This window comes from Lepisosteus oculatus, chromosome 15 (genome assembly GCF_040954835.1).
Source record: "Lepisosteus oculatus isolate fLepOcu1 chromosome 15, fLepOcu1.hap2, whole genome shotgun sequence".
Lineage (NCBI taxonomy): Eukaryota > Metazoa > Chordata > Actinopteri > Semionotiformes > Lepisosteidae > Lepisosteus > Lepisosteus oculatus.
Genome location: NC_090710.1, coordinates 472,381 through 540,011, shown reverse-complemented (window position 1 = coordinate 540,011; position 67,631 = coordinate 472,381). Strand labels below are relative to the sequence as shown.

The window sequence follows — 67,631 nt, the reverse complement described above, 5'->3', positions numbered from 1 at the left end:
ATCAAAAATATTAAAATTAGCACTTATAAATTGTTGCACTTTTTCAGCAATTTATAAAAATCCGAATTTACAAATTGTTATTCAAATGTATTGTAACACAACAGGATTCAGGCAGGCGCCCTTGCCGCATTAGGTCGGCCCCACACCGTCAGGGGCTCGAACATGGGTCTCCCACATCACTCAACAGGGACCCAGCCCAGTGAGCTAGAGAGAGATCTCTCTACAGCCCAGTAGCTGTAGTCCTGCTATCACAGGGAAGGGCGGCGACGTTACTCTGGTAAGCCGGCTCTTACACACCCTGATGGCCGTATGTAAAATCTGATAATAAGTAAAATACAAAATCAATAAAGAAAAAATCAGGTAAAATATAATTTAAAATATTTTGCTTACAACCAACAATTAATAACAAAACTGTTTATAAAAATTTAATATATTAACTTAGGAATCGGATGGCACAGTGGTTAGCATGCCTTTTGTGTGTGTTTTCATAAATACAACAGTAGCACCAGATGGCTCAGAGGCTTTATAAAATAAAATTATTGTATGCATGGCAATCTTTGAACTAGAAAGATGACTAAGCCATCCATCCATTTTTAATGGTGGCGCAGTGATAAGCTTTGCTATCTTGCCATACTGAGGCCCTAGTTTCAATTCCTGAGGTATTGTATGTGTGGAGTTTGCATGTTCTCTCTGGGTTCATGTGGGTCTTCTCCAGGTAATCTAATTTGCTCATGCAGTCCAAAACACTGGTAATTTGTGATGGACTGACACTTCGTCCAGGGTGTATTCTACCTTTCATCTGTTTCTTGCTAGGATAGACTCCAGCTATTCTGTAGGACAGATTAGAAAATTGATGGAACTAAAGGCACTGTGTAACTACTGTATACACAGTGATAGAAACCCACTATTAGATGGCAGGATCTCACTGAGGATAAAGTATTTTATAGTGCTGGTTTAAGGAGTCAGTGTTCACTGTTATACTGTACATTTTCCTGAAACAAGTGAATGTTCTTTGCCTACCTTAAGCAACAACGTATATGGATTTTGAGCAAAACATTTTTGCTTTTATGATTGTATTTGCTGGGGAATTGACAAATTATTCAATGGAAAATAGATTATTGGTCTTGTGTCTTTTATAGTCTGTTGTGTTGTATTCTGCTTGTAAAAATTGATGGAATTCACGTTGTTCTTTATGTTTATGAAGTCTTGCAGCGAGCAGTATCTCATTCATTTGCTGCTTATCAGAAAATAGTTTTACAGCTGTGAAAATGGTTGTATTTAGAGGATAAATACAACACTTTTATAGGATAACTTAGAGGATCACTGATAATACTTTTAAAAATGATTAAAAGTGTTTTTTAATGAAAAGTAATATACAAGGTTGGTGCAGTTCAGCATTTAGCAGTGGTTGTCGGCATTAAAATGCTTTTTCTACAAGAGACAGGACAGAATACAATAAATTATACAATTTACAAGATTTACGCAAGGAGTAACATAAGGAGATATGGTAAGGATAGGAGGTGTCAGGGAAAGAAAGAAATAAAACACAGGTGCACCTTATCAGTTTCAAGTGGACTGACTACCAATGGTCGTTTGGGTAACCACTGGTAGTTGTTGTGGTTGGCTGAAAAAGCTGTTTTGAAATCTGTTGGTCTTTTTAGGCTTCGGTATTGAGAAAACAGGTTATGGTTGGGGTGACTGGGGTCATTGAGAATAGACCTGGCCTTCATGACGCATCTAACCAAGTAAATATCCTCAATGGTTGGTAGCACGCAGCTGGTGATGAGTTGTACTGATTTCGCCACCCTCTGCAGTGCTTTGCTCTAGGGATTACTCTAGGGAAGTAATATAGCCAGTTAGGATGCTTTTGGTGGCGCACCTGTAGAAGTTGGTCAGGATATGTGACATCATGCTGAATGTCTTTAGTCTGCGAATAAATAATAGGTACTGCCGTGCTGTCTTGGCTACACAATTTGTATAGTGGAACCAGGTTAGGTCTTCTGTGGCGTTAACACCTAGGAATTTAAAACTACTCTCCATTGCAGATCTGCTGATGTTAATGGGTGTGTGGTCTGCTCTCTGATGTTTTCTGTGGTCTACGATCAACTCCTTGGTCTTACCAGAGAGAACTTCAGAGAGAACTCGTTGGCCTGGCACCATGCTGCCAGGGTTTCAACCTCCTCCCTGTATGCAGTCTCATTGCCGTGACTGTTGTGTCGTCTGCAAACTTAATGATGGAGTTAGTTTTGTTCTTGGTGACACAATCATGAGTGTATAAGGAGTACAGGAGAGGGCTGAGCACACAGAATCGGGGGGCGCCAATGATCAGTCAGGATGGAGGATGAATTGGTGCCTAACCTTACCACCTGCGGAAAACCCGTCAGAAAATCCAGGATCCAATTGTAGAGTGGGGATCTTACTCCTACTGTAGGTCCCAGAGCTTGGTGACAAGCCTTGAGGGTACAATGGTGTTGAATGCTGAGCTGTAATCAACAAATAGCATTCTCATATCCGTTCCATTTTTGACTAGGTGTGAAAGGGTAGTGTGTAGGGTAGTGTGTAGAGCAGTGGTGAAGGCATCCTCAGTTGATTTGTTCTGTCAGTATGCAAATTGCAGTAGGTTCAAGGTGCCAGGCAGTGAAGAGGTGATTTGTGCTTTGATCAGCCACTCGAAGCACTTCATGACGACTGATCTGAGTGCAACAGGGTGGTAATAATTTAGACAGCAGTGTTCGTAAGAGTAGGAGAATACACAATTTATTGCAACATTGTCATCTAGGATTGTACAATCTGGCATAAAGATAATCAGTAGTTTAATTTGTGTAGCAATTTTTCTCCTGTACCTGATGTGCTGTGTAATGAGACTTCTAGGGCAGAATTACTGCTGCCTGTCATGCAGATAGATCCTACACTTCAACAATAATTTACTTACAGATGTAGCCATTCAAGCTCAACCGGTTTAATTAAATTAAATTAAAAATTACTGCATCCCAGTGGGGCAATTCAAGACAAGCCATTACAACAAGTCTTAAAACGAAAGAGTATATATTACAATTATAATCGAGAATAACAAAGCAATATTAAAAACACCACTGAAACCAAAATATAATGTATCTGATTACTATTAAAAATATTAAATTATTAATTTCAAACTGTTTGTAATTTGTTCAGGGTCATTTTTAGCTGTTTTTACAACCTTTGCTTCTTATTACAACTCCTATTTTTGAGACAGGATGCTTCAGATGTCAATAACTCAACTAACAAATGACAGAGCCTTCAAACCACAGGCTTTTTAAAGATTGCAATTTGTGAAAACTTTCACAGCTTTTATTTAAACTATCTAGAACCTAGTTGCAGTTTTACAAACCTTTGTTTGAATAAAGCGGAGCCCAGGTGTAAAACTATTTAGCATTATTCTACATTTTTATTCATCAAAGCTTTCTGAAGACTCTCAAACTGGGAAACTGATTCTTTTAATTTTAAAGAAAATGAATAATAAGAAACAACGGCTTGTTAACGCCTAAATTAGACATTGCATGGACAAATCCATGGAAAAAAACGGGTTTAGATAGTTAACAATTTATGCATAAAAAACAGGTGATTGTTCTTCCTCGTGATCAGTTTTTTTTACTTTTTAATTAAACATTTTAAACACTTTGATTTTTTAAACACAACACGCATATCGTACAGATAAAATCACATTAATTCTCCACTCTTCTTGTGGTGTGAAGCAATCAGCAGGTCACCGTGGAAACAGCACACCACCCGCTGAGCTCTGTCAGAGAAAAGGTGGCACTGAGAGGTTTAGTAATACATTAAAGACCGTTCTGCAGCTTGAGAGTGCTTATGGCACTGGGCATGTCTGCCTTTAAAATTTAATAATAGAATGTAAATTATTTCTTTGAAGTTTTTCAAACACTATCATTTAACACAGCTTTCTCACCAATTAGTTTTATATTTGATACGTGCTTATTGTAATAATAATGACACTACACGTGGAGTTTAATCGTTTTAGATTTTTTTATAAATTTTAGAAAATTTCACCTATACAAATAAATATCTTATTTAGATATACATCTAAATAAAGTCGGGTGTTAGCATAACCTATTAATAGTTAATTAATTAACTATTATTAGTAATCAATAATATTAAAATTTGCACTGTAATAAATTGTTGCACTGCTTCGAGATCTTGTAAAATTATTACCATTTACAAGACTTTGTTCAAATATACGTTACGCTGACTATCAGAAAATAAGTAAAATACAAACTTATAAAGTAAAAAAACATGAAAGTAAAATATAATTTGAAATTAAGCCAGGATTCACTTTTTTCTGTCATGTGTCTCTTCCTACTCTCTCTCACCAGCTCCGATTCGGACACAGAGTGATTAAAAATGGGAACAAGTCAGGTAGGTAAAGGGAAGGGGTAGGGGAAGGGGGAGGCGTCTTCTCACCTCTATAAGTAATTTTAGACTACTAAAGAAGTAAGCCAAAGACTAAAATGGCTTAAGCAACATACTGAGCTGAAATATTTTGGTGCCGTCTTCTTTGCCTTAAAGGTATCCTCCTTGTGGAACAATTTTACCTTGAACTACCACCATCTATCACGCAGACACAAACTGAATAACAATAAAAAATGTATTTGCAAGAATATGCGATTACATTTAAAAAAACATACATGTAAGATCATAGTAATACACTGTTATACTACTGTTATAGTAAACTACACTCTATGGGCACTACACTGTGAATAATGCTGCCCACCCACTAAACTCCTTTCTCAAAAACATTACGGTGGCAACATCACATAGCTGATTCAGTGCTGGGTGAAAGCAAAAAAAACAAAACAGATATTTGTCAACATATTTACTAAAATTATCCATCTCAGTTAATCTCACTGTGGGCCTCCAGTTCTCACTCAATTTTCACACTCCCAGTTAAAAAAAAATTCAGGTGTGAAATATCTGCTGTAATTCTTAATGCAATGATGAATATAGTTAGGATTCTCTCACAATAAAATACTATGCAAACTACATTCACATTTCTGATCATTGTACATATAAAATATTAATCTGAATGTGAATAATGTAATAACAAATCAACCTCCAGACCATCTCAAAGATGTTCTGAATGAACCTGGGTGGGAGGCTCGGTGCCCATCAGCGCATTATCCTCACACCAGCGGAAAGCAAAAATGCTGGTAGTCTTATTTTACTCTCCATCAATCTGCCCAGTCCCCCACCACTCCTCACCCCACCCTGAACAGACAAAAGTGATTAAAAACTAATTTTAAAGGGTGCGGTGTGTTAGAACTAACTCTGCTTAACAGAGCCACTTGTATGAGCAAGGTGACTTTCTGCACAATTAAATAAAGCCGCAGTACAGATTTTAAATTCTTCAACCAAAATAAGCTGTTTGGCAAAATAATCAAAATTTGCAAGCAATGCACGACTTCTCAAAAGATACCATTTGTCTCTTCTGCTAACTCAACAAAGGTTTATTTTTTATAATTCAAAAACTTGTACGACATGCCTCAGGGACTCATTAATAGTACTGTAGCAAATACAGTTCGCGCAGGAAAATCAAAATACCGCCGCCACCCACCAATCCCCGCCGTTCAAAAGCTGTATGGTTTCAAAGTCTGTGTGAAATATTTTTCTTAATCCAATCTATTTTTACTCAGCCGGCTATGTAAAAAAAATTGCTAAAAGGATCACTCTAAAGGTTAAATTCCAAGCTAAAAAGATAAGATAAGCGTGTCTCTCTAACTCTTCAGTTTACAATTCATCCATGGTCATTTATTATTATTTCTGTATTGCATTTAAATTGGAACATTTTTACAAATATAAGAGGTGATACACAACGTGTCTGCTCTATAAATCTTCAGTTTACAGAATAATTCCCACAGAGCCACACAACACCATCAAAACATAGTGTAGTAAACAGTGGGTCGAGATGTAACACGTCTGTCTTCACTGTCATGGTATGGTTTCAACATATTGATAAGCTGTTCTCTGATAAGCTGTTATTAAAAATAACTCTTCTTCCCTCCTTTGTTTAACTTAAAGAATTAATAATGAAACCATCACTTTTAATAATTCATTGAGATACATGCACACACACAGAGCCAACAACAAGCTATAATGGACTATTTTTATGTATTTGTCTATGTAAGAAACAAAGTAATTCTCTGATCGGGCTTTGAACTGCCTGGGTACAGCCAGCTACATTACAGTCCATTGCCCAAGACTACTATAAGGACAATAAAAGTTTTTTTTAAATGTCGAATGTCAAAATGTTTCCAAAATGTCCACTTATTATACATTGATACACTGATAATTAACTGCTTAGTTACACGATTCCATATAAATATTACTATTAAGTGGTATTAAATCAGTACAACTTGTATTTTTACAGCATAGTACAGCATATGAGCTTTATAATGTTAGAACAAGCACTCCGTTAGTTGCCAGACAACCCACTCTGAGTTACCAAGTTAAAAAATTAAATCATAATTATGAAGAAGGTTGTGTACTTTTGTCCAACTGAGCAATCTTGCTTTTATAAAATATACCTACTTTTTAATCAGTTAAATGTTTAACATGTTGTAATACAAAGTTCAAAATTATTAAACAGTATAGAACATAAATTTTGTAATTGGAAAAAGATCGTCCCTCAGCATTGACTGGGATTCAAACCAGGTGGTTTCTGGCGGCAGCCCATGTTTACCATATCCACTTGCCGGTTTTACACGGTATTTCACCTTATTTATAAAAAACATGCAGTATTATGCGGTTCCTTTCGGTACGTGCACTGCGATTTACCATAGAGTCCCTCGAGCATTTTGAATGGCTGCATCTATAGCTTCCACTACCATCTACTGTGTGTACATTAGATATGTATTACATTACAGTACTGTTATTTACCTTTGTATTTTCTCTATGTGGATCTAAACGTGAAAGAGGCACATCACGTTCACAAGCTCCAGTATAATAACAGTTTAAAATGAATAAAGGTCTAAACCTTGTACAATTTAAATTCTATAATTGGAAAAAAACTAGCGTTTTCTGGTGACAGCCCAAATGCTCCATACGCCACGCTCAGCTTTCACACCTCCACCTGGCGGTTTTACAAAGTAGCGCACTCACAAAACTGAAAATTTCTAAAATGCAGCAGTCTCCTGTAGTCTCGCGCAGCTGCTTTACTGTAAACTACTGCAGTATATATTTTGGATCTGGATCTGTATATTTTCTTGAATATATACAGCACTTTGGCTTCAGAGGATAATGTAAATTAAAGTTAATGGAATACATGTGTGCATAAGATCACAGTGGAAGAAGACTGATTTTAAACAACATTTTACTTAGAAAGTCACATTTGTAATTAAAATACAAGGGCTGATATAAAACATATGGTTTTAGCATTATTTGTTGCATTTTATTTTTTTACGTTTGCTTTTGAAATCCTTCAATTTTTACTGTACACTCATAGCACAGTTTTTACAGTACACTCATATTGTGTGCTGTAAATATGCAGGAAGATGTAAATCACTGAAGTCACGAAGTCCTCCCACCCACAGACAACAAATTGGTATATTGGTCTGTATATCACCATAAGAGATATTTGGAATTTTTATAGAAGATCATAGTGAGTCTTCACAAGACTTAAACCCCAGACGTCGGTACACAGACTTCAGTTGGACTGAAGTGGAAGTGCTTAGAGACGGAAAATATCAGTATGAGAAAGATTACAAGTGTGTAAGGGTTGTATAATTGTTTTAATTTCAGTTCAAACATTAGCATTAAAACATTTAATAAATTCTCTAAAACAACATAATTCTTCAGCATAAGATGAACTGTCAAAATGTCAGTGTTATACAAATTCTGGTGCTTCAGCTGAAACTATTCTGTGAATCTTTTACAGGGGGTACCTTCTGCTCCAAGATCTCCTGTCTATTCTGTATACATACACACAAAGCACTCTACACAAAAAATGGTGTACATCCCAGTTTACCAAAAAGCAAAGATTAAAATGTGTGCCAGTTGGTATATTGGTATTGTATATGTATAATCAATAACTCAATTCTTACATATCTATGTCAGCCTCTTCAAAAGATTGGTCTCTTACTGATTCTAATCCCTCTGACCCATCATCTTCATTGATGGACTCTGAAGCCAGCCTCTTGATGCCACGCTGCTTTGATAGAGCCAAAGCATACTTGATATTATACTGATTCCAGTCACAGCTGCGAAGTTGAAAAAAGAAGTAAAAGAGGATTTAGAGAAAAAATACTTTTTTACACTATGGTAAACAACCAGATTGTGTAACACATGAATGTCGCATGTGACTAGTATTGTCCTAGGGATAACTGGATGGAGGTTTTGTAAGGCCTTTGCCCAGAACTGATTCTGGCAAAAAAGCACAAAAGTGATTGGGAAATTTGCCATATTTGACTCTAGATTTCAAAACCTGTGACGTGTGAAGTCTGCTTAAGGTTAAGCAGAATTTGTCAAGGTGGATCCATGGTCCGCAACTTCTGCCGAAGTAATGTGATAATGACATATATAACTAACAAACTATTAAGAACTGCAGAAAATGTTTCAATTTTAGGAAACAAGAAGAAGACAAATGTAATCAAATTTAAAAATTAGGGAATTTTTAAATTACCTTGTACCACATGCAATGCTAGTCCATCTAAGCATACACACATATAACTCACTCGCTCACATGAAGGCCAATTTTCCCAGAAGACAATTAAGTCTTCTTTGGACTGTAGGTGGAAACTGGACACCCGGAAGGAACCCACAAGAACATGGGAAGAACATACAAACTCCATGTACAGTGGTGCTAGAAAGTTTGTGAAAACTTCAGTATTTTCTGAATTTCTGCATAAATTTGACCTAAAATGTGATCAGATCTTCATCTAAATCATAAAAATAAAGAGAACCCAATCAAAAAACACACAAAAGGATATACTTTTTCATTCATTTATTGACCAAAATGATCCAACATTAAATGTCTTTGTCGGAATAAGTATGTGAAACTTTGCTTTCACTAACTGGTGTGACCCCCTTGAACAACAATGACTACATCATTGCTGGCATATCAGCTTGGAGGAATTTTGGCCCATTCCTCCTTACAGAATTGCTTCAACTCAGTGATTTTCGTGGGCTTTCTTGCATGAACTCCCTGCTTCATGTCTTGCCACAACATTTCTATTGGATTAAGGTCTGGATTTTGACTCAGACATTCTAAAACGCGAAATTTCTTCTGCTTCAACCATTCTTTGGTATTCTGATTTATGTGTTTAGGGTCGTTCTCTTGCTGCAAGACCCACTTTCTGTTGAGCTTCAGTTCATGGATGGATACCCTGACATTCTCCTGTACAATTTGCTGGTACCATCCAGAATTCATACTTCCGCCAATGATGGCAAGCCATCCTGGTCCCGTTGTAGCAAAACAGCCCCAAACCATGATACTGCCACCACCGTGTTTCACTGTTGGGATGAGGTTCTTATGTTGGAATGTAGTGTTTGGTTTTCGCCAAACATAACGTTTCTCATTTAAGTCAAAAAGTTCTGTTTTCGACTCATCCGTCCATAGAACAATCTACCAGTAGTCTTCTGGCTCAACCAGGTGTTCTTTAGCAAACTGTAAACAGGCAGCAATGTTCTTCTTGGAGAGTAGCGGCTTCCTCCTTTCTATCCTCCCATGTACACTATTCTTGTTCAGTGTTTGCCTGATGGTGGACTCATGAACACTGACATTAGCCAGTGTAAGAGAGGACTGCACATCCTTAGGCTTTACCCTGGTTCTTTGTGATCTTCCAGAATATTATACACCTTGCTCTTGGAGTGATTTTTGTTGGATGACCACTCCTGGAGTGAATAACAATGGTGTTGAATTTTCTCCATTTGTACACTATCTGCCTGACAGTGGACTGGTGAAGTCCAAAGCCTTTAGAGATAGTTTTGTAACCTTTTCCAGCCTGATGAGCATCAACAACTCTTTTTCTGAGGTCCTCAGAAATCTCTTTTGATCGAGACATGGCATGCAAACCTGTGTGTTGAAGACCAGACTTTGGTAGTGAAGACACAGGTTTATGTTTTTTAAATAGGGCAGGGCTACCCAAACTCACACCTGATTGTCATCCCTTCCCATTGGGGAGAGATGAGGAGAGTCACTCCGGACTCTATATCCTCTTAACTGAATTGATAATCCTAGAGGTTCATATACCTTTTCCACCAAAGACATTTAATGTTGAATCATTTTGATCAATAAATTCATGAAAAAGTCTATCATTCTGTGTGTTTTGTTTTATTGAGATCTCTACTTTATGACTTAGATGAAGATCACATTTTAGGTCAAATTTATGCAGAAATTCAGAAAATTCTAAAGGGTTCACAAACTTTATAGCACCACTGTAGATGCACCCCAGGTACTGAATTGAACCCATTGCCTCAGGGATGCATAGCAGTTATGCTAGCTACTGAACAACTGTGCTGCTCTAAACAAACCTTGATGATTAAAAATACTCACAGTTTGGACAGGTCCTCAAAGTGCATCTGAATACTCCTCTGTAGGGACTGAATTACTGGCAATATTGATCCTGATCTGAGAATGGATTAAATTTTTCATTGACAAGTTATTCTACCAGAAAAGCAAGAAAAACATACTAAATGATTTGTATCCCAAAAGGTCCAAACGATCATATCTTAAGGGTACTAATATAACAATTATAAACTTAACAATACCTTTGTATTGCCAGCATAATTTATGACCAAATATAGGATTCTTGCAGCATCTGCTAATGCATTCACTGCTTTTTTGAGATTTTTCATTACTTTATCTCAAATCTCTAATATCTCTATTTTTAAAATTCTTATATAACATGGACTAAAATAAAAATGCTAAGTAAAACTTCAGTAAAATATATAAATATAAAACATATCAAAACATTTTAGAATTATGTTTTAATCACAGTTAAATTTAGTCGGCATGTGAAGCCACGGTGCAAATGGCATGCACCAATTTAAAACTGCATTTGTTAAATACTCGTTTTACCGATTAGCTATTTAGATAATTCTAGATTTCTGAATTAATCATAGATTTCGGATTTAAAATTTGGCAGACTTACATACAGCCTTTAAAGAAGTGCGTGTAAAAAAAGTTAACTTATAAACTGCAATGGAGTTAACATGACGTGGCCAAGTTATTATGGCCACCAAAACACAATATTCAAAATCTCCCTGGTTTGAGCTAAGAAAGAGCACTTACCTTGGATCACTATTTATCTTACATTGTAGTAATCTAATACCCGTTTCTGCCCTTGTATGCCTAATACCTCCCTTTTCCAGCACTAGTCCAGTGGCAGAGGTAAGTTAGAATTTATATACAACAATTAAATAGTAGAGTAAAAACAATTTAACAACAGAAAAGAGTGTGTTGGTTCCATCAACAAACCAAGTTCTTACATCGATGTAGGACTGAAGGATAAATTATCTCTACTCTTGAGTAACAATTTAAGCTTTAAAATGTTAATGGTTTATTTTTAAATGTTAATATATTTTTAATGTTTTATTATTTTATCTTCTAACAATTCAGAAAAGGGCAATCTAGACATAAAACATATAGGTACAGTGCCATAAAAAAAAATTCAAATTTCTTTGGAGAGTTTCATATATTTAAATGATGACCTTTTCACTTAGCTACAAACCATGTTCCAGTCTTTTAAGGGGAAAAACTTTTTTTGAGAAAAATATATATTAAAAATTCAAAACTAAAATATCATAAGCAGAAAAGGCTTAGAGTTAATACTTGGTGAGAACCCCTTTGGCAGCAATTCTTTTTTGGTAACACACTGGTGCTTGTTTCATTTATCTCATAAAGTCATCCTGCAATCACTGTAACCAAACACTTCCTGTAACAGGTGACAATCCCTCACATAGCTGTGTACAGTGTCACCAGTTTTTGATGAAGTCATAGCCTTAGCCATGTCAACTAAAATGCCTTTTAGTTATAGTCACCCACTTATACGTTAGTCTTGTCAACTAAATTATTAATACAAGACTTACTTTTATTAGACTAAAACAATTAGTTTTAGTCATTTTAGTCAATCAGTTTAATTTATTTGTATAATAAATGTTTAATAAAATGTATATCTAAGAAACAAAATTAACACATCCGATAAGATTCTGTCAAAAAGCACCAGGCATTGCTGCAAAAGTGTATTGATCCCCAGTAAGGTCAAATATAATATACAAAAAATAACTGTGCAATAAAGGGTTAGTAATAATCTCATACACAGACATTCAATCAGTCTTCATATTTTGGCATTGTTAATTGTGTACTTTTATATTAAATGCCTATTGTAGAGTAAAATTTTTAAATTGTAGTTTTTTACAGCTTCAAAGCAATATTATAAAAGCATTCAGTAGAGGCTCCTGCCAATACCGAATTTGCAATAATCCATTGGGGAATTAATGCACGAGTTACTTAAAACTATTAAAACTAGACAGGACAAAACATTTAATAGTTTAACTTGCTGGTATAATTTTATCAATAACTAGATCTTCAGACACCGTGATATTTCTACCATACTCTTAAGAGTAGTCTAAGTATTAATGACATTGTGCTCGTATCATGCTAACAGTTTGACAGGCCTATGCTTCAGCTGTGTCACAGTGGTTTCACTCCACACACCTTCTTCTGAAGAAATAAAATGGAATGCCTGCATGTGCTATAAGATGGCGTTATGATTTTCTGTCAGTTAGCTAAACACCCAACCATATAAACAAACTACATATAATAATAACATTCTTTAAAGTACATAAAAAAAGCATTTTAGAGACTCCCTTTAATATTTTGAAAATAAAATATGGACATAAATTACATTTTTGTCAGAGCACCATTAGGAAGCTTCACTAGCATTACTTGCATTACTTCTAAGTGAGATGCTCTAGTTTTAATCTTTAATCTAAACAGTACATCTGTATACTATGATATATCTCAGTACCAATCAAGATACAATAAATATTCATGAAATGAGGTGTAGAAAAGATCTTCCTGAAATAAGGGACATAACTGTCACAACTGGGTTTCTTTGGGACTCCCCGGATAATTTTGCGCTCTACTCTTGGAGTTATTTTAGAGGATAGCCACTCTCAGGAAGATTCACTATTGTTTCCACTTCAAGATTATGATTGCGACTAAAGCCCCAGAACTTTAGAAATGATTCTATAACCTTCTTCAGATTGACAGGCATCAATTACTTTTTTCAGATATCTTCAAAAATGTCTTTTGAGCAGACAAAGCCAAAGTTTGTGAGTTTTATAGAGAACAGGGCAGGCCAAATTAGCCCAAATAAAGTGTTCACACAGCTAGCTCTAGTTATTCTTTTAACTGGATTGATTGATTGGGGCACTTCCTTATTAACACAGGGATAATGGATGCAGAATTACTTTGTCAATGAAATAAATGAAACAAGCACCAACTTTAATATTATTTTTTCACTTATTCTCCCAGACCCACATAAAGCTCTAATAACACTCGATGTTGCAATGTGTAAAAATTCAGAAAATCTGAAAGGGGGTGAACTGTTTTTCATGGACTAGTATATCGTAACTCCTAACTAAAACCTTTACACAGCCGAGTAAATGAAAAGCAGTGACTGACCTGGTCTTCAGGTTCTGTCCATGGAAAGAAAGGAGACACTCAGCCCAGGTTAAGAAAAACTGCAGATGGCGTGAGTTTTCCAAGGCAGTGGCCACAAAATGCATCAGCTTCTCTACATATACACCGGGTAGTGAGTTGCACACCACACTGACTGGCAAGCAAAGAGAGAGTACCAATGAATAGTCAGAAGAGAGTAATCACTAATCCTATACAGAGGATTGGAATTAAAGTTTAAAGCTATATATGGCTAAATATGGCATTCCTTGGACCTGTATACATATCAAGTTTAAAAATTGATAAAAACACTTGTGATTTTTGCGATGTGGAATTTTGTCAAACCATTTTAAATTCAAATATAATCAACAATAATATTTGTCCCTATATAGGACTTTTCTGGACACTCCACTTAAAGTTCTTTACAGGTAATGGGTACAGGTAACCACACGTCAGCTATCAGTGGGGAGGAGAGCAGAGTAATGAAGACCATTCATACATGGGGATTATTTGGAAGCCATGATTGGTAAAGGCCAATGGGAAATTTGACCAGGATTTAACATCCTTACTCTTTTTGAGAAATGCCCTGGAATTTTTAATAACCACAGAGAGTCAGGACCTCAGTTTTATATCATATCAAAGGCAGGTGCCTTTTTACAGTATATTGTCCCTGTCATTATACTAGGACATTAGGAGACACAACCACAGGAAAAGTGCCCTCCGCTGGCCCCACTAACACCTCTTCCAGCAACAACCTTAGTTTTTCCCAGGAGATCTCCCATCAAGATACTAGCCACAAATGCTAACACCTGCTAAGCTTTAGTGAGTGGCAGTTGCGAGTTGCAGGGTGCTGCTGACGAGTAGCTGGATCAAGAAGACTCCATGAGCAACACCCGAGTTACAGGGTGATATAACTGCTGGCATGAATAAGTGTGAGAAACTACTGTTCATTATTACATTATTTGTACTTGCAAATAATGAAAACAGGATAAAATAATAGAATATTTTTAATCAAATTTACAATGTTCAGCACAAACTTATTCACAATAAAAACCTGGAGTCCAGTTCTGGGCTACAACAGCTACACACCCAATTTCAGATACCACGACTCTCCAGATTCTTATGGAATGGAGACTGAACCAAACATCCATTCTGCTGCTTTATTTCAAATTTCAAGAAGTAATGTATTGCATGCCTGTATTTCCTCAGTTTGTTTCTGAACACTGTGTTAAATAACTTTACAAAAATATTGTTTTACTCTCGTTATGGGGGACAGCCTCCAGGACTTCCAGGGTGAGTTTCCTCTCATTGAGGCGGAAGGCCAATACAATGGCGGTCATGTAAGAATGCAAGCTCAGCTGCTGGCGAACACTACTTGGAGTGACATCTATATCCAGGTCAAAGGGATCAAACACCATTGCACTGTCCAGAGAGTAGATCAGCAGACCTTCAGTGGAAGTTGCTGCCCAGCTGCGTCCTGTGTAGAAAACAGCCATACATATCTTTAGTAACAGAAAATAAATTCCTAGCACATTTAAACAACATAAAATAAACACAATCTTATATTGTCAAAGCAAATCAGGGTCAGGAAATAGCTTGAGCATTATGCAAATGTGAGATGGAGGCTCTTTTAATTTTCTGGTACAGCTTTTAATCTTTGTATAAAACTAATCTATAAATTTCAATGCACACTAAAATCATCTATTTTAATAAAAAGAACAGTCTTGAACTGAATTTACACAGATCATCCTCAATGCTATCGTATGTTTGGGTTCTTAAACATGTTCATGATCATTCAGTTTTCGCAATTTTGTAAAGTTTTAGCATTTTTGGCAATGGTATCTGTCCTTACATATGTTTTTGCTCGTAGTTTTCTATACTACATTTTAACTTTGAGTCACATACTATTTCTGATATGACTTAATTTCAAAATGTCTTATAATTTCAGAGTGTTCTGCTGGTTTGCATTTAATTATTTGTAAAGATCAGTAATTCCAATTATCATTTGTTTGCTTTCTTTTGGTTTGAGATTTGTTTTATTACAGTAACCATTTTATCTAGGTTTTCTTCATTGGATACTTAAAGCAAATCATGTAACTTAACTATATTTTTTACTTTTTGATTTTCTTTCCCTGAAGTGTATTATTATTTTGAGCAGTGGACACCTCTTTTTGTCTGAACTGAGTTGAAAAGGCTTTGGTCTCACAAACTTTGTCCATCACTTAGTTACTCAGGCACCAAATTAATATAGGAACAAGTAATAGGTTTATTCAATGCTGAAAAAAAGAAGAAAAGAAAACACAACGTTTCAGCCGTGGAGCCTTCTTCAGGTGTCAAGAACCTGCCTACGCATGCTGACGCAGCTACCCACCTGAACCAAATTAATATGTAAAATAAAAACTTGAGGGGTGAATCAACTCTCAGGAATAGATGTTGAAATTCATGTGCACCTCAGAGATAAAGATGTCTTTCACGGATGAGGATACTTTTGGGTACTAATAGGAGACCACTACACAAAGTTGAGCATTTTTGAAAAGAGTATTAGTGATAAACTATATTAAAAAAGAGTGACCAACATTAATAATGCCAATTGGGCATTCGCTTGATAAAAGTTTGATTAATTTAAGTTTGCTATCCTGCTGTAGCAGCAACACCTCATTTTTTCCCTCAGACTAGTCTATTTCTGTTTACGTACAGGCAACCTCTTCCTGTCTTCTTCAAGGGTTTGGTCATATAGCCTCCCCAATTCTTGGGGTGGAGCAGTGGGTCTGTGGCTAAGGATCTGCACCTGTGGCTGGAAGGTTGCCGGTTCAAATCCCGCAGCCGGCAGAGGAATCCTACTCCATTGGGCCCCTGAGCAAGGCCCTTAACCCCAACTGCTCCAGGGAGCAAGCTGGGGTATGCAAAAAGACAAAATCCTAATGCAAGAAATTGTAAAGGGTTAATAAAGTGATGTGATGTTATTATTCTTCTGTGTTAGGGAACCAAAACCTCTCCTACTCTTTTTCCATCTGTGTCAGGAAACTAACAGACTCGCTCTTCACCTTTTTTTCTCACAAGCTGCAGGGACATCTGGCATCTCTTTCACTTTTCCAATTTTCTTGATTTGGGAACATATGACACATCTACATTCAATTCTAGAATTAGCAAGTTGACTCCAGGCTTAAAGGGGAACTGCAGTCCCAAATTCTTAAACTAATGATTAAATCTCAGTAACAAAATAATTAATTGAATGTATCACAAAATTTTACAAACCACAAATTAAGTACTAAACTGGATGCATTGCATCACTGCTGTGCATTTGGCTGTTCGGAATATAGTGGTCACACACAAAACAGACAATTGGATTAGCAAAGTCAGTCTGTTTCTTTTTCCAAAGGATATTCAACTAGCCTGGAGATTGGTAATAAACAGGAGCACTCCAATGTTGGTCCCATCGAAAATTTTCTCAACCAGCTTCAGCAAGATATACAACTGAATAAGTATATTTTGTGCAGCGGACATTTCACCCCTGGAATGGTCGAATATGATCTGAGTTAACAAGTAGTAATTGTCAGAAAAACCATTTCAAAGTTGACATGTTGAATTCAATTAGATTGTACTAATTCAAATCAGCTGTTCAGGCAACATCATGGGCTATGGCACAGCAAGTCCTCCAAAAAAGTCCTGCTAGAATTTTTCTTTTAGGCGAGATTTACCACAAAATAATCACCAATGTAATAGTTACCAATCTAAATTAAGGAGCACTTTTGCAAAAAGTACATTTTAGTTGTTTAGTTGCTCCTTTTTTTTTGCAATACTTAGCTAAAGTATCTAAAACATGTATATGTCAGTTTCATTAAAATATTTTAAATTGATATACTGTAGTAGCAATATTTGTCTGGCCTAAATCATGTAATAGTGCCGCTTTTACATCACCTGAAGTTTTGTTGCCTTGTTCTGAATCTCAGACAATGACTGCAATGTGGCACTAAGCAAATATTGATCTTCAACTCTTTTGTGATTTTAAGTGGAGGATGTACACTTGGTAGTTTCAATGTGGTTTAAAATGCAGTCATCACTGAGATATAAAATAGTGTTACAGTTTCCCTTTAACTAAGGCAGCAGTGAACAGTCTTTGTCTTTCTCACAGTGCCCTTTAGACACAGTCATCTCTCCAGTTTCATGCCATAGGACATTACTTTCTGCCCCCTGGTTTAGAAGTTCCTATTCCTTTAGTTCCATGTTCCCTCTTGATACCTAATGGAATATTTGGGCTGTAAACAGCATCTCCTTTCTCTTCATACAGGATTTGTCCTTTTAATCTGTTTTATGTATTCTCTAAAGCTGCTTCTGTAGTTCTTTTGCAATTTCCTTCCCAATTTCCTACAAAAATTGTACTGACATGCACAGCTAGCAGAAAGTTTCTTAAAAAGTCACACATTACCATTTACACGTTGCATCTGTATGTAACACGTTTTGCTTTTCAATAAAAAGGAACTCCATCAACATACATTTCTCTTGTATAACAACCAAAACTAACTAGAACCATGAAAGTCTGTTAGCACCATCATTAGAACTTCCTCTGACCTATATACTGCTTATACAGTAGTATAGTAAGAGGAAGAAATACCTCAAAAGTGTAATGACTTACCAGTGGGAGAGAAGCGAAGGCAGCTGACACGAATCTCAGGCTTGAAATGTCGAGAGCTCATTTCACCTGAAAGAGGAAGGAGGGGAATCACTTTCTTTTTTTAAATTTCAATATAGACTGTATTTTTGTTTTACTGTTTTTCCACACAAAGCAACAAGGTTACTGTGACAGATGGTAGGTCATCTCATACAAGAAAATAAACATGTCACCATGCTTGAGGTTTGACCAATTAAATAGGAGGATCTTGACTGCCAATGCAGACTCAAATGCCAGCCTAACAAACTGCCATGTTGTTGAAGCAGATTTCCTAGAAACTTTCTGGAGGAATTGACCAAATTATTTTAATAATCATCAACTACAAACAATTACAGCAAGATATGCTGTATGGCCCCTCTTCTTTGTCAATTTCTTGAAAATTGAACACAGATGACAACCTCTAAAACTGCACAGGAAAATTAGTCCAACTCATCATTTCTGTGCTTCACCACATGCAGAACACATTTAACATTCCTACCTTTCCTCATTCCAGGGAGTCTGAGAGGTGCCTCCCCCTCAGCTTCATCAACTACAGCTAAGCTCCCTAACTCCGTCATCGTCCGACGATCCAAGTACTCCTGCACATCAAAGCACGGAAACAAAACTGAAATATTCTCTGGTCTCTAGGGGAAATAAACGCTTACGTCATCTAGACATTACAGGTAGTACACACTTTAAGTGAATAACACAAGTGTGTAATCTGAGCTTGTTTCAGAGTTCAAACTCACAAGCACTGTGTTCAGTCTCAGTTTATGATTTACATATTAATTTATGATATAGTAATGTGTGTAACAAAAAGAAAAACTTTTGTTATTCAGCTTGATTATGGAATCAGGGAACTCTAATTGGCACGTCTAAGGCTATCCTTTAGACGGCTTCCAATTAAATAAGGAAAAGGTCCTTCAGGGCAAAACCTTTGGTATTGGTGTGATATTGTCTTTCAGATGATGAGACCTAAACAATTTACTGTAAAACTCATCTCATTACTCACAACTCATTATTATGTAATGTACAATAAAAAGCTGTGCTACTCAAAGTAAAAATACACATTATTTTCTTTTCCTTATTCATTAGGAATAAATAAAATGATGTATATTGAAAAAGAAGAACGAAACAGAAAAAAACATTAAGGATATACTGTATATAGTCAATGCCAGCTCCTGATGTACTGTCCTGCAACATAATTGGAAAAAACAAACTGAATTCACTTGCAAGTAATTTAAAAAGTCACACCTCCATTGCATCCAAGGAAAGATTCAATGAGATTTCAAACTTCTTCATGAGAACCTGCTCCTTGATGTTGTAAATGCAGACAAACTTGGACTGGCCACCAGCCAGGATGGAGAGGCCATCAGCAGAGTAGCACAGAGTAGTGAAAGACCTGGAGAAAGAAACACACTGTGCCATTGCTCTTCTGCTCCCACAGAAATTGCAGTGCCAGGATGCAAACAAATGGACAACGAGTTCAGCCACATCTACCAACTCCCTCAAGCAGAAGGAGACATTTTTACGTTTTTGACAAGACAACTGCAAAGCAAGTCTACAACCCTTTTGAATCTGCTTACAAATTACAGCATGATACTCAGCTCTCAAGAGAGCTATCAGTTTCTTTTTAAAAAGGCCTTACCATAAATTCCTATGAACTGTTATTTTCTAGGTTAACATCCTTGAATTTTACAGTATTCTATTCAGTTAAATGTAGCTTATTTATCAAGTCTTTTTCAAGTGACATTATAAATCTCATTCATGTACTCTGCTATATCAGAAACTATACAGTGAATTAATGACTCACTTGCCCTTGGCTGCCTGCTTGGCAGTGATCTTCTCCATTTCATTCCTGCCCATCTGAAGGTCATGTTTCCCACTGATGGAACCAGTCTGCACTGCATTCTGAGGGTCCCAAAATGTGATCTCACCATCCAGTGTTGCCACTGCCAGCTCTTTCCCATCTGCCCGGTATGTTGCCACCAAGACTGTAAAATAAACCACACTATATGTAACTTTGTCCACAGATGAAGAGTAGATAAATCTTACTGCTGCTCTTTCAGCTTTGATCAAATATCAATGTTTAAAAGGAGAGAACGCAAAAAGAAATATACTAATTTAAATTATAACCTTCTAGAAAGGTTTTTATTTCACGATTGTTTGAATTCAAAAGATTTATAAGAAATAGCCCCAGTGATTAAGGTCTTGAAATTTTCCTCTATGCATATCCTGAATGCATTGGCCATTGTCCAATCAATTAAATAAAAGGTCTTAAAAATACTCACTACTTTTAAATATTTTCAAAAATCGTTAGATCCAGTTAATGTTACTGAACAATGTTTCACATTAACAGCATCTGATGCAAAGATCTCCATGCAAATAGGAACCACACCAGTTATACAGGACATTTCTGACACGAATTATCCCCTACGGCAATTAATTGACTAACTTTATTTACTAAAAAGTGTCAATGTTACTAGTTACAAAAATGATCTTATTCTTATGCAGTGCTAATTTAAATACTAAATACCAAATATGTACATTCCGGTAAAAATTCCTGTAATTAATGTCAAAAGCCTACAAAGTTCATGTACACATTGACCTTGAGGCATAAAAATAATAGAAAATCCATCCATGGTGATATTTTTCCTAGCCAGACCCTGTCCTGGAAACACGGGTTGCAAGGTAGAACTAGAGCACAAGACTACTCCCGCAGCAAAGGAACACCAGCCCACTGAAGGAAAGTGAATAAATTACTTAAATAAAATTATTTTTAGACTGCTGATTAAATAATTTTGTTGAATTATTATCATATGAATTATTACAGCACACCTGTTATACATTACAATAAACAAGGAAGTAGTGATCCATCTGGATAGATGTTATTATAAGCAACAAGTATGGAGCAGAATATTTACAGGCTAAATGCTTGAAGGAAGAAAACTAGAGGACAACACTTAAAATGAAGGACTGAGAAATTGTAAATTACACTGAAGAAATGCTTCACAGTTCTTTGGAGCATCGACGTTTCCTTTCTTTCTCTACACTTTTACTTTGGTAAAGGTTGGTCTTGATATCAGCTCTCCATAAAACATGTCATCACCCTTCTGGCTAATCATTTTAATTATCAGCCAATTATGAACCACAGTGGAAGTAATTTCATGTACTGGAACTGGCTAACTCAGCATTAGTGAGATGTTTACAGAAAAATAGTTTGCTTATATACAAGCCTCTCCTATATATTAGGTAGCATTTCAACATACACCATAACAGTGATTCACAAAATATGGTAAATGCAAACAATGAGTTTATGCTGAAGAAAACTAAAAAGTCAGAACACTCCCAAAATAGGCAACAATCCAAAAGGGCTGTACCAGCTTATTAGAAAAACTTTGGGGAGCTGTGTGGATCACAGATTTCATGTAGCTATTGCCTCAAGGATATGCAACCAAATATCAACTTGAACAGTAGTCTGAAAGTTACTAAGCTGAAAATCATCACTGGGCCACACTCAAAAAAACAAGACCAACATTTTACAAAAAAGAAAATAAAAGGCTGAGAACACTTGAGAAGGAATTTGCTATAAAAAGATGAACTTATTAACTTAAATGAACTTGCTGTACTTTGTGATCTGACATAGGAATCAGTGAACATTAATATTCCCTGTCTCCCTGTGTAATATTTTACACATTATTACATTTATATGCAAAAATTAAATGTTAGATCAAGGTTAGATCAAAACATCCAACGGGAAGACTTGACTTTAGAAGACCTGCCTGAGGTCAATACAATCTGCTAAGAAAAGTAAGAAAAAAGCTTTCTCTCTCTCCCATGTCAGGACCCTCCCAGCACCAAGAAGCTGCTACAGAAAGATAGATAGATAGATAATTTATTGATCCCATGAGGGAAATTGCAGTGCAACAGCCGCTTAACACACACAACACAGCCACATTGTAACGAATTATATAATAATAGTACAATACATACAATACAATACAAGAGTTACTCACAGTCCGGACACACAAAGAACAAACTAGAACAGAACAGTACACAGAAAAATCGTATCACATATATGAATATATAGATGGAAATATAGATATGGATGTAAATACTGTGAGTAACTCTTGTATTGTATTGTATGTATTGTACTATTTTTATATAATTCGTTACACTGTGGCTTATGGCAGAAGTTGTCCATGATGGCCTCTAGTTTGGACATCATTCTCCTCTCAGCCACTACCTCCAAGGGGTCCAGGTCAGACCCAATGACAGAGGCTTGCTCTCCTGATGAGCTTGTTCAGCCTTTTAGAATCCACTGCTCTAATCCCAGAGCCCCAGCACACCACTGCGTAGAAAATGGCACTCGCTACCACCGACTGATAGAACATATGTAGCATCTTACTACACACATTGAAGGACCTGAGCCTCTTCAAGAAGTAAAGTCGGCTCTGACCCTTCTTGTAAATGGCCTCGATGTTCTTAGACCATTCCAGTCTATCGTCGATGTGCACTATCGTCGATGTGCACGCCACTCCCATGGATGTAGACAGAGTTCTTTTTATAAGTGCAAAACTTAAACTCACCAAGGTCGTCTGGACAACAGATCTTTGAGCTGTAAATTTTGTTATTCACATCACAATTCGAAAGGTGAACAATTATTCTACATGCATTTTTGATGTTTTGTCCATGATAGTAAATGTATATTTATTTGTGTCTGAAAATATAAAAAATGTGATTTAGTTCTATGAGACTCATAAAACCTACAAGCTAGACTGTAGGTTTACAGTCTATGTGTATTTAAGATAAGATCACTTTATTGGCCATATACAATTTCTTGTATTAGGAATTTGTCTTTTCGCATACACCAACTTGCTCTCCACGAGACACACAGACAGGGAGAGAAGCTTGGGATCAGAGCACAAGGTAAGACATTTATACAGTGCCCCTGGAGCAGGTGGGGTTAAGGACCTTGCTAAGGTGCAAGGATTCCTCCGCCGGCCGTGGGAAACAAACTGGCAACTTTCCAGCCACAGAGCCACCACACCTATAATAATAACTGAAGTTATTAATTCTGATCTTTGTAATCCCTTAACAAAAAACAGCAGATTGTTTCACAGGTACAGATCTACTATGCTGTTTGTTATACATGTTTTGTTTATATCAATGTTTGGTACATTGCTTATCTGGAATCTGTGTGAGGCTATAAATTATAATGTTGGGTTGGTTCCTAAAAGTTGTACTTTCACAATTTAAAATGTCTAATTGTTACTGCAAATTAAAACCCCAAACCTCCTACATAGGTAATATAAGGACATGCCTTTTACAACTGTAAAAACTAAATAAACAGTTCTCTTGAACGCCAGTTCTCTTTGTCCGTCCACCTTACCATCAGAGGTTAGCTGCAATGTTTCTTTAGTCTTCCAGCTGTCACACATGTCCCACAGCTTTACAGTTTTATCCCAGGAGGTGCTGGCTAGGATGGACTGTACAGGGTTAAAACACAAACTGCTGATAGGTCCTTCATGTCCTGCCAGAACCTGTGAACAACAAATATTGGAAAATAACCATTTTACACACTGGTAGGCAATGCATACTGAAAATTGTGTATGATATGAAATTTAACAATAAAAGACATTGTTTATAATTATGTCTGACTACTCCCTTATCAAAAAAGGTGATTTGTTTTTTCAATGAGAAATGTAACATTTAATAACTTAATATCAACCAACCCAATAATAACTGCTGATTGCTATTTCTAGAAAACTAACAGGGAACAGAAGCCACTCCAGCACTGCAGCTTGTTCTGTTTTTTTTTTAAGATTTGGAACCAGGAATTATCTAATTTTACATGTAATTTGAAATTGTCAACAGGCACAAATACAGAACAGGGTAGATAAAGACTTCATGTTCTGTCTCGCATACCCAACTGGGTATTTGCCTTTTGACACACTGTTCATGTTCAATAGAGTCTTACAGGTGAATTTGTACTGACTGGAGGAATGGTGTTTCTCACTGTGCACAGCACAGAGAAATCCCAGTCCAGTTAATGGCAGAGACCAGGTTTGAACTGGAGATATCTGGACTACATAACTGGCAGGTGACAGGGAATGTTTCATTGAAAACAATAAAGGAACACATTTCAGTCTTGTCACAGATTAAATGGTGGAAACTGAGACATCTGGGTGTTTATGTTAAAGATGCAATTAGAGAATGCAGAGACACCACCTTCAGTGTCAGGTTTAGTATGGACATAGACCTGGGTATCATTAGTATAGTAATAATAAATCAGACAAAGTAATTTTAATAGCTAACCAAGTGGGAACACGGGAGCTGTAGGAGGACCACTATTGAGCCCTGAGGAACACCCAACTCGATAACACTCAATTAACCTAATTCCAAAACTGAAAACCCTAAGAAAGACAAACTGTTGAATCATTTAAAAGAAAATTCCAAACTCTAGTCAGAAACTCCAAACACAGGTTACAATACAAAAAAGCAAGGTGACATGGTTAAACTCAAACTGCTTATAGGTCCTTCATGTCCTACAGTGTCAAAAAAGCACTGTGATCTGGGAGAATAAGGATAGACAGAGAACCAGAATCAGAAGCCATAAGATTGTTAGTGACTTTAACCAGGGCAAAGGGCAGAAAAACAGGACTTAAATAAAATAGCTGGAATGCAATAATAAACAAGTGGTATATTTTATACATAATGTAGTTCAGGTTGGTAGCTTCATCAGCATGCGTAGGCTGCAAAGGAAAAAGTAATAGATTTATTCCATGCGGAAAAGAGAAGAAAGAAAACAACTTTTCAGCCGTGGAACCTTCTTCAGGAGCCATCTTCAGGGTTTTATACATGATGCAAATTTACTAAGGTAAACTGAGGTAAAGTGAGAAAGAAGGGAAACAGTAAAACTACGCATGCAGGGAGGAGGCATAGTACTAACATGTGGTGGAAAGAATGTGATGCCAGATGTGGTCAATCTTGAAAGTAAAAAAAAACTGTAGTTGGGAAAAGGCAGATTATGTAATAGGGCAGTTAGGCTTAAGCAGTCTAATGATGGTGGACAACAGGTATCTAGTAGTATACTACACCTGAAGAAGGCTCCACGGTCAAAAAGTTTTTTCTTTCTTCTTTTTTTCAGCATGGAATAAACCTATTACTTGTTCCTTTGCAGCCTACACATGCTGACACAGCTACCCACCTGAACTATCTAGTAGGATAGTTAAGGGTGTTCTCAATGATATGGGATATGTAGCAGTAATATCTTTATTATTATATAATTATATAATAATTATTAGTATTAATAATAATAAGAATAAAGTGTTTTTCTTGATATTCAAAGTCCTTTACAGGTAAAGGGAACTCCCCCCCACCACCTACAGTCTTGTGAAAAAGAAAGTATACCCTCTTTAAATTCAAAGGTTTTACATATCAGAGCATAAATAACAATCGTCTGGTCCTCACCAACTTGTATAATTAGACAAATCTAGCCTCAGATGAACAAAACATAACAGATTTCACTACAGATGCAGCCATTCAAAGTGCGCGGCACAAACACGTACCGCAGGCATTTGGCAATGTCATAACGCGTATAACGCGTCTTACCACGCGATTGGTTGGCCAAAATGACCGACAGGGGCACTCGTGGTGCGTTGGTCGGTCGTGGAAAGATTTTAATGTCTTTACTGTGCACGTTTTAGTATTAAATATTTATATGGAATTTTACCACTGAAGGGAAATTTTAGTAGCTTAAAGAGAATAGGAGCATAACGCATGTGAAGGTCATAAACTATATTAATTTCGGAACATAAACATACAGTATTATGTAAACTGTATATGGCTGGTCTCGGTACTTTAATGAAAAAATACACACCAGTATTCCATTGCTCCCTAAACATTTTAAGCATCCAAGTCTTAACTAACATTTGAAATAACATGTGTATACAGTACTCTGTGAGAAAAGTTTTAAGCTTTTCTGCGAAGACGCTCGATACCGGAGTAAACAAGCATACGTTTAGAATTTGATTAATAGGGAATATAATATGGAATCGCGTATCTAAAGAAATTAATAACTATATCATTATATTCATGTACTGCAACACTTGCAGGACAAAAAGATAAACATTTTTCCAAATGCTACTCAGCTGGCAATTTTTTTCACTTGTATAAACTAATGACACGAAATAAGCTCTCTCTCAAGACTCCTTAGGGTTGAACAAAGAAAATCTCCCTCCTTTTTAAGTTTGGGCCACACTAACTGCTATTACATCTGAAAATGATATTCACATGGAATCAACAACACGCTGTTGCTGTTCCTGAGATGCTAATTGTAGCAACAGGTACGGAGTGTAAGGTCTTTAAAGGTGTGGTGCAGTGTACTATATATACTGAACCTGAATTAAACCAACTGAAGGAAAAAAGGAAATGGAAAAAAAGGCACTGCACCACAATGCTTGCCAGCTACAGTACTATATATACAGATATTACTCTAAGCTTATAACCATTATAGTTACACATCATCTTCAAGAGGTGAGAAAGGTCAGGGCAGTGCAACACTGAGACTTGATCTATAATAGTCTGGAAAGCAGTAGGGTACTGATCCATCCTCTAATCTGTGTCTGGGTTACCTTTTGTAGCGAGTTCAATGACAGGGGCCCAGTGGTGGTGATGTAATTAATAAATCTTTAATAACCAGTGAACTCCAGGAAACACTCAATGTCCTTTTTGAACTTTGGAGGACAGTGGCTTCTTGAAATGTTAAGCATCATCAGGGCTTAAGGTAGAGACAACCACCTGAGATTCCCCTGTGAGGTGGGGTCTTGCCCAATGAGACTCACAGATCAAGAGAAATGCTTCAGGGAAAGTCTTCTAGATCCACTGGGAGATGATCAACCCTGCTTATGCTCTGCTCCCACACCCAAGCTGCTTGCCATTTCTACTGAGTTGTGTATTTCCAGCATTATGCAATTCCAGTGTTGCACCCCAAGAGTTATCAGGTAACCTACAGGCAACCCTTTCTCATGTCATCATGATTTTGAACATTCATGAAAAAGTTACCAGCGAAGAATAAGGCAGAGGAAACACCCAGCACGAACAAAAGTGTGGAAACTGAGAGAAAACAAAGTAGATTTCAACAGGCTGGTGAGAGAAATGAAAAACAACACAGAGGAAACAGAGGAGCCTTCAGTTGAAAAAGAAATATAAATATAAATATAAGAGACTAAAGAAGGTAGCAAAAAGAAGTGTAGCAAGAGCAAAGGAAAGAGCCTGGAAAGAATGGTATGAGAAACTTGAAACAAAGGAAGGAGAGGACCAAATCTACAAGATTGCTAAACAGAGCGAGACAGAAAAAAAGATATTATCCGGGTGGCAGTACTCAAGGATGGAGAAGGCAGAGTCTTGATTAAAGAAGAACAGATCAAGCAAAGATGGCTGGAGTACTTCAAAAATCTGTTAAATGTAGAAAATGAGAGGGAGAACCTAGTGGAGGCAGACGTAGTGTGTGGACCAATCCAAGAAATTTCAGTAAAGGAAGTGACAGAAGCTATCAAAGAGATGAAAGTGGGCAAAGCAACTGGACCATCAGGAATAGCAGCAGAACACTTTAAGAACCTCGATGAAGAGGGAATTCAGTGGCTGACGAGATTGCTAAACAATACTGCAAAGGAAGAGAGAATTCCAGAAGAATGGACAAAAAGCAGTATGGTGACTATCTACAAGGAGAAAGGAGACCCAATGGAGTGTAAAAACTATAGAGGAATAAAACTTCTGGAACATGGATTGAAAATCCTGGAAATAATTCTGGACAAGAGACTCAGGAAGATAGTCAGGATCCACAACTCACAATTTGGATTCTCAGCGGGGAAAAGCACAACAGATGCCATTTTTGTGATGAGACAGTTACAGGAGAAGACACTAGAGAAAGGGAAAAAGCTGTATGTGGCCTTTCTGGACTTGGAGAAGGCATATGACCGTGTGCCCAGAGAGGTGGTGTATTGGTGCTTGAGGAAGAAAGGAGTACCAGAAAGCATGGTGAAGTTAGTTCAAGCAACCTATAGAGATGCAACTACGAAGATGATAACACAACGGGGAGAGACAAAAGAGTTTGAAATCACAGTTGGAGTACACCAAGGATCAGCACTAAGTCCTTTCCTTTTCATAAACATTATTGACACACTGACAGGAGGTAAGAACAGATGTGCCTTGGGAACTCATCTTTGCTGATGATGTGGCACTGATGGCAGATTCAAAAGTAGAACTACAGGAGAAAGTGTTCAAATGGCAGAGGAGTCTGGAAAAGGGTGGACTGAAAATGAATGCAGAAAAATCTGAAATAATGGTAATGGAGAGAAGAGGAGATGACCAATGTTGAGGAGACAAATGGAGGAAAACTGAAACAAGTTGATGGCTTTAAATACCTTGGATCAAAACTGGTAAAGGGAGGAGAAACACTGGAGGCAGTAAAACAAAGAGTGAAAGCTGGATGTAACAAGTGGAGAGAAATAACTGGAATAATCTGTGACAGGAAAATTCCTAGAAAGTTAAAGTGCAAAATGTACAAGACTGTGATTAGACCTGTACTACTATATGGAGCTGAATGCTTGGCAGTTGGAAAGAGGGAAGAGAACTTGATGAGAAGAACTGAAATGAGGATGTTGAGATGGATTCTGCAGATTTCAATGAAGGATAAGATTAGAAATGAAGAAATCCGTAGACGATGTAGGGTGGTGGATGTGGTTGAGAAGATGCGAGAGGCGAGCTTATGGTGGTATGGACATATCATGAGGAGGGACGTTGAGGAAGTAACAAAGAGGGTAATGGAATTTGAGGTGGAAGGTAACAGAGGAAGAGGCAGGCCTAGAAAGAGATGGATAGATTGTGTGAGAAAAGATATGGAGGTATGTAAAGTGAGTGAGGAAGATGTGCTCGACAGAGACAAGTGGAGAAGAGCAACCAAAGCAGCTGACCCCAGGACAGTCTGGGACTAAGGCTGTGAAAAAGAAGAAGACGATGAAAAAGTTACCAGCAGTGGATATGTGACCTAAAAACATCCATATAGCTTTATTAGTTCAGGTGGGTAGCTGCATCAGCATGCGTAGGCTGCAAAGGAACAAGTAATAGGTTTATTCCATGCTGAAAAAAAGAAGAAAGAGAACAACGTTTCGGCCGTGGCGCAACTTTCAATGAAATTCACTGCCTGACTGAGGGACCTTACGGAGATGGGTGCATTTATTCTGAAATCATGTAAACCAGTATTGTTACACACAGACAGAAGCCACTAAACTAACTGTTATTTTTGTGCACCTGAATTCAATTAGTTTTGACAAGATTCAGAGGGAAAGATGGTGATAAGTACTAATTGTTATTAAAAAATGACTTAAATTCAAACATGTTGTGATGTTTAGAAATATAAAAAAGTCAATGAATTGTCCATAATATTACTATTTTATTTTTTCAAAGAAATGTTTGTTAAAAGAAAATTTGTGGCGCTAGCTGGATTTGAACAGCCAACCTCTTGCTTATAAGTCAGGCACTTAAACCATCACGCCACTCGCACGGTCACATGATGAGTGGTGAAACAGCCCTATACATTGTTTGTGTACAGTATATACAGTACTACTGTTTGTGTTGCAGTACATGAATATAATTGTATCGTTATTAATTTCTTTAGATACGCGATTCCATATTATATTCCCTATTAATCAAATTCTAAAAGTATGCTTGTTTACTCCGGTATCGAGCGTCTTCTCAGAAAAGCTTAAAACTACCACTTTTCTCACAGAGTACTGTATACACATGTTATTTCACATGTTAGTTAAAGACTTTGATGCTTAAAATGTTTAGGGAGAAATGGAATACTGGTGTGTAACAGCCATATACAGTTTACATAATACTGTATGTTTATGTTCCAAAATTAATATTGTTTATGACCTTCACATGCGTTATGCTCCTATTCTTTTTATGCTACTAAAATTTCCCTTCAGTGGTAAAATTCCATATAAATATTCAATTCTAAAACGTGCACAGTAAAGACATTACATATACATATACAGTACAGTTTACATACAGTAATATGTTTATGTTCCTAAATCAATATCTTTTATGAGCATGTGAAAGGTGTGGTGAATCTGAGATTCTCAAAAATTACTGTACTTTGCATGATTGGAAACAAATGCGTGATTGGATCAATGAAATGCTGTGGTGTTACTTTTTGTTAATGAAAAAATAGAAGTATTTTCGTTTACAAAGACGGTCAATGAAAAAATAAAATCTTTTCGTTTTAAAGATTGTTACAAAGAATGTGGACCAGGATAATACTTTGAGTTTACAGCTTGTCCAATGTCATTCATTATTAATACTATTAGTAATATCTTCGGTAAAGACTTTGATGGCGACAGCTCAAACGCTGTACATGAGAGGTTGAGCTTGATTAGCTCCACCTTACAGAAATTCCGCATACTATTATTTTACAAATGGTACCATGCGGTATTATGCGAGAATATACGGTATTATAAGGTAACGTGAGTTATACTACGACAAGCGCACCGCGTTTTAATGCGGTATCGCCCGCTTGTTTTGAATGGCTGCATATGTATATCATTATTTATTCAACAAAAAGTAAGCCAAAATGCAGAAAGCATGTGGGGAAAAATTAAGTACACCCTTACTGTTTCCATAGGAATTAAGGTAATTAGCAGCCAGGTGCTGCTAATTACAGTATCTGCACTTGATTAGTTGATCATCAGGAAGTGTGACCAGTTCGGTGGTCTGGAGCATTCAGCCATTCAGGTGTGTGTTAACACCATGCCAAGGAGAAAAGACATCAGCAATGAACTCAGAGAAGCAACTGTTGCTGCTCATCAGTCTGGGAAGGGTTATAAGACCATTCCCAAACAATTTGAAATTCTACAGTGAGAATGGTGGAACGGCTTAGGTTTGCAAAGTTGCATTTGAAAAAACTACAAGATGTCTTTTGGACAGACAAGACCAAAGTGGAGATGTTTGGTCATTATGCACAACGCCATGTTTAGTGATAACCAAAGAGCGTATCACCACAAACACCTCATACCAACTGTCAAGCATGGGGGTGGAGTGGTGATGATTTGGGCTTGTTTTGCAGCCAGAGGACCAGGGCACATTGCAGTCATCAAGTCGATCATGAACTCATCTTTATACCAAACTACTCTAGAGACAAATGTGAGGCCATCTGTTCGACAGCTAAAGCTTTGTCAAAACTGGGTCATGCAACAGGACAATTATCCCAAGCCCACCAGCCATTCTACAACTGAATGGCTAAAAAAAGAAAAGAATCAAGTTGTTGGAATGGCCAAGTCAAAGTCCAGACTTCAACCCCATTGAGATGCTGTGGCGGGACCATAAGAGAGCTGTGCATAAATGCCCTCAAACATCAATGAACTGAAGCAAAGTGAGCCACAATTCCTCCAAAACGATGTGAGAGACTGATAAACTTACAGAAAACGATTACTTCAATTTATTGCTGCTAAAGATGGTTCTACAAGCTACTGAATCATGGGGTGCATTTAGTTTTCTTCTGCATGTTGGCTTACTTTTTGTTAAATAATGAGGTGTTGTTTGTCCTGATATATAAAACCATAGAATTGAAAGAGGGTGTTCCTTTTCTTTTTCACATGACTGTATGTATAGCATCCACCTGATCCACCTAAGTGAACACAATACACTTACCACTCATCTAGTGCCAGTGGGAAGGAGAACAGAGTGATGAAGCCAATTCATAGATGGGGATTACTAGTAGGCCATGATTGGTAAAGGTCAGAGGGAAATTTGGATAGGACATTGGGGCTAACACCCCTGCTCTTTTCAAGAAATGCCCTTGGATTTTTGATGAGTCAGGACCTCAATTCTGTGTCATCCAAAGGATGGTGCCATTTTTACAGTATAGTGTCCCCATCACTATACTGGGGCATTAAGACACACACAGACTGCTGAGTGAGCACTCTCTACTGGTCTCACCAATACCTCTTAAAGCAGCAACTTGTAGGTCTCCCATATGCTTAACTTCAGTGGGTTGCAGTTGTGAGTTGCAAGGTGCTGCTGAGAAGCAGATGGATGTAGCAGTAATCAGGTGTCCCCTTCAAGACTGAAGAAGATGCAACACAGAAAAGTACTCTTCTCCAGAGTTAAACTATTATTCCACGCATGTTTGTTAAAGTTTACTTTATTAAAGTAAATGAAAATTGACTTATCATTGTGAACATGAATGTGATTAACTACATGAAACTGATATGACCTATAAGGTAGACAGTAACAGTATTTTTATTTAAATGTTATCATTTTACTTTATAGTGTTATATTTAACATAACACAATGCATAAACCTAGTATTTTATTGGGTTCTTATTGTGTGTCACCTATAACATAAAAATAACACAAATTGCCCAGGCTAAATGTCATTCTCAATACACATTTTGTGATGTTTATGTCCCATGACTGTTACCTCCCTGTTTTTATTCAAGTTGAGAGCAAAGGCAGAAAAATCATCAGATTTTTGTGTTAAAAAAGTTTTCAAAAGTTTTTGTTTATTCTATTTGGAATTGGAGCTTCATATTACTGAGGAAAGTGGTCTTCTTTGGTAGGAAAATAACTTATAGTAGTTGTTTTGTTGTCGTGTTTATTGTTATGGTTTATTTTAGTTGTCTTGTTTATTGTATTTGTGTGTTTTAATTGGTGGATTTTGGTATTGTTTTATATAATTATTTATTATTGGGTATGATCTAAATTCCACACACCTTTTTAAACCTACTGATCACATCTCACAAGCTGTCTGATGACTTTATTTCTCCCATATGATATAAGATGAGTTGGCTCGTATATTTATTAAAGTGCAATCCTATATCAAGTTTTTTTCTTGCTACTTACTTCCAGTAGCCGTCCCGTCTGCATTGACCACACAAACACTTCAAAGGAATCCTGGGATCCCGAACTCACAATCTCCCCACTGCTGTCCAATGCCAAGCAGGAGAACTGGGTAGGCCGAGGTGAAGTGAATGTACGGAAATTACGGTATCTGTCAAGTAACAGGTATAAATTTACCTTAGTTTCTCAGTAATTCTTGCATCCATAAGAAAATGCCAACAAAATGGAATGGCCAAATAGTCTTATCTCTGGTTTTAACAGGAGATTCTAAATTAATGTATTAAAATTATACCCCTTTTCTAATCAGTTATCTTAAGTCAGTGAAAGTGAGTGTTATTACAGGGTCATTTATCTTTTGTTTGCATTCATTCTGTGGTAATGTTATGGATTATATGAGCCGCAGGAGAGAAGAGAAAATTAGGTTTAGGAACATTCAGGACAGGAATGATGGAATCATGGGCTCATTAAGAACATAGGAATGTACAAATGAGAGTAGGCCATTTGTTTCCATGTGCTTAAGTCCCTTAAGCAACTGTTAACCATTGTCAAAGGTCAAATTGTCTCCTCACATTGATTACTTCTATTATGATCCATGAAGTTTCACTGAAATAAGGAGACTTATTTTTATTCTAATGAAATGACTAAATATAAGAAGAGTGATTTAAGGACACAACTGACTGGTGTGCCAAGTATTTTGATTCACAGATGCTTAAGGGGTATCAATAATAGGGGTAAACATACAGGGGGCTTATTTAGTAAGTTGACCTATTCAGAGAATTCTCATGAAAACTACACAACACGAAAGAAAGAAACTTGATATATATTAAAACTGGACAATGGAACCATCCTCCTGTGGACAATAATATTACACAATAAAAGATGCTTTATTTAAGTGTGAAACTTGTACCTGTGCAGATCGAATGCTCTGACAGTGCCATCCAGCGAAGCGCTTACTATCACAAAGCCACTAGAAGCAAATGCCACCTCTGTGACACTGCTGGTGTGCTCAGTGAACGTCACAAAACAGAAGCCACTGTTCGTATTCCACACTTTCACCTGCAACAGACAAAAAGGTATAACCCCACACTGGAAGAAGATGTCATGTTGCTTTTAAGGGTTACCTTGCTTCTGTTTTTTCTGAACACCCATTTGCCATACACTTTAATACAGTCCTCCCCCATTAATAAAAAATTAACTCTTAAAATGGCGCACAAAACATGGTGTCATGCATAACACGGGATTCAGCTATGCTGAATTAATATATGTTAATCCAGTGGTCCTCTACCTTTTTATCAACTGGGCCACAATCGTGGTTAAAAGCAAGTCTCACGGGCTGCATATATTCATCACTACTAGGCCTACCTTATCTGCGTGCATAATAGCTATTATAATATTAGATTATAATATTATAACATGAATAGTAATATATATTATATATGATAATAATATGAATAGCAATATATAATAGTAATTATATTAGTAGTAATTTATAATATTATAATAGCTATTAACCATGTATATGTATGAGCAAAGTGCTTCTGAAGTTGCACAGCTGATGAAGGACATCTGTCCGAAACGTCCTGTTTCTCAAGAAACCTTGTGTACTACACCACTTTTCCAACCTCTCTCTCTCTATCACCATCACTGAATGCTTTGCCATGTTTAGCAAGTAGCCATGAAATTTTGAACGTGGCTAACGTCACCACCTGGGACACTAGTAGCTTGCATGATTTTCTGCTTGGCAATAGCAGTTTTGTTTTTAGATGACTTATCTTTAGATCTGTCACTTGAATCACGTGGGTACTGCTTGTCAAAAGTCTTGTAAGTAGTATCAAAATGTCTTTTTACACTGTACGCTTTGCAAGCGCTAATAATTTTACTATGAAGCAAATAGAAAGGCTGCCCATCTATCAATCTTGGCACATTTGCTCCTCCATTCTTCCAGGACTTTCCTATCCTCATCGTTGATGCTCCGACTCTTTTTTCTGTTTGCACGTTTTGTTGTCTGTATTTGTTTCGTTTACATTTTCTTCCTCTGGCCCATGTATTTTTCACCTCTTACAACAAACTTATCCATTTATCTTTCTTTTTTTATACAAACTAACAGGCTACTAGGCTAGGCAACCCTGCTGTGAGTGGGCTATTGTTTGTGCTCAGACGAATGACAGGTACGACGGTGAAGGCAATATGAAAGTGTGTTCTTGTGATGCGCGTTATGTGCTAGTCAAGTGCTACGTGCAGCACTTTAATGAAATTCAAGATGAATGAAAATTAATCTAATCTCCAGCGAATCTATTCAGAAATGTTTTTTACATGAATAGAACACACTCTTAGTGGGGCTGTGAGTCTACCTATTTTATATTATTTTTATCGAAGGAATTGACTGCAAACAAATGTAAATTATTAAAGAGGGGTCGGACATTGCGGGCCACACTTTCGTGTGTGGCAGGCGCAGATTGAGAATCTATTCAGCAGCTTTTGAAAATAAAAAATGAACAAAAAGTCAAACACATTGGTTGCTAAATTAAATGTATGACCTTTTTGACACAGACCCTCCACTGACTGCACATCCACTTTCATTATTTGACAAACTGCAAGTGCCACAGCAGCAACTGAGGTCACAGCAGGTCTATAGGTAACTAACAAGCTACAGGAGTTGCAACTTTGCTGAAAAGTACCCACCCTAATACCCACCCTAACCTGGCAGCATGCTTCTTATTCTGCACCACCCATTCTTTGAATCCAAGTAATAGTAGGATAATTATAATAATGACAGTAATGCCTGCAATGGATACAATGACAGAGGTTGAAGGTCTCAATGTATCCTAAGCAGTTATATAAATGTTTAGAAACTATTATAACTATTGTACTGACTGAATTAAACCTACTTTCTGCTTGAATTAAAACCCATGTCAATTTCCAATGCTCAATATATGATAGCTATATAATTTATACAAACTATATTACCACTGGAGACCTGGGGATAAAATTCATCAAGAGAAGGGTTGTAAATGCTACATTCAGTTAAGCAATCCATTTAAATTGATTGATAACAAAATGGGTGATAAATTCAACTGCTGAAGTTGAAGCTTAAATTAACACATACCTTTCCGTCGTCTCCTCCTGTGACAATATACTGTCCATCTGGTGAATACACCAGAGACACCAAGTTATTGAAATGACCCTGCTGCTTGAGAACGTAAGACTCACTCTGCCATTCCCAAACCAGCAGCTGCCCAAGACCTGCAACAGAGTGAGATAGAGACTTCTTTCCGTTACGCTCTAGCTGGTAAAAAAATCTGGCATCCTTAATAACCCCTGGCACCAAATGCATGGATACAACACCCCACAGTGGCACTGCACCAAGATTTTCTTGATTTATAGTTTTAACTTCTCCACACTGGAAATTACATATTGTACAAATGTAAGGCTGGTGTCAGGAAGAGATAACACTAAATATATTAAGACAGAAAAAATGTAATAAATTGAGGTATTTCTTTTGTGTGTAAATCAACTGATGATGTAAAGTAAAGCTATAGACCTTAAAATGACATCTACATAAATATAAGATCCTTTATTGGACAAATTTATATAGAAGTAATTAGTGCACTTTTTGGCCTTTAATTTTAATATTATTAATATTTTAAACTAGCAATGGAAAATGTAATTTCTACAAAATAAGCACATTCAGACACAGGGTTCCCACTCATTTCTACCAACAAAATTCCTTGACTTTTCCATAACTTCTAACCAAATTTCCATGACTATATTTCTGCACTTCCATGAATATGTTGGCTTTACAACTGCTACAACTATTTGTGGGATTTAGAGCAGTGGTATTTAATTCATTCCTTAGGCCCCTGTCCTGCACATTTGTCCTCTTGCTCACTTGATTCAACTAAGGGTTTGGTGATTTGATGATTAGTTCTTTCAGGTGTGGAAGAGCTTGGCTAGAGGAAAAATACATAGGCCAGTTCAATACCACTAAGCATAAATGTGGACTACAACTTACAGAATGACAAATATATATGAGTGTAAGGTCACCCTTATGATTTATTTCTTAGGAAAATTGTACAAAAAAGAACAACAAAACCATAAATAAAAGTGTCTACAGTTGCTATTGATTTTCAGATACAAAACTTTCATTTATTTCAAATACATTCTTCCATGGGATTACTTTTCTTTTAACTTAACAGCATGTTTACTCCTAGAACATTAACAACATTCCAGTAAGCCCACATAGGCTAGGAAAATGTATATTTCATGCTAAAAAGAGAAGAAAAAAAATATACATATCTTTCTACTCTTTTCAGCATGGAATAAACCATTACTTGTTCCTTTGCAGTTCCTACCCACCTGAACTACAGATACAACTATTCAAAATGCATGGTACAAACCCGTACTGCACACAACTACCCACAAGCCACTGTGGCATACCACAGTATGTGAAGGGCTAGCCAAAATGACCCGACAGGGGCACTCGCGGTGCATTGGTCGTTAGTGAAAAGTTGAATAATTTAATCAATTTACTGTGAACGTTTTAATCCGCTTAGCATTGAGTATTTATATGGAATTTTACAACTAAAGGGACATTTTAGTAGCTGAGCATAAAAAGAAGAGTAGCATAACGCATCTGATGGTCATAAACGATATTAATTTAGGAACATAAACATTATGTAAACTGTATATGGCTGGTATTGGTAGTTTAAAGAAAAAATACACACCAGTATTACACTTTATTCCAACATTTTAAGCATCAAAGTCTTACATGTGTCACCGCGCTGGTGACCAGGCACAGCCTGTAATGTCAGGCGTATGCGTTAAATGCGTTATAGCTACAGACCATAAAAAAACAGGATTCACTTTTTTTCACATATTAAATATTCACATATTAAACTTAATGTGGTCAGAAGGAGCACCTAAAAACGTTTCCGAAATAACCACATGCAAGACTTTGATGCTTAAAATGTATAGGGAGAAAGTGGAATACTAGTGTGTATTTTTTCTTTAAAGTACCAATACCAGCCATATACAGTTTGTAACATAGGGATTTCTATATTTATGTCTTTATTTAGTGGTTACATTAGTGACAAAGGCTAAAGCTTCAGTAACGCGTACGCCGTATGGCATACATGTTTGTAATGACAATATAGTGTCGATAATATTTATTGTCAGTAATAATATCAGTAGCAGTTTGAAATTATTTGTTATTAATAAATGACTTAGCTTCTAACATGTTGTGATATTTAGAAATATAACAAAAATGTCAATATAGTGCCCATAATATTTTCTATTTTAGTTTTTCAAAGAAATGTTTGTTAAAAGAAAACTCATGTTGATAGCTGGGTTCAAACGCCAGACCTCAGGCTTATGAGTCACTCACTTAACCCATCACGCCACAGACACAGTCATGTGGAAAGCAGTGAAACAGACGTACACACATCCATAGAAAGTCTTATACAACTGTTTGAGCTACAGAATATACAAATAATTATATCCTTATTCATTTCTTTAGATATACGATTCCATATTATATTCCCTATTAATTAAATTCTAAAAGTATGCTTTTGTTTACTGCGATAACAAGCGTTTTTGCAGAAAAGGTTAAAACTATCACTTTTCACAAAGTATATAAACTTAAAGTATACTTAAACTTATTTATATACTTACTTAGTATATAAACACGTAAAAACATTTTCAAAATAACCACATGTAAGAGTTTGATGCTTAAAATGCTTAGGGAGAAAGCGGAATACTGGTGTGTATTTTTTCGTTAAAAATACCAATACTAGCCATATACAGTTTACATAATATGTTTATGTTCCTAAATTAATATTGTTTATGAGCATGTGAAAGGCATTGTGAATCGGAGATGTATGATTGGAAACGAATACGTGATCGGATCAACGAAATGCTTTGTTGTTACTTAAGTCAATGAAAATAAAGTATTTCCGTTTACAAAGAAAGTTGACCAGGGTAATACTTTGAGCTTACAGCTTGTCCAAGGTCATTCATTATTCATACTATAAGTAATATCTTCGGTATAGACATTATAACTTTTTTATGAAATAAGCTCTATAAGCTTAATGTTAGAATTAAAACCAGAACCCACTAAGTTACCAAGTTAAAGACTTTGAAGGGTAAAATATTTATGAATAATCAAATTATTTATGATAAAGGTGGTAGGTTGAGTACTTTTGTCAAACTGAGCTATCTTGCTTTTATAAAATATACAAAATTTTTAAAGTCTAATGATTTATATGCTGTAATACACAGTTTAAAATTAAAAGTCTCACGAGTATACAACTTAAATTCTTAATTGCATAAAAATTGTCCCTCAGCAGTGATCGGGATTCGAAACCGGATTTTTTCTGGTGACAGCTCAAATGCTGTAAATGAGAGGTTAAACTTTATTCGCCAGGTGGAGCTGTTTTACAAGGTGATTCCGGATACTATTAATAATCTAATTCACATGCAGTAAAATGCAGATGATGCGATATGACTCTCTATGATGCAACACACCCACCGCGTTGCACCGCTGCGTACCACGCTCGTTTTGAATGGCTGCATCTGTACTAGGAAAATATATGGCCTTTTTCATTCCTGAAATGCTTCACAGAAACTTCTCTGACATGCAGCGATTTAAAATAGGGAGCAATTCCAAAAGTGGTCACACATGCAGATTTTGTTGCGCCACAAGAAAATTTGGCTGAGATTTCACTGTCACGGAACATTGATTTAAACAGTTGCCCAATGTTGGTGCAAGAATAATGTGAATCAATTACTTTCAGCTTCCACAAAACACATAATTGTTAGACACCGATGTCTGTTTATAGCTGCAGATGAGTTGAGAAAGGTTCAGATTCCAATTGTTTCTCTTGCAGACTTATCATTGTCAATGCATTTTCTACCCTTCGCGTGACTTGATAGCAAAGCTTCACCCATATTCTTTATGTCAAAAGTTTTCCCACATAATTTACAGTGCCTTCAGAAAGCATTCAGACCCCTCAAATTTTTCCAAACTTTGTCGTGTTGTAGACTTATTTCAAAATGGATTAATTGGTTCTTTTTTACCATCAATCGACACACAATACCCCATAATGAAAATGTGAAAACACATTTTTTGGAAGTTTTGCTAATTTATTAAAAATTAAAAACCAAAATCTCCCATTTACATAAGTATTCAGACTTTTTATTCAGTACTTTGTAGGACCACCTTTAGCAGCGATTACAGCTGCGAATCTTCTTGAGTATACTTCTAGCAGCTTTACACACCTGGATTTGGGCAGTTTCTCACATTCTTCCCTGTAGATTCTCTCAAACTCTGTCAGATTGGATGGGGAGCATTGGTGAACTGCAATCTTCAGGTCTCTCCACAGACTTTCAATGGGGTTCAAGTCCTGGCTTTGGCTTGGTCACTCAAGGACATTCAGAGACTTGTTCTGAAGCCACTCCAGCATTGTCTTGGCTGTGTGCTTCAGATCGCTGTCATGCTGACAGCTGAATCTTCGCGCTAGTCCAAGGTTGTGTGTGCTCTGGAGCGGGTTTTCTTCAAGGACCTCTCTGTATTTGGTTCCGTTCATCTTGCCCTCAATCCTGACCAGTTTCCCAATCCCTGCCACTGAGAAGTATCCCCACATCATGATGCTGCCACTACCGTGCTTCACCGTATGTATGGTATTAGCCAGGTGATGAGCGGTACCTGGTTTTTGCCAGACAGTGAGTTCAATTTGTGTCTCATCAGACCAGAGAATCTTGTTCCTCATGCTCTCAGAGTTCTTTAAGTGTCGTTTGGCAAACTCTAGGCAGGCTGTCATATGCCTTTCACTCAGGAGTGGTTTCCATCTAGTCACCATACCATAGAGACCTGATCGATGGAGTGCTGCAGAGATGGATGTCCTTCCGGCAGGTTCTCCCATCTTTACACTGGAACTCCGAAGCTCTGGTCGAGTGACCATTGGGTTCATGGTCACCTCCCTGACCAAGGCCCATCTTGCCCAAATACCCTATTTGGCCAGATGGCCAGCTCTAGGAAGAGTCTTGGTGGTTCCAAAACGGGTCACTGTGCTCCTGGGAACTTTCAATGTGTTGCCAGTTTTTTTTATACCCTTTTCATATTGACAGATTGACACAATCTTATCTCAGAGGTCTACAGAAAGTACCGTGAACTTCATGGCTTGGTTTTTACTCTGTCATGTACTGTGAACTGTGTGACCTTATTAAGACAGGTGTGTGCCTTCCTAAATCATGTCCAATCAAGTGAATTTGCCACAGGTGTATTACCATCAAGTTCTAGAGACATCTCAAAGATGATCAAAAGAAATAGGATGTATCTGAGCTCAATTTGGAGTGTCATAAGAAAGGGTCGGAATACTTTTGTAAATGGAAGATTTAAGTTTTTTATTTTAAATAAATTTGCAAAAAAATCTAAAAACTTGTTTTCACTTTGTCATTGGGTGTCGATTGATGGCAAAAAATAATTAAATCCATTTTGAAATAAGTCTACTACACAAAGTGTGGTAAAAGTGGAGGGGTCTAAAGGCACTGTACATCTCACACGTCCTGGGTCTTCATCTTTTTGGAGCCATAGCTTGTATTTTTCATCTGCTAACCAGAGGTCACAGAAAACACCCGCATTGTGACACGGGTGCTAGGCAAGCTTACTATGTATAGCTCAGTATAAAATTCCCATGAGAGGGTCTGACGCGACACTATAATGTGTATTGTTAGCAATGGCAACGCCACAGCCTCTTTTTAAACGTTTTCGAACTTACGAACAAAATTACATGATAATGATAATTTTGGGTCAGTTAAAAAAAAATCCATTACTTTTCCAAAACTTAATGGATATTTTATAATTTTCCAAAATTTTCCAGGATTTCCATGACCTTTGGAAACCCAGCAGAACCTGAAGATAATTCTTCAGCCCATCAACTGTGTATTTTAAACTCACCTGCACAGCCAAAAGCTATCAAGTCGCCAATGTCACTGATGGATACTGATAAAATCCTTTGGTCTGAAATACTGAAAAACAAACATTTACAATAATAATGACAAAAACTGCACCTTCAATTAATACCTAAAAATAATAGTTTCTAATGGTATGTTTCTGACATTTTTTACATGTGGCTGATGTCCATTTGCTGCTCCTGACATTTGCCCATTATAGTCAATGCTGTCTACAAAGTCAGCATGAACACTGTGACAGCAGCACAGCAAAGTGTTTAAAATCTGTTACAGCTGATGAGGTCAAGGGCCAATTATACAGTGAGCTGAAAAACCATATATAATTCTGTTTTCACTGAAACAAAAATTCTAGAAACACTTCAAAATGAAATATTCTTGAATTGGAAAAGAAAAGGAGCTATATGATCCCTGCAGTCCTTTAAACCTCATACAGCTTTTTACGTAATAAAAAATGACATTAAAAAACAATAGTCTGGCATAGAAGAAGATCACTTTACTAGCCATACACAATTTCTTGCATTAGGAATTTGTCTTTTTGTATACCCCAGCTTGCTCTCCATGAGACACACGGGCGGGGAGAGAGAAGCTTGGGATCAGGGCACAGGGTCAGCCTTTTACATGGCACCCCTGGAGCAGCTGGAGTTAAGGACCTTGCTTAGGGGCCCAATGGAGTAGGATTCCTCTGCCGGCCACGGGATTTGAACCGGCAACCTTCCAGCCACTGGCACAGATCCTTAGCCACAGAGCAAATGCCACTTCATTTCTCATCAGAGCAGAATGAGAGTACTTATGATCCATCAAACAGTATTTGCCTCCTTTCTGTTCTGAATTTTCACATATTTTAGCCACTGAATGTTATCACAGCTTCATGTGAGTCCTAGTGATATTTAAAGGGAGCTTTAGGAAACAAATAACCAACGTTTATTTAATTTAAAAAAAGACATCCAATATCCATGTTCTTGTTTGAAAAAGTAAATACAAGGAACTTAAAAGCAACTGAATCTTTTAGTTTTTAGTTTTTAATGTATGTATACATTTAAATTTGAGCACAGAGAGTAAAACCATTTTTTACCCAAATGGTTGTGTGAGTATGGAAAAAGCACTCCAGCAATGTAGATAAAACCGATATTCTAACTTCTTTCACAAAATGGCTGGATGGCATGCTTGGTTCAATTAACAATTAACTATCAACTCTCAGATGGGGTCCTCTCATTAGTAACTTTACTTATGTTCTTTTGTCCTGGCTACAGTTTTGAAGTTCCATCAGAAACTCTTAATCCTAACCAGACCTGTCAAAGGGTGAAATGCAGGAAAACAGTCTCTCTCACATTTGGAAACCCCATTTAGGATGGTTTCTATAGTTGCACATTGCTCCAATAACCAACCTAAACTATTGATCTCCAACCTTGATGGCAATAAATAACTTCCAGGCAATACAAACCTCTCTTCTTTTTTTTTTAATAATTCGCAGGTTTCTGGGTGCAAGGGACATAATTTAAGTGAACTTACATTGTGTATGGTGTAAGAGTGTGGTACAGTACTTTTTGCTTACCTGCATCGATATCCTATTGTAATGTATGTAATCAACTACCCTTAATGACAGAAATGAAATCTAAAGAAAGTTTCAACATTTGCAAACACTAAAGTCGAACATCCTCTAAACAGTAATTATTTTTGCAAATCCCTTCTATTACAACTGAAGAAAAAATAAAACAGCAGTAGATAAACATATAATCTACATATATTTAAAGGCAATATTTCAATATTATCTGGCTTTAAATATTATATACTTAAAAAGTAATATTATGTATTCTTTTTCCATAATAATACTCCTGAGTGTGATCTTGAAACCTCAATTTATTTCTGTAGTGATGTAATGCTCTGAGAAGTATAATCTGTCAGCTATCTTATTTAATCGCACAAAAATAGGGAGTGACTTCCAATTACATGACATGAGTCTCCTCATGTTTTTTCACTGTTAGTCCACAGTCATGGCTCACCTGAGCGAATGGATGAGGTTAAACTCTGGCAGCTCGTGAAGATGGAAGATCCCAGAAGTGAAGCCTGTCACTAAAAGATGGGTCTTCTTGTGGAAAGCAGCAGCAGTCAGATTGTTGAAATCACCTTCCTTATTGAAAAAATACCTGTTCAGATCAAAAACAAAATTAGCTCTGAATATTTCTGATTACATATAGGTGAGCTCTTTTATAGCAAAAAAGTAATGCCCTCACTATGTTAGAAACAAATATTGTTCTATGAATCAACAATCTGTGTTGTTTAATTCCTATTAGAGTTTAATCTTTAAAAGTATGTGTAATGATGTAATACATATAGTAGTAATAGTAGTACCTGCGATTTAATAAAACAGGACTGACAATGTAGAACAGAATTTGTGTGTGTGTAGTCTCCTAATTTAAAAATATTACATTACAGATAGCATAATTTATTTTAATTTCATATACCTATATAGTTGTGATTATTTGGAAGAGGTCATTTATGCAGGAAAAGAATAACAGGGTAAACATTGGATTAAGTCATCCTAGTACTCCCCTAGTCTACTGCACTATAATCTATGACACCTGTGGGAAAACTACGGCCCGCGGGCCAGTTTTAACCGGCCCTTAAGGTAAAAAATAAATCAGTTAATTTTTGCCATATTCCACTTTGGTACTGTTTTTTCTTACTTTTCATTATGCGGGCCGTTAGATGGCACACAAACACTTTACCACAATGATTCAAAATTGTGCATCGCACCACCCTGGGGAGGTGCCATTGTCGGTCAGGGGCATCTCAGGTATCGCCAGTCAAACAAAAAGTTTATTATGAGCAAAACCCACTGTTCATGCACATAGAATGTACGAGCCTCAGGCTGGCTAGTTAGCTACATTGTGTCACATGATACTAGGCAAGAGAGTAGGCAGTCTGTAAGCAGTTTACCAGTTGACCGCGGCTTCTGGGCTTCATGTTTCTATGAGTGGTCATTTTGCGAGTTTTTTGTTACACAATCATAATTCAGAGGTTTTTAAATGAGTAAAAAACATGAAAGACATGGAGCTTAGTTCTTAAGATAAATGGAAATGCAAAGACAGAAAGTATTATGACAGTTTCTTGAATTTCGGTTACACATGCACAATTATGGACACTGAAGAATGTCCACTGTGTGTTGTCTGCCTTAAAGTGTTGGCTCCTGAGAGCATGCCCCCAAATAAATTGAAACGTAATTTGGAAACTGTTCACAGTAGTATTTTTTGCACAAGTTAAATGAATGAACAAAAAGCTGCTTTTTCTAACCAAAATACAGGCCCCAGCAAAGTTATTCTTTCATCATACAAAGTTCTGTACTGATTAGCACAATGCAAAACACCTCATATTATTGGAGTACCAAGGAATAAACAACAGAGCCCTGCAAATTCTGCTTCCCTTTGCAATTTCCTGCCTTTGTGAAGCGGGGTTTTCAGCACTTGCGGTTATCAAATCCAAATTCAGATCAAGAGTCAATGTTGAGAAGGAGATGCACATTGCCATTTCAAAAATACTACCCAATATTTTTGGTGAATTATGTTAACACTTTATTAAACAAGCCCACCTACCCATTAAGAGGCACAAACAAACAAAAAAAAACACTATTTTTCCACCTTTAAGAAAAATATTAATGTTAAATTTTACATTTAATTTACATTTTACAAAGATGTTGATTTTTTTTTCCCTACTGAATTAGCCCGCTATAGTTTCAAAATTTTATGTGGCCCTTGGGCCAAAAAAGTTTGCCCACTCCTGATCTCGGAAGTGAGGAGCAGTGGTTAGGGCTATAAATTCAGTATCAGGGTTATAGAATTAAGTTCAATAAAGGATTAATGCAAAGTGCTTCACTAAGACTGCTCTACCAAAATGCCCTGCACTAAAAATACACATACATGTATAATGATTACATTAATGGCTTCTTTTAAATTGCAAAATGTCAACCATCATTTTTGTAAAACAATGCAATGGTACATATACAGCATACATGTTTATAACATGCAACAATGTGTGCTTCATTTTTTACCTATATACAGTGCCTTGCGAAAGTATTCGGCCCCCTTGAACTTTTCAACCTTTTGCCACATTTCAGGCTTCAAACATAAAGATATAAATTTTTTATTTTATGTGAAGAATCACCAACAAGTGGGACACAATTGTGAAGTGGAACGAAATCTATTGGATTTTTGAAACTTTTTTAACTAATAAAAAAATGAAAAGTGGGGCGTGCAAAATTATTCGGCCCCTTTACTTTCAGTGCAGCAAACTCACTCCAGAAGTTCAGCGAGGATCTCTGAATGATCCAATGTTGTCCTAAATGACTGATGGTGATAAATAGAATCCACCTGTGTGTAATCAAGTCTCTGTATAAATGCACCTGCTCTGTGATAGTCTCAAGGTTCTGTTGAAAGCGCAGAGAGCATCATGAAGACCAAGGAACACACCAGGCAGGTCCGTAATACTGTTGTGGAGAAGTTTAAAAAAAAGATTTCCCAAGCTTCAAACATCCCAAGGAGCACTGTGCAAGCGATCATCTTGAAATGGAAGGAGTATCAGACCACTGCAAATCTACCAAGACCTGGCCGTCCCTCTAAACTTTCAGCTCAGACAAGGAGAAGACTGATCAGAGATGCAGCCAAGAGGCCCATGATCACTCTGGATGAACTGCAGAGAACTACAGCTGAGGTGGGAGAGTCTGTCCATAGGACAACAATCAGTCTTACATTGCACAAATCTGGCCATTATGGAAGAGTGGCAAGAAGAAAGCCATTTCTCAAAGATATCCATAAAAAGTCTCGTCTAAAGTTTGCCACAAGCTACCTGGGAGACACCCCAAACATGTGGAAGAAGGTGCTCTGGTCAGATGAAACCAAAATCGAACTTTTTGGCCACAATGCAAAACAATATGTTTGGCGTAAAAGCAACACAGCTCATCACCCTCAACACACCATCCCCACTGTCAAACATGGTGGTGGCAGCATCATGGTTTGGGCCTGCTTTTCTTCAGCAGGGACAGGGAAGATGGTTAAAATTGAGGGGAAGATGGATGCAGCCAAATACAGGACCATTCTGGATGAAAACCTGTTGGAGTCTGCAAAAGACCTGAAACTGGGACGGAGATTTATCTTCCAACAAGACAATGATCCCAAACATACAGCAAAATCTACAAAGGAATGGTTCACAAATAAACGTATCCAGGTGTTTGAATGGCCAAGTCAAAGTCCAGACCTGAATCCAATCGAGAATCTGTGGAAAGAGCTGAAAACTGCTGTTCACAAACGCTCTCCATCCAACCTCACTGAGCTCGAGCTGTTTTGCAAGGAAGAATGGGCAAGAATTTCAGTCTCTCGATGTGCAAAACTGATAGAGACATACCCCAAGCGACTTGCAGCTGTAATCGCAGCAAAAGGTGGCTCTACAAAGTATTAACGCAAGGGGACCGAATAATTTTGCACGCCCCACTTTTCATTTTTTTATTAGTTAAAAAAGTTTCAAAAATCCAATAGATTTCGTTCCACTTCACAATTGTGTCCCACTTGTTGGTGATTCTTCACATAAAATAAAAAATTTATATCTTTATGTTTGAAGCCTGAAATGTGGCAAAAGGTTGAAAAGTTCAAGGGGGCCGAATACTTTCGCAAGGCACTGTATAAATTAATGTTGGGCTTATTCTTGGCAGATAAAATTGTCCTTAATGCAAATCACTGTCTTTGTTCACACTGTTTGCATATTTGTAAAGCTTGTAAAGCTGCTTTTTGCTTTACCTATGTGAATATATTAAGTGTTTCAATTATGGTATTAATGTTATTCATTTGGCTAACATCTACAAATAACTTGGAACAATCAACACACCTTACATATAGTTGATAAAACAAGCTTTGACATTCTATATGCTGTGCATGCTAAAGTAACCAGATCCTTCTCATAATGTCGCATTTAGCAAAATTATAAAACAATCCATAAAAATGCTGAAACTGATTATTTCCAAAGGTAAGATAAAGTAGAGCAAAAACAAAAGAAAAAACACTGAAATGATGAACTAGTATGAGCCCAAGAGCTCAATATTTGGTGAAAGCACTTTTGGCAGCACTTCCATACACAAGACTGTTTGGTAAGCCTCTGCCAACTTTGCAGACTGGCAATTTCTTCATTCTTTGTGGGAGATTTCCTCAAGCTCTCTCGTGTTTTTTGAGCATCACTTTTGGACTTTCAAGTCCTTCCACAGATTCTAAATAGGATATTGATAGGGACACTCAAGGATATTCACTTTCTTATTTTTAAGCCACTTCAGTATTGGCTTGGCCTTGGGTCATAGTTTTGCTGAATGGTGAAAGCCTGCATGGAGTTCGCAACAAAGCAAGCTATATTTGATCATGCCAACATGCTACGTGGTTTTATGGAAAGACAAAACTAAATTGTCTGGAGCAAAACCATCTTAGGGCATCACTAAATCAAATATCCCTATCGTAAAGCATAATTGCAGCAGTATTGTGTCAATTCAAAACTATTTATTCATCTCCGGGGTGACAATATAAGCAGCAGGCAGTGCAACATACAGTGCCGTGAAAAAGTGTTTTCAGATCTTTAGACAAAATCTACTATTAGATAAAAAGAACCTGAGTGAACAAATAACACCTTTTTATTTCATTTATTTAATTAAAAAAAATTTTTCCAACACCCATATTCTCTATGTGAAAAAGTAATTGCTTTAAGCTGCAGTAACTGCAACCAAACACTTCATATAATCCAATATCTTCCAATAGTCTTTCACATCGCTGTGGAGGAATTTTAGCACACCTCTCCTCACAGTTCAGAATCAGTAGTAGGTTTTCAAGCATGAATTGCTCATTTCAGGTCCTGTTACCACATCTCTATTGGAGTTAGGTCTGGACCTTGACTACGCCACTCCAAAACTTTAATTTTGCTTCTTTTCAGCCATTCTGATGTGGACTTGCTTTTGTGTTTTGGATCACGTACTTGCTGCATGACCCAACTATGCTTCAGCTTATGGATGGATGACGTTTTTCTTAAGAATTTTCCGATACACAGCAGAATTCATGGTTTCTTCAATTATAGCATGTCGTCCAGGTCCTGAGGCAGTAAAGCATCCCCACACCACCACATTACTACCACCATGTTTGACTGTTGGTATGATGTTCTTTACTGTGGAATGCTGTGTTTGCTTCACGCCAGACATAATGGGACCCATGCCATCCAAAAAGTTTCACTTTTGACTCATCTGTCCATAGAACATTCTCCCAAAAAGCTTGGGGATTATCCAGCTGCTTCTTGGCAAATGAAAGACAGGCATTTATGTTCTTCTTGGTTATCAGTGGTTCCACCTTGCTACTCTCCCATGAAGCCCATTTTTACCCAGTCTCTTTCTGATTGTGGAGCCATGAACACTGACCTCAGCTGAGGCAAGAAAAAGCCTGCAGTTCTTTGGATGTTTTTTAGGATCCTTTGTGACTTCCTGGATGATTTTAAGATGCACCCTTGGAGACATTTTGGCAGACCTGGGAAGATTCACTACTGTTCCAAGTGTTCTACATTTGGCTTATGGCTCTCACTGTGGTTCAGTGGAGTCCCAGAGTCTTAGAAATGGCTTTGTAACTCTTTCCAGACTGACAGATATCCACAACTTTTTTTCTGATCTCTTTAGGAATTTCCTTTGATTTAGGAATACTTTTTCACGGCATTGATCGTATAATTTTTTATCAAACATAATGCCCAAATATTTATAACTGTGGACAATACCAGCAGACTCTCTATAGATTGTTGTGGAAATAAGTTTTTTTTAATTCAACAGTTATTTCTTTTGTTTTTGACACATTCACCTGTAGTTAAGAGGTATCACACCAGTTGACAAATTCATCTATAATGGATCCATGTGTTTGTCTAGGCTCTGAGACCAGGGAGACTGTCGCCAGCAAACTTCATATAATAATTTCTATAGTTGCTTTGACAATCACCGATATATAAGATGAAAAGGAGAAGAGAAAGAAGTCTTGTGGTGAACCAGTGGAACTATAAACTGGGTAAGATGCCAAACCATAAATGTGTTCTATTGCATCAGAAAACGAATGCTCCATATGATAAGCTGATGATCTAATTTGAAACGTGTGCTTAATCTTTCAACCAAAATATGTTGTATAATGAGAAAGCATCAAAGAGAAGTCTAGCTGAAGAATTTTCCACTCTAAATGTTTATGAAGAACATTAACAGAAAAATTTTAGCATCATCACCTCCCCTTCTAGGATGGCAGGCAAACTGAAGGGGGTCAAGATCTGACACTATTACAGTCAAAGTGTGTGACTTGACTATTTTTCCAAGAGTCTTCATCACTAATGGAGTCAAAACTATTAGCCTGAAGTCACTGAGAACTTTACAGTTATAGTTGTTCTTAAGATAAATAAACCTAGAGTGCTTCCAGACAGCCAGAACAGTGCCATTGTCTAAAGAGAGCTAGAACAGGTGTTGGAAAAACTCCACTGAGTTCTTCAGCACAATACTTAGTGTTCTGCTATGTATTTCATCGGGACCAGGTGCGTTGTTGACCTGGATCTTTTTTAAATGGTCTGCGACCATGCAAGGTGATTACTGCACTGTTTTTCCTGGAGTAAGTAGCTGAGTTGAGCTGAGTTAAGAAATTATACTTTTTAAAATGGGTAAAAAATATATTTAACTCATCACGTAGGACCCGTCTTCTAACTTCTAATGGACTGCAGCCATACTTTTAATGTTCTCGGTGGTATAGAGATTGCCTTGGTTAAATTTCTCCTCAACTTTATTTTTTATAAATATTTTTTGCTTGCTGTATTTCCATTTTCTTTCCACGCAATAAGCATTCCAGTCGGTGCAGTCAAGGCAGCCTTTCAACTCCGATGTTATTAATTTGACTGTTTCCACAACTGCCTCTCTAAGCTCTCTCCAAGCTTGACTACTGACTTGGAGTCAGGAGCAGGCAGGGTGGTATTATGGTCAGTAGCACTAGAACCAGACATAGAGAATGACCTATATGCTCTAGGGAAAGAGCTGTAGCATCTGTCAAGGATTTGTTTATGGTCTGTAACACTGTTAACACACTGGCGATTATGGTAAAGCACTTTTCAGGGAGCAATGATTAAAATCACCTAAAATAAACTTAGGGGCATCCGCTTAATTAATAACACCGACAATGTATTCAGCTGCCTTATCTGCACTGGCACAAGAACAGATATATACCATCACAAAAAAAAGTTGCGGGAACTCACATGGTAAATAGTATGGGTGGAGAAACACAGCCAAGAGCTCTTTATCCTTAAACACAGAACTGCTCTTGAACTACTACAGTTTTACACCACCTATGATAGACACAGACCCCCATTCCCTCTCTCTTTACCAGTACTGTTTTTATATCACGGTGGACTGGAGTTCCAAAACCATAAACAAGCCTTGTTTGGAAATCTGGTTGTTCAACCACATCTCTGCAAAAGCTACAGAGTGTATCCCTCTGTAGATAATTGTAGATAACTGACATTTACTTGCAGATCTCCTTATAATTGATTGTTTCAGTTTTGTTTCTTTTAAGTTATTTCTTAAGTGTGTCTATAGTCCGATAGTTTCTATAAACATCACATTTCCAAAGGTATATTATAATCCAATCATGCCGCAGCACTGTATTGAAGACTAAGAATTAATTCCCTGTCATCGTAGGTGAGCTCTGACTGCATATTCCCATGTTCAACATGCAGTGAATGAAAGACACACAGTGCTTCCATGAATTTTTTTTTTAAACATTCAATTTCCAAGACCAATAGACAACATTACATATGCATAAAGTAAGGACACGGAATAAACAATAACAAGAAGGAAAGAAAAAAAATCTAACAAAATTTACACTTGCAAGCTAACAGGTCAGCACAATAGCAGCGCCACAGAAGAGCTGCTTCTCTTCAGCTGTGACTTTGTCCCTCGTCAAGACTGAAAATAAAATGGCTCCATGTGCTAAAGACCCAAACTCGAGAATAACCCAAAACACAAAATCAAACCTACACTAGAGTGGTATAAAAACAAGAAAGTGAACATCTTTGAGTGGTTTTAAAGTCAATGTTCTACTTGAATCCAATAGATAATATGTAATAAGGCAAAACCTGAACATTGCGGTCATCTACAGATGGCAGTACAGATTGATAAGTACACTGCTGAGAAAACGTGTACTTTAAAATGTATATAAAAGATAAAAAAAGAACCAGTGCACTGATAAGCATTTATATATGAAAAAAGGGGAAAAACTAATAATTTTATAAAAACTAATGGTTTAAAACATTAAAGGCAGTATGACAGTGTATGTGACGGCTCATAATGTAACAAGTCAGGCTGGCTTAAAATGTTTACTTACTTGCCTCTCCTCTTGTATCTGACACACTTGCTGTTTTCCGGCTTCTTCCTATCCGCAGAGCCCTGGAATTCCCCATCCACCTCCTCCTCGTCTACTTGCACTGCTTTTTTGGAAGGTCGAGGTAGCAGCTCCTCCAGACCAGTGTCACATTCCCAGACACACAGTGCCCCATCCTGGCTCACCGTGTACAGCTGCAATGACAAACACCATCACATCCCTGACCAAAAAGAACTTCCCATAATTAAAAAGTGCACTAACATTATTATTTTAAAACAGGCAATAATTTAAAGCAATCAACAAAAGCAATTCTTGACTACTTCATTTTGAAGAACAGTAATAAAATATTAATATTATTCAGCAGGTGTGGGTAAAATTAAGAAATCCCTTCTTAAAAAGTATCATTATATATACAGATCCAGCAATTCAAAATGCGCAGAGTACTCTGCATTAAAAGGAGGTAGACATGGCGCATCATACCGCAATTTAATTTAATTATGATAATAGGATCTGGAAGCACCTTGTAAAACCGCCAGGTGGAGCTAATAAAGCTTAATGTACAGCATTTGAGCTGTCGCCAGAAAACACCCGTTTCGAATCCCAGTCACTGCAGAGTGACAATCTTTTTCCAATTAAGAATTTAAGTTGCATACTCTTTAGACTTTTAATAATTTTAAACTGTGTATTACAGCATGTTACTCATTAAACATTACAAAGTCGGTATATTTTATAAAAGATTGCTCAGTTGGACAAAACTACACAACCTTCCACCTTCATCATAAATAATTTCATTATTCATAAATATTTTACCCATCAAAGTCTTTAACTTGGTAACTTAGTGGGTTCTGGTTTTAATTCTAACATTAAGGTTAAACATAGAGCTTATTTCATAAAAAAGTTATAATGTTTTATGCTTTCCTATAAGAACACCACTTGCTGTTACTGTAAAAAGATAAATGTTGTAGTGATTTAACATCACTTGACAGTTATATGAATATGGAATCGTGTAACTAAGCAGCTAAAATATCACAAGCAGACATTTCGGAAACATTTTGATATCCGTTTCTTTTTTAAAAACTTTGTGTCCTTCTAGTGGTAATGGACAAAGCACTGCACCCAATGGTTCAAAGTGCGATAAGAGTATTACTTTCGGTTTCTTATATAGTGAATACATAAAAATAGTCCACTATTATGGCTTGTTGTTGGATCTGGCGTGAATTTGTGTATATGGATAAATTTAGTGATGATACTGTGATGAAGGATTTTAAGGATTTCTAATAATAATGAATCTTTCGCAAGGATGTGAAACGTGACAATTTGTTACAGTTACCATCAGGAGAAAAATCAGTATATCTTTTATTTGTGGCTGCTGCAGTGGCTGGATAGTTAACACTTCCCAATTACTCTGTCAGTCTGTCTGCGGGGGAAGGGGGGAAAGGGGCAAAGAGAGGGGGTACTCTCCTTGACAGCTGACACTCCTCCATACGCTTAAGTGAAAAAGTAATAAAAGTGCCAATGTAAACATCATATTTACAATTTGTTGAAAATAAAAATTTACAGTTCTCTAAAGCTTTCTCAGTCAAGTACAAGAATTCAACTAGGGAGCTGTGAAAGCATGCGTAGGTAGCAAAAGATCTGCTAAAGAGGGAAGAAAAAGCTTTCAGAGAAAAACAACATTTCAGGTGTGAAGAATACAGATCCCTAATTCAATTACAGCCTAAACCTTTCCCCACACACCCTGCCCCCGCTGCGATTGGAATATACACAAAGCACTGAAAGCTTTACAGTAGTTGATCAGGTGTTTCGCAGACGCAGGGATAGTACGTAATTCTGTCTTTATGAACTCACACCTGGGATTCGATTAATTTAAAAATTTTAAAAAATGCACCAGATACTAGATCTTGTTTATATTAAAGTTATATCACTGAGCAGTTTTGGACGGTGGGCTGTTTTGTCAGCAACCTGCTAATCTGCTTAACACCTGTAGAAAACACTATTTTATTTCTGTACGGAATGCGTGTTGCGTTTACAAAATTAAAGTGTTTCAAATGTTTAATTAAGAAGTAAAAAGAACTTATAGCTTACACAAAGACTCAAACTACAGTATGGAAAAACGAGTGTTAAGAAAAAACAGAACATTTGATTGCCATAAGATACAATGACGTGTTCCTGCCTAACTCAAATATTGCCTGACTTTAAAAGCTGTAAAAAAATGGTTTAGATAGCAGAAAGTCACCTTGCTCTTAAAAGACTGTTGTTGTTAAAACAACAACTTTGTCTTTCAGTGAAAACAATGACCAGGGGCACTTTTCCTTCCCCCCTATATTCTAATGTACAGGTAGAATAGGCGAACCATCCAATGAAAGACAGGTTCCTTTCGCCCAAGACTGGCAGGAAAGAGTCTAAACTCACCACACCCAGACTTAACTCAATCAACCTTTTTGAATAACCTTGCAAATGCCCTCACACTGTAAAATATGCACTCAACGTGCCACAGGTTTCACATTTACTGTACATGTCAAACCAGTTGCGATTTTTTTTCTCCATAGCCTCCGCTTTATCATTTATACAGTATGCCTATTCAAGAGACATTTTCATTGTCGATAACTATGCGGGGAGAGCATGTAGATTCCAAAACACTCTAAGGCTGCAGAAGTGAGCAATTATAGTTTCAGTGGTATTTTTAATACAGCTTTGTTATTTTTGAGTCTAATTACAATATATACCATTTTGTTTTAAGGCTTGAGGCATCTGTTAAATTGCCCCACTGAATAAAGTGTTTTGAATTAAAGCGGTTGAACAGTTGACAGTATTCAAGTTTGCCAGTTCACGTTTTTATTTCATTATTAATATAACTTAACATTGAATATGTTATTATATATACAAAAAAAACATGTTCATATAGTTTACATAATACTTCACCATGCATGAATAAGTCAAATTAAAAAAAACTTGTTTACAAGTGGATTACAGTAATATTACAAGCTATATAAATACATATATTTCGATCCTTAAATTAATATCGTTATTAATTTCTTTCGAATTTCCAAATTATATTCCCTGTTAATCAAATTCTAAAAAGTATGAGTTTTTTTACTGCGATGATGAGCGCAAATATTCATAGGAAAGGTTAAAACATTATATACTTCATAAAAAGTTATAAACTTAATAGTTAGGAGCACAAAAAAACTCATATGTAACCGAATGAAAGACTTTGATGCTTAAAATGTTTAGGAAGAAAGTGGAATACTGGTGTGTATTTTTTATTTAAACTACCAATACGAGCCATACACACTTTACACAAGGAACAAGTGGTAGGTTTATTCCATGCTGAAAAGAGTTTCGGTCGTGGAGCCTTTTCATGTTTTCTTTCTTCTCTTTTCAGCATGGAATAAAACTATTACTTGTTTCTTTGCAGCCTACGCATGCTGACACAGCTACCCAACTGAACTACATTTTACATAATATGTTTATGTTCCTAAACTAATATCATTTATGACCCTCAGACACCTTATGCTCCTCTTCTTTTTAGGCTCAGCTACTAACATTTCCCTTTAGTTGTAAAATTCCATATAAATATTCAATATTAAGTGGATTAAAGCATGCACAGTAAAGACATTAAATGATTAAATCATTTCACTTACAACTAATGCTCCACAAGTTAACTTTGTGTGTCAGTAAAAAAAATGACCACGGGCACTTTTCTTTCCCCATAGGTTGTTTAAAACAAAGTCGCTCACAATGGGCTAATCCTTCAGTCATTCTCTCTGATGCAGTGCATCAGCTGGTCAGGTGACTGACATTATTTCCCACTGCATTCTGGGGAATGTAGTTTGACAAGAACCTCCATCTTGTCTCCATCTATCACCCTCTCACAATTAATCATGCATGAATGAGTCAAATTAAAACTAAAACACGTTTACAAAGAAAGTGGATTACAGTACAGTTGGGTATGCATGGTTAGCAACACAGGGTCATTGTTATGATTTCTCTATTATCAAATCCCTCAACTCATTCACTTGCGGTTATTTTGAAAACATTTTGACATGTTCCTTTTAACTACATTGCTGTCAATATTGTAGCAATAGACAAAATGAAACACTTGAAGTTTGTAATGTAGGGTGCTCTGAACGAACTAAACTTTGATGCAGGATGAATATGTATTTCCCACAAGAATATTATACTGTAGTGGCAGTACAGTAGCAGTTTGAAATTATTCGTTATTATCACTTAGCTTCAAACATGTTGTGATATTTAGAAATATCAAAAAAGTCAATATAGTGTACATAATATTTGCTATTTTAGTTTTTCAAAGAAATGTTTGTTAAAAGAAAACTCACGGCGACAGCTGGGTTCGAACACCCAACCTCCAGCATGCAAGGCACACGCCTTAGCCATTACACCATACACGCAGTCACGGGTGAATGAGTTAAACTGATGCAGACATTTACAAAGAAAGTGTACTACTGTGATAATTCAAGCTTGAGCCATTTAACATTCCCTATTAATCAAATTCTAAAAAGTATGTGTTTTTTTAGTGATAACGAGCGCAAATATTCAAAGGAAATGTTAAAACATAACTTTTATTGAAGTACATAAACTTAATAAAGTCAGAAGAAGCCAGTAAAAAACATTTCCAAAATAATTGCAGTATGTAACTGAATGAAAGACTTTGTTTAAAATGTTTAGGAAGAAAGTGGAATACTGCTGTGTATTTTTTTTATTTAAACTAGCAATACCAGCCATATACAGTTCACATAATATGTTGATGTTCCTAAATTAATATCGTTTATGACCTTCAGATGCATTATGCTCCTCTTCTTTTTATGCTCAGCTTCTAAAATGTCCCTTTAGTTATAAAATTCCATATATTCAATATTAAGCAGATTAAAACATGCACAGAAAAGAGATTAAATATTAAAATCATTTCACTAACAACAAATGCACCATGAGTGCCCCGTTGGTCATTTTGGCCAGCCAATCACGTACTGCGGTACAACGCGGCGAACTATAGATAATTTTGCGCAGTACAGGGTTGTACCATGCATTTTGAATGGCTGCATCTGTAAGATGAATTAATAAATGCAAACATTAAAGCAGCAGGCCGTGCACTAGGGGCTTCAACTTAAAGGGGCTTACATCCAAGCTGTAGGCTTCAAAGAAGCATCCTACTATGACATCCTTGTGTCCTCCAAGGCTGTAGTACACCAGGTTTTCCCAGCGCTCTGCTCCAAACACCCAGGTAGACATGTCTTTGCTCCCAACAACAAAACATCTGCAACCAAAGGGGAAAACAGTATTTATAAACAAGTTTCAACAACAAAACAATATTCAAAAGGGACAAATCAAGAACAAAACTCAAGTAACTTCTTGAACAGTTTGGATAACTGAAAAAAAATAACTCTGACATTCATATGACCAGAGCGTTTATATAACTGTATTTTGTCATATTCCCTTGGCTTAGTTTCCTCCATATGACACTTTATACAGACATGCCAGCTAAACTGTACCCAAGATAAGCTTGTAGAAACGAAGTAAAATACTCACAAGTCTCCAAGGCACAATGCTAATACTATGGTCCTATTAAAAAATGGAAACAACTCAGTTGGAGTGTCTGCTTCTCAAGGACACAACCACTCTTGCATAGTGCCAGGAATTATTTTTACATCAAAACCCAAGATACCACGGAGAGTTTTAACCACAGTAAGTTATCATCAAAGCTTAATTTTGAGTCTGACCCTGATTACCCACTTTGAATCACCTGACACACAAAAAGTTTCGTCAGCCTTTGACAACAAGCCAATGCCACTCACTTGGAATCATCTGTCCAGTCAATGCATGTAGTCTCATCATAAGGCCCATAATAACTCTTGTCAAGGACAAAGGCATTGAACTCTCTCCTTTTTCCAGGTGCATGGTACATTAGTGCCATGTTATCTTTTGTGACAACAAATTTCCTGAGGAAAATGAATATAAATTGTAAAGCAGAATTCTATTTAGAACGTTATATAGGGTATCAAGAGGTCTTTCCAGGGATCAGAAGATCTGAAATTTAAAAAGCAGAGCAGTGTTTAAAGATTTGGGGGGTGCTTGCATGCTGCTGATGGCTACTGTCTTGTTTTTCTTAAATAGGACACTTAATTCATCAGAGGAATGTATGGCCTAAAATGTTTGACCTCACACATGTTAGCACTCTCATTTAACGTATTTACACAGAGTGACACCAAGGCAAAAGAAGGTGACACAATAATTGAAAGGGAAACATCTGATACGAATCAAAAGAAACAAATTTCTCTTGGCTTCTTAATAAACTAAGAATTCTATCATATTGCTAACTATGGTTTGGAGCTATTAGATAAACTGACGACTGAAAGATACTTTTGTTTCTAAAAATGCTGATGCCCTTTATGCATTACTCTTTAAAGTTGTAACTTAATGAGAACAGGATATTGCTTTTCCTGAAGAAAATAATCTCTACAACAGAAGATAAAAATAAATCAATCCCAAATATTACCCGCAACAGATACAACGGTCTTCCTACACCAAGGTAAATATTTCTGAGGTATTCACCACAAACCTTTAATGGACTTGGATTAAACTGATGCAAGCACCTAAAGGAGAAAAGATCCCAGTATCTAACCCCAAATTCCTTTATACAAACACGAAAAGGCAGAAGCTAAAATTTTGCAGACCTGCCATCAGGTGAGAAGCAAACGCAGTGAACAGGCTTGTGGAAATGGAAGTGGTGCAGAACTTCTCTAGTGACCAGGCTGACCAGCAATGCTGCTCCATCTGCAAAGGATAACCCCGTAAACATAACATATGTTCTCTGACTGACAATTGACAATTCAATTGAGAATACTGACAATTCTCTGCTACAGAGGTGAATAATATGCTGGTGATGAGACCAAGGAAAAAGCTATAGAAGGTACAAGCTTAAACGTCTTGCAGTATTCTTTTAGCTCTTTTCAGGTGTGCTGCTTTGAGTTACATGTGGTTCTGCAGTATGGGTCCTCCAGAATGACTTTTCAAACACACTTACCATTAAGTGAAATAAAAGCAAAAAACACTCACACAACAGTATATGCTTAGCTATTCTAAAAAGTCATTAACTGCCAGTTTCCTTTCTAGCTTCATATTTCTGCAGTTATTTTAAAATACTTACTGACTTTACGACTCCCAGCCCTCACTACCATTTTTGAAAAAAATCTCAAAATCCAAAATCAATAATACTTACCTTCATCTACCAAAATAGCAAGGTTTCCATCTGGTGAAAGTCCCACACAAGTGATATTCTTTGTTGTAGCCACTGGCAAGGTCTCTGACCTGTTACTGTTTTTGCCAACAGAAAAGAGGAAATTAAATATATTGCAGCATAATTTGTAATTAACACCTCTAGTCCTGTAAATAAGAATATCAACTATTATCTGACATTTCCAGTATTTGTACAGATTAATCACTGATCAGTTATCTTAACACATGAAATGTTTGCCTCATCTTAGTACAATTTTATGGCTGAATATGGCTGAAATGCTACTAATATAATTATGGAACTGTTTAGAACAATATACATTTTTAAAGAAGAAACCAGCGACAACAACCCATCGGTACCTATAACAACATGGACTAAAATGGAATAAAAATTTACTGTCATTTATTTGCTCAACAAATGAAAGGACTTTTACATCAAGGTCATGTTCTATATCACAGCTGACATGCTTTCACACTGATAAAAGTAGATTTCAACTCTAGATTTAAGGTTGCAACATTTACAATTATACATTATGCCAGCAGCCATATCAACCTGTAACACACAACCAGCGACACACTGAAGCTAAACAGGTGTGAGCCTGGTCAGTACCTGGATGAGAGACCTCCTGGGAACAACGAAGGTTGCTGCTGGAAGAGGTGTTATTAGGGCCAGCAGGGGGCACTAACACTGCGACCTATGTGGGTCCTAATGCCCCAGTATAGTGACAGGGACACTATACTGTAAAAAGGCACCATCGTTCAGATGAGACGTAAAACCGAGGTCCTGACTCTCTGTGGTCATTAGAACGTTTCTCGAAAAGAGTAGGGGTGTAACACCAGTGTCCTGGCCAAATTTCCCATTGGCTCTTATTGATCATGGCCTCCTAATAATCCCTATCTATGAATTGGCTTCATTATTCTGTTCCCCTCCCCACTAATAGCTGATGTGTGGTGAGCATTCTGGCGCACTATGGCTTCCGTCGCATCATCCAGGTGGATGCTGCACATTGGTGGTGGGGAGGGGGAGTCCCCATTACCTGTAAAGCGCTTTGAGTGGAGTGTCCAGAAAAGTGCTATATAAGTGTAAGCAATTGTTATTAATTATTATTATTTGAAACTTTCAGAAGGCATATTTTTAGATTACAATCAAGTCACATTCAATTATTTTAATATAGTATTTTTGCTCCTAATAAGTAAAAATATTACTGATATATGCAAACTAATCCTTTAGCTAAAAGACCAAACAAAATAATTAACACATTGATCATTAATAACCTAAAATGCTGTTGTATTTCACTAAATGTGTTCTCTTAGTGTAATTTACATAAATCAAATTCTGTTAAAATATTAAATAGAATCTTATCATTATTAATGGATCACATGTATTGGCTCATTTGTTGTAAGAATGTATCAGCCTGCTCTTAGTTTATATACCAGGTACAGAGACAATAACAAAAATGTATTGTACTCTACCTAAAGCTCATAACATTTCTTTAAAATCACACTTAACAGAAAAATCTGGGGTCCTTCCACATACTTACTTTTTGAAGTCAAAGATAGAGATTCTGTTTCCCACTGGACTAATGACCGAGTTACCATCTTTACAAAAATTAAGGTTGCCTTGCCGATATACTGTTCCAAGTAAATTTGAAAACTAGAAAGGAAAAAAAAAGCAAGCATCAAACTGGTTGAAACACGTAAGAAAGAACAAGATAGGGTTTTCATTGCAAATTACCATACATTTTGAAAGAATATTCAAATTATATCCATTTTCCGTATGTAAAATATATATAAATGTAATTATGTAAAGGCTGTAGCTCAATGCATGGAACAGTGAAAACCTAAACCACTGTAACACACTCTTTAGTATTAGGTATAGTAGTATTAACACCATGTCTGCTAAACACAGACATACCTAATAAGACACCTGCATTTGTTTTAAATGTAACTGATCTGGGCATAAGGTTAATCAGTTTATTTATATATTTTCAAAGTCTTCTTGATCTAAAAATACTCCTATGGTCAAGAACTATTTCTTTAATCTGCTTTTCTTATCCTGTATTACAGTTGGGCTATATATATAGTTTTCCTCAAATTGTAATTTCACAAAATGGGACCCAATAAGAATGTTCTGAATACTTTTACAAGGCACCATGAATCAGAGGTTCCACTTGCAATCAAACTAGAAAGGTTGAAAACAAAATAACTGAACATTGATGGATGAAATCTATTTTTGTAATAATCTTAAATGTTAATAAGGTAAAAGCAACGCATATAACGGATATTTCAATCTGCTATACTTCTGCTATAGGTGAAATGCAATTTAATACTATTTGTCGCGGAAAGCACACTGTCCTCGATACCGGGAAATCATATTTCATAAATACGTAGGTTGAATGTCGGTATTAAAGCCGCATCATTTCAGAACAACATCGGCATTTTTTCTATGAAAAATCCTTCATTTGATTAAAGGATTTAATCATCAGTGATTTTTCAGGAGCAGAAAATAATTTTGATAATTAAGGATTAGCTGCACTAGCTCTCTTTCACGCATGAAACGATGCCTGAACTGATATGAAAAAAAGCCTTATGTTAAAAGTCCCACAATTCGCTGTCTGAAACAATGGTCAGACAATGAATTCTGCATAGCTCCGTTAAACTGTACATTGAAGCAAGTGATTTAAAAATACAATATCACCACTTTCAAACAGCAACTTACTTTATATGCAAATTTCATTCTCAACGACGAGATTTCGTGAGGTTTTACCGGTATTCAGACACCCCTAAAAATTAATATAACAATTTTTTAAAAATGCAACACTCCAGAAGCCACCTACAGAACGGACAACGATTCAGCATTTACACATGTGGTCCAACATGACTGATCTCTCGCGTGTTCTTCCGGGTAACGGCATACGTACTGTGGAGTAGTAGCGTGAAGCAAGCTACATTAAGCGACGCTGGCTTGGCAGCACCTTTCAAAATAAAAGTATTTAAACCTACTTAGAAAAAAATAATCCTGGACCATGTAAAGTCACATTTATAGCACAACAACAATTTGTACATCCTCACAACTAGGTGGAATGTGATAAGTAGACCCACAGATAATAGGAAACTGTCGTTGTTTGCTCATTTTTTGCTTTCTTAAAATCTTATTGGTGTTTTTATATCACTTCCTCCTTGCAAATTGACACAGAGCTGTGCACTGCTAGACAGGAAAAAGTATCATTCCTGACCCCCCAATAAAATGTGCCTCTCCAAAAGTAGTTCAGACCTTTTCACAAGACTCACAGGTAATAGAAAATCACCATGGTTTTCTCACATAAGTGTCTCTGTCAAAACTGCTGGGGTTGATAAGACCACCTCCAATTCCCAGACTGGGACCATGAAGCAATGGACAGGGAGCGGTCTCACCCCCCTCCCAACCAAACAAACATTTGTGCCTCTCCAAAAATATCTCACATCTACTCTACAGACCCTCAGCTAATAGAAAATAACCATGGTTTTGTCAGATGAGCGTCCTTTGCTAAAGTTGTTGGGGTTTTTAAGACCACTTGCTGTTCCCAGACCAAAATTTGTGCCTACTAGAACTGACTCATATCAGATCTACAAACCCCCCAATAATGTTCACCTCTGCTTATAGACTTTCCTTCATGGCATATTGTTGATTTAATAGTACATTGCACTTTACCAACACCTTTCAATTCCAATTGCAGTTCTCAGTGGAATGTGTTCTGGGAATCTGAATCCAGTAGTTTGTGGAAAATAGCTCAATCATTTCTTCCAGACCACTGTTTAATGATAAGTGGCTTGTTGGAATCATTTGGATGACCATCAATTTTGCATTTATCATTTAAACTAAAAATGTTTGATTGTCTTGATGGGGGGTTTTTGGAATTAAAGCCTGAAATGTTGTGGAATTTTCTTTTCTTGTTCAATTCCTCCTCTTCCACAAGGGCAGGAGACTTACTAATTCTAGAGAAATTCAGTCTTATCTTATCGCAAAATTCCATTTATGTGCTTTTTAAGGTTAGAGTTCCTAACCTTTCCACATATTCATTTCGAACTTTACCTCAGAAATTGATGCAGTCTGTCCATTTTTGGTATTGCTGAAATCTGCCTATTAATATGTTTGTCCATATTGGGATCGATGACAAAATTTGTTTTTCCAAAAAAAAAAGTTATTAACCAAAATAGGCATTGGGCCCTTTGTTCTCCTGTCTGTTTATATCTGCCATTGCCTTAATGTAATTTTTTTAAATGGTGAAGAAATTGAGAATTCACATTCTCTATGCATCGAAAATCAACATCTGAGTCCTCAGCACCTGTAACAGTGGGGACACTGCTAGTGTTCAGTTGTGACACTCGATTTTTGAGATTGGAAATAGATTCTGTGACAAGTGTGTTACTGTATATAATACCCATTAAAATGCAGGTGTCATAAATATGAGTGGACAGGTCTTCTAATCCTGTGGAATTAAGTATGACACTGAAGATATACATGTCGACATTGTGTCTTTACACTTTCCTCTATACTGGTTTTTACAGAGTTCATGAGTTCACTAGCTTGAAGTATAGCATGACTTTAACTGGCCCTAACTAAAGTACACCTTAGTTCATGGTCCTGTGCAGTCCCATTGACAGTTTTCCCACACCTTTTGAGATAGCTTTCCATAGTGTCCCCATTGAAAATATTTAGTCATGCTCTGAGCAACACTATGGAGCAATCACTTTTAATTTGAAAAGGTAGTGTGTTGTGCCTCTTTTCTTGATCTCTAAAGGCTGTTAAAAGTTGCTCGACAGCACTTTGATTGCTATGGGCACAGCCCTATATGGTGGGACAGGACTGCATACAATCGCCTCTTAATACAAAGTTTGTTTCTTGGCCAAATCCGATTTAAAAATTCCCTGTGTTACATCCTGAAAAGCTGTGTTGCTGCACATCAAGTCATGCCACAATCAAACACCCAATTCAATTAAACATACCACCTAATGGTGGAGCTGGTATACTTTGAATAAATCCTTTCACATATTTGCTAGTTTTATCTCCACCTTCAGGTGTCTGTTTCAAAAATTGAACTGCAGCTGGTTTGTCACTATCAAGTAGCTTATTGGCTTGATGTTCAAATTTATTTTTTCTTGGACTGGATGTGCTGCACCCAACCCCAGATGTTATTTGCGCCTTTTCTAGCAACTCATTATATAATTTATACACCCTGACATTTATCATTTCCTCACCCAATTTCTGTATTTCATGTTTACTAGATGGTCTTGCTTTTAAAGTCTCACAAGGATGCTCTGTCAGCCCTCTGTAAACTACCTGAAAAGGTAGACTTTGCAGGGTTTCAGGGGTGATAACAAAATTCATTTTATAGGACTTATGACCACAGTACCCATATATTTTCAGATACAGTGGTTCCTAGAACATCTTCTAATACAGTTGTTAAATCTGCTTGACTTAAACATTTAGATACAATATTGGTTTGTCTCATTGATTTTTGCTGCAAACACATGTTCCCATTTACAGTATACTTCTTGAAGGACCTTCCCTTGAGATGCTGCACTAAGGCAGCAAAGGCAGTTCCCGGGAAAGGGAAAAGTGTGATTTTGTTCGTATTGTGCTTCTGAAAAACTTCACCTTGGCCTTTTCTGATAAAATTATCTCTGTAAAATTTCCTGGGTTATTATAGCTGGTTTTGGAAAATTAACACTGTGCTCTCAACCTAGTGTCTGGTCCCCAGTACCGTCTGGGTGCCTTATCTTGTGTGTTTTAATTTCATACCAGCTACCATCTAGATTCATACCATTGACATCACTTCTGCAGCCATCCATACTGCACATTTTGCTTTCAGAGGTAATAACATGAGGAACAATTTCCTTGGGTGATGGATGCACTATATGCAATACTATTTTCCACTTCTGTGTCACCATTTAGCTTGACTTCCCTATCCTGGGAAACCATCTGTTTATTGTCTGTCTGACCACAATAAGCCCCAAAAATTAGATAATCCAGCGCTGTTTGAACACCAATGCTGACATGTGTCCCAGTCTGGGAACAGCAAGGGGTCTTATAAACCCCGGCAACTTTAGCAAAGACATTTATATGACAAAAACGTGGTTATGTACTATTAGCCTAGGGTCTGTAGAGTAGATTTGAGGTATTTTTGGAGAGGCACAAATTTTGGTTTGGTTGGGAGGGGGGTGAGACCACTCCCTGCACCATCATTGCACAGTCCTAGTCTGTGAATGGGAGGTGCTCTATAAACCCCAGCAGTTTTGACAGAGACACTTATCTGACAAAAACAAGGTGATTTTCTATTAGCTGAGGGTCTGTGCAATAGATTCCATCTTCCTTTAGGGAGGTACAAATGTTCCCCATCCAAGACTGCACTGCAGTTTTTCTAGAGGTGATCCACCCAGACCAACGATACTAATAAAGGCTTAAAACTGAATGAAGAAGGGTGATTAAGTATTGGCTGACTGTCTTAACATTGTATGTTTCACCACTTATGATGATGCAAAAAATATGTTTTTGTCACTGGTTATAGTTTAAAAAAACTGATTTAATTTAAATATAATAAAGGATTTGGTTTAATTACAAATTTCAGATACAGCTACTTTAAAAGCTTGCATCTTAAAACATTTTTCATTGAACAAAAACATTTATATGAAAAAAATAGTAGTATAAATGGAAGAAAGGTGCTGTAAAATTCATAAAAACCTCTAATAATCTTACATTTGTCAAACTCGATTTAAAATTAAAAAAGGACCCTCTAAAATGTTGGCAGAATGTTCAAGGAATTCCAGTTAACCACGAAGAAATAACAAAGCAGGTGTTTCAGCTGCTTGTCACTTCGCTTAATGTTGCCAAAACTCCTCACACGCTACTGTGGTAACTGAAGGGCTTTTATTTTGATTGAAATTCAGCAATTTACATACACTTCCGGATCATTCGTGTCGCTTAGTGTAGCTTGCTTCACGCTACTCCCAGACTAAGTCGATCAACCTTTTTTTAATAGCCTTGCAAATGCGCTCACACTGTAAAATATGCACTCAACGTGCCACATGTGTTACATTTACTGTACATGTCAAACCAGTTGCGTTTCGTTGAAGATGCGCTTTTATGCTCAGCTACTAAAGTTTCCCTTTAGTTGTAAAATTCTATATAAAAATTCAATATTTAGCGGATTCAAACATGCACAGTAAATAGATTGAATGATTAAATCGTTTCACTAACAACCATCGTTTCACCACGAGTATAATTTGTCATAAAAAAATGACCGCGGACACTTCTCCTTCACCGCCAGTTGTTTTAAAAAAACTCGCTCTTAATGGCTAATCCTTCAGTCATTCTGTCTGGTGCAGTGTATCAGCTGGTCAGGTGACTGAAAATATTTCCCACTGCGTTCTGGGGAATGTAGTTTTAACAAGAACATCCATCTTGTCTCTATCACTCTCACAATTCACCATGCGTGAATGAGTCAAATTAAAATTGGAACGTGTTTGCAAAGAAAGTGGATTACAGTACTGTTGGGTATGCATGATTTGCAACACGGGGTCATTGTTAAGATTTCTCTAATATTATCAAATCCCTTAATTTGTTCACTTGTGGTTATTTTGGAAACATTTATACATGTAGTTACATTGCTGTCGATGTAGGAATAGACAAAACGAAACGCTTGGAGTTTGTAATGTAGGGCGCTCTGAACGAGTTAAACTTTGATGCAGGACAAATAAATGTATTTCTCACAAGCTATACTGTAGTGGCTGTACAGAAGCAGTTTGAAATTATTCGT

The 67,631-nt window shown here is 36.8% G+C and overlaps 1 protein-coding gene across 1 annotated transcript; it reads right to left on the bottom strand.

Moving 5' to 3' along the window:
• Nucleotides 1-7,759: 7,759 nt before the first annotated feature.
• On the bottom strand, nt 7,760-62,724 carry pwp2h (PWP2 small subunit processome component). Its single transcript, XM_015363589.2, has 21 exons — nt 62,555-62,724; nt 61,377-61,489; nt 59,822-59,916; nt 59,277-59,376; nt 58,398-58,541; nt 57,724-57,859; nt 52,588-52,778; nt 44,188-44,331; nt 42,174-42,244; nt 36,327-36,463; nt 34,128-34,276; nt 33,224-33,371; nt 23,710-23,860; nt 20,131-20,311; nt 19,572-19,719; nt 18,817-18,916; nt 18,303-18,368; nt 14,928-15,146; nt 13,676-13,826; nt 10,541-10,615; nt 7,760-8,246 (listed from the first exon to the last, which is right to left on the bottom strand). The coding sequence occupies exons 1-21, from the start codon at nt 62,570-62,572 to the stop codon at nt 8,087-8,089; spliced, it is 2,697 nt and encodes an 898-aa protein (XP_015219075.2). The 5' UTR covers nt 62,573-62,724; the 3' UTR covers nt 7,760-8,086.
• Nucleotides 62,725-67,631: the final 4,907 nt, after the last annotated feature.

Coding starts and splice junctions, on each gene's coding strand:
- pwp2h (XM_015363589.2), bottom strand. Junction 59,377..59,821: donor TGCTATTTTGGTAGATGAAG/GTAAGTATTATT, acceptor TATCCTTTGCAG/ATGGAGCAGCATTGCTGGTC. Junction 19,720..20,130: donor AAGCAGGCAGCCAAGGGCAA/GTGAGTCATTAA, acceptor TTCTTTCTCCAG/GTCTTTCACTACTCTGTGCT.